This window comes from Phyllobates terribilis, unplaced genomic scaffold (genome assembly GCF_046119375.1).
Source record: "Phyllobates terribilis strain yellow unplaced genomic scaffold, ASM4611937v1 Scaffold_12__6_contigs__length_324123572, whole genome shotgun sequence".
In the NCBI taxonomy this organism is placed as follows: Eukaryota; Metazoa; Chordata; class Amphibia; order Anura; family Dendrobatidae; genus Phyllobates; species Phyllobates terribilis.
In genome coordinates this window covers 20140887-20212975 of record NW_027362772.1, presented here as the reverse complement: position 1 = coordinate 20212975, position 72089 = coordinate 20140887, and the positions used below count along the sequence as shown (strand labels likewise).

Below are 72089 nucleotides of genomic sequence, written 5' to 3'. Positions count from 1 at the left end.
ATGTGGCCTACACTAAGTAACACGTTAAGGCCATGTACCCACATAGTGTGAACGCTGCATTTATGTTTCTAACATGCAAAAATCTGCATTTAAAGAGAACCTGTTAAAGGGGTAAAAAGTGTCCAGTTTTTGCTCTTATTTTATTTTCTCTCCTCCCCTGAGTATTTTGTTGTTTTTCTTTTTCAAATCCGTCATACGGTTCCAGAGATATCAGACTTTATATTTACCAAAGGGGGTGGTGCTTAAAAACTAATTATGTGGAGCAGCTGAAGGACACGCCCCTGAGGATCCTGTGAACCACGCAAAGGCCTGTATCTCTGGAACCGCATGGTGGATTTAAAAAAAGAAAAAAACAGAATACTCAGGGAAATGACGGGACTGAAGTAAGAGCAAAAAGTAGACACTTTTCACTCGGTGATAGGTCAAGTGAATGTGACTTCATGAAAACTCCTTCCCGCTCTGCATTTAAGCTCTAAGTTGAATTGTGCAGTGTTTGGTGCATTTTTTTCTCTATATTTTTGTAACAGGAGCCTGAAAAAATACATATAAAAATACAGTTTATTTATGAAGTGCAGAATTAGTTTTTCTCCATCAAATCTAAACTAAAAATGCATCAAAAAAGGGAAAAAATGAACTAAAAGTTGCAACAAAAATGCTTATTTTGGTGCAATTACCTGAAGAAAAGAACATGGCAGAATTAAAGCCGCATTTACACACGTAGGAACATGGACTAAAGGTTGCACGTCATCTGATTGTTAACAAGCTAATTTAGTGATAGATCTAAGAGTAACCTGTCCTATATATTGAGACACAGCTTTGGGGAGGCATTTATGTGGGGTGGGCAATTATGTCCATGCTATCTAAGTCCATGTATCAAAGTCCCTGCAGCAGTTAATCATGGCAGTTAGACAGGGCAGGAGACAGGTAAGACATTCAAAGAAAACTACTTGCACAACATTTGCAATGCAACAAATAATCACCGTATGTATTTGTATCATTTATGTTCTGGCTGCTGCATGCACTCACATCCACCGTCCTTACATACACTCTGTGTCCTCCATCCATATTGGCCCCTGTCTCCTCGTCTCTCCCATGTATAGCACTCATGCTCTTTTCACTATCCTAAACTGCACAGATCCACTCACTCCCACCATACAACCCAAGAAGCGCTCTCACAAAACACTTAACCATCTGCTCACTCTTTCTATCCTCCTACTCCTAGTGGCAGGTGTTATGTTCTGCTACCAGAACTAAGGAAAGAGAGGAGATCTGTCCCTACGATAGAACTCAGCTTAATCCCTACGATGTAACAGGGGACCTGATCCTGCGATCAGACCTGCTAAAGTCCTAAGCTAGTCTGTACGGAGACCTATAGATGTGGGGAAGGAATCCCTACAAGTACTAAGGACTGGGAGGAAAATGGGACACCTCCTAACAGAAATAGTAGCAGACAGACGAACAAACAAAATATATAGAACATAGAGGTCCATAGACCAAGCAAACTAACAGAGTTAGATACAGAGCACAGGCTAGCTAGAAAGTAGTTAAACAATGAAGTCCAGCAAAGCCAGAAGGGCGGAGCAGGATTAAATAGGCCAACCAGGTCATGTGACCAGCAAAGGAAAAAACCTAAGAACAAGGTTCTAACAGTACCCCCCCTTCTAAGAGGATCCTCCGGATCCCCTAGGACCAGGCTTATCAGGAAATCTCCTGTGAAACGCTCTGATAAGTCTGGACGCGGAAACATCATCCGACCTCACCCAAGAGTTATCCTCGGGTCCGAAACCTTTCCAGGCCACAAGATACTGCAAACTACCTCTATACCGTCTAGAGTTAAGGATGCGAGAAATTTCATATTCCCCGTCCTCCACCACCGGAGGAACAGAGGCAGAGGCGTCACAATCCGATACAACAGCTTTTTTCAACAGAGAGACATGAAATACCGGATTAATTCTCCAGGAGGTAGGAACCTCCAACCTAACAGCAGATTGGTTGACAACCTGAAGCACCTTAAAGGGCCCTACAAACTTGGGACCCAATTTCTTAGAAGGAATCCTCAACCGCAGATTCCTAGAGGACAACCAAACCATGTCACCAACAGCGAACAAAACCTCCTGTCGTTTCCTATCATAGTAGTCTTTAGATTTTCTGTTGGCCTCCTGAAGATTACCATGCACATCCGTCCAAACTCTCTCCAAATCACCGGAAAAATTCTCCTCCTCAGGCACGGCAGATCCCAACTTGGAGAACGACCCAAACGACGGATGTCTCCCAGAACAACAAAAAAAAGGCGAACAACCAGCAGAAGAAGATGTATGATTGTTCAGAGCAAATTCAGCAAGTGGCAGAAACTCAGACCACCCCTCTTGATTGTCTGCCACAAAACAACGCAAGAACTGCTCAACATCCTGGTTTTTCCTTTCTGTCTGGCCATTAGATTCAGGATGATATCCTGACGAGAACGACAAATGAACTCCCAACCTGTCACAAAAGGCACGCCAAAAACGAGACACGAACTGAGGACCTCTATCAGAAACAATGTCAGTAGGAACGCCATGAAGTCTGACAATTTCCTTGACAAAGGCCTTAGCGAGAGTTTTAGCGCAGGGCAGTTTGACGAAGGGAACCAAGTGACACATCTTGCTAAAACGGTCCACGACCACCCAGATGACAGTAAAACCCTCAGAGGGGGGAAGGTCAGTTATAAAGTCCATAGCCAAATGTGTCCAAGGAGCACTGGGAACCTCCAAAGGACAAAGCAACCCCGCAGCAGGAGTATGTGAGGACTTAGATCTAGCACATATAGTACATTGGCGCACCTACTTAATGACTTCCTTCTGCCATCCAGGCCACCAAAAACTGCGACCCACCAGTCTCTTGGTCTCAGAGATTCCGGGATGACCTGCCAACCGAGATTCGTGACACTCAACAAACAAATCTCTCCTAAAGGTCCCAGGCACAAACAACCTCCCATGAGGAGTGTTAGATGGGGCATTCTCCTGTGCTTTAAGAATCTCATCTTCCAAAACGGAGTCCAAAGCAGCTATCACAACACCTTCTTGTAAAATGTTCTCCTCTTTCTCAGCACCGACTATGGGAGAAAAACTGCGAGACAAGGCATCCGCCTTAACATTCTTAGTACCAGGGATGTAAGTAACGGAGAAATTAAACCGCGAGAAAAACAGTGCCCACCTAGCCTGACGGGCATTCAGGCGCTTGGCAGCATCAAGATATATCAGATTTTTATGATCCGTAAGAACCTGAACGGGAAATTCCGCACCTTCCAAGAAGTGGCGCCAGTGTTCAAATGCGAGTTTAATAGCCAATAATTCCCGATTACCAATATCGTAATTCAGTTCAGTCTCCGAAAATTTTTTTGAAAAAAAGGCACAGGGATGTAATCCATCCCCGTTATCCTGAGACAATACTGCGCCAACCCCCACAGAGGAAGCATCAACCTCAACCAAAAACGGCCTAGTCACATCAGGCTGCATAAGGATGGGAGCAGAGGTGAACCTCTCCTTGAGATACACAAAAGCTTCAATGGCCTCAGAAGACCACTGAACCGCATCAGCACCTTTCCTGGTGAGATCGGTCAGAGGTTTAACAATACTAGAAAATTTTTTTATGAATTTTCTGTAATAATTGGCGAAACCCAAAAACCTCTGTATCGATTTCAAACCAATAGGCCTAGGCCATTCCTGTACAGCTTGAACTTTAACCGGGTCCATCTCAAAACCTTCGCTGGAGATAATGTAGCCCAAAAAACTAATTCTCTGTACAGCGAACTCACATTTCTCCAGCTTAGCAAAAAGCGAATTGTCCATTAATAACTGTAATACCTCACGTATGCTCCACCAATGAGACTCCAGATCCGGCGAATAAATCAAAATGTCATCCAAATACACAACCACATTTTTGCCGATCAAAGGTCTAAGGATGTCATTAATAAGATTCTGAAAAAATGCAGGAGCATTAGTAAGACCAAAAGGCATAACCAGATTCTCAAAATGACCCACAGGAGTGTTAAAAGCAGTCTTCCATTCGTCACCCTCCTTTATGCGCAACAGATTGTATGCCCCCTTAAGGTCGATTTTAGAGAACCACTTGGCCCCCATTAACTGGTTAAACAGATCAGGAATCAATGGCAGTGGGTAAGGATTGCGTACAGTAATTTTGTTAATCTCACGAAAATCCAGACAAGGACGTAAACCGCCGTCCTTTTTTTTTACAAAAAAAAATCCAACCGCCACAGGAGACTTAGAGGGCCTAATGTGACCAGCGGCCAAACTTGTCTGTATGTATTCCTCCAAAGCCTTTCTCTCAGGAATAGTAAGGTTAAATAAACGACTTTTAGGAAGAGTCGCTCCAGGGACAAATTCAATAGAACAATCATAGTCTCTATGGGGAGGCAAAACCTGCGATTCCTTCTCAGAAAAAACTCTCCAAAAATCCTGAATAGGAACAGGCAATTCTCCCCTATCCAAAGCTGCAATACGCCCGTTACAACACTTGTCATAACATTTATGGCTCCAGGATTTAATTTCACTGGTAGACCAATCCAGTACAGGATTGTGAAATTTTAACCAGGGCAATCCCAATATTACTGGAGAAGGCAAGTTATTCAACACTACCAAATCCAATTTCTCATGGTGAACACCATTAATAGTGAGAGGAAATTCACAGACCTTGAGAGTAATATTCTTCAAAGGGGAACCATCCACAGAAACCACAGCAATGGGGGATGATAAAGGTTCGGGCTTTAAATTGAGTCTTTCCAAGAATCCCCCATCAATTACATTCAGAGTAGACCCACAATCAACAAACACCCGAAATTCCATTAATTTTTCCTGAGCAATCGTGGAAGCAGCTAAAAATACACCCTTGGAATTTAAACAGGCAATACGGGCATGACTGACCATTTTTTTTTCTTTCTTCATACGAAGCTCACAGTCTTTAATTAAATGACCAGATTTTCCGCAATAGAAACACAAGCCTTCAGAAAATCTGCGATCTTTTTCTTGAGAGCGAGGTGCCATCGCTCCAATCTCCATCGATTCACCACTGTTAGTACACACATTCCCATAACCAGAAACTGACATAGCAGAGGATTTGCTCTCATTAACCCTTGCACGCAGTCTCCTATCCACCCGTATAGCTAATTGCATAGCCTGTTGCAAATCTTCAGGTGTAGGATAAGCAATTAGCAGGTCTTTAACCCTTTCACTGAGCCCAGCAAGAAATAGACTTTTCAGAGCAGAATCGTTCCACCCTGTTTGAGTAGACCATCGACGGAAATGAGTACAATATTTTTCCACATTACCTGATCCCTGTCTCAAACGTCTTAACTCAGTCTCAGCTGATGAGACACGGTCAGGATCATCATATAATAGTCCCAAAGCAGAAAAAAAACTATCCACTGAACTGAAGCATGTATCACTAGGTTGCAAAGAAAAGGCCCACTCCTGAGGCTCTTTGCGCAAAAGTGACATTATAAACCCTATGCGCTGGGAATCATCCCCAGAGGACTTGGGTCTCAAACGAAAATACAATAAGCAAGCATTTTTAAATGAAAAAAATTCTCGGTGTTCACCAAAAAATAAATCCGGCAAACGTACCTTAGGCTCCAAGAAATGTGCTCCAGGACAGTTACTCACGTGTTGACGGAGCTCAGTCACCTCCAAAGAAAGTCCCTGCAGGTGTTTAGCCAAATCCAGAACCGACACCATGATGGAACAGAAAAAATCTTTCCTTAGAGCATTTGCTGGGCTGGACTTACTGTTATGTTCTGCTACCAGAGCTAAGGAAAGAGAGGAGATCTGTCCCTACGATAGAACTCAGCTTAATCCCTACGATGTAACAGGGGACCTGATCCTGCGATCAGACCTGCTAAAGTCCTAAGCTAGTCTGTACGGAGACCTATAGATGTGGGGAAGGAATCCCTACAAGTACTAAGGACTGGGAGGAAAATGGGACACCTCCTAACAGAAATAGTAGCAGACAGACGAACAAACAAAATATATAGAACATAGAGGTCCATAGACCAAGCAAACTAACAGAGTTAGATACAGAGCACAGGCTAGCTAGAAAGTAGTTAAACAATGAGGTCCAGCAAAGCCAGAAGGGCGGAGCAGGATTAAATAGGCCAACCAGGTCATGTGACCAGCAAAGGAAAAAACCTAAGAACAAGGTTCTAACAGCAGGAGATATTTCTCCCAACCCTGGCTCTTCTTCTGTTAGTAAATCAAACCCCTACCTGCTTCACTCAGAAACCCTGCTAATCTCATTAATATTCCCTGCATGCCTTCTGTCTCCTTCAATTGTGCCCTCTGGAATGCTGAGTCAGTATGTAACAAACTCTTTCATCCATGACTTTTCTCCTTTCAAACTCTCTGAACCTTCTGGCTCTTGCTGAAACCTGGATCCAGCAGCCGCTGCTGCTCTTTTATATGGTGGCCACAGTTTTCACATACCTCCAGACCTGAGACAAGGAGGAGCAGCCTGACACCTCCTATCAGCCAAATGTACTTTTCAGGTTATCCCCCCAGTATCCTCTCTTATCTTCCCTTCTTTTGAGGTCCACACTGTCAGACTTTACCGGCCCTTCTCCCTGTGAGTGGCAGTTGTGTATCGTCCTCCGGGCCCCTCCCGTCAGTTCTTGGATCACTCTGCCACCTGGCTTCCTCACTTTCTATCCTGTGACATCCCAACCCTCATCATGAGGGACTTCAACATCCCCATCAGTAACCCACTCTCTCCCACCTTTTATCTCTAAGCTCCTCCTTCGACCTTTCACAACTTACTAACTCTACTACTCACAAAGATGGAAATACGCTGGACCTGATCTTCTCCCGCCTCTGCTCAGTGCATGATTTTACTAACTCCCCTTTCCCGTTCTCTGACCACAACCTTCTATCATTCTGCGTCACTGACTATGGCTCCACTCAGGACACCCCCACTTACCACACTTATAGAAATATACGCGCAATTAACACCCAGAAACTTGTCAAGATATTGCCATCATCATTGGCCCCGATCTCCTCCCTCCCATGTCCTGACTCTGCTCTGAAACATTATGATACATTGCAGAGTGCCCTGGATGAAGCCGCACCTCCTACACATAGAACAACTCGGCGCAGAGGGCGACAACCCTGGCACACGCTGCAAACACGTCTTCTCCAGCGGTGCTGCAGGTGCGCTGAACGTCTGGGGAGAAAATCTAATCTGGCCGAAGACTTCATCCATTATAAGTTTATGCTTAAAACATACAACTCCACCCTTCACCTCTCCAAACAAACCTATTTCAATACCCTCATCACCTCACTTTTCAAAAATCCTAAAGGCCTCTTTGGCACTTTTCATTCCCTCCTCCATCTAAGAGTGAAAGCCCCGACTATCAACCTCAGCGCTGACAAGCTGTGTAATTATTTCAAAGAAAAAAATTGACTATATCAGACAGAAAATTTTCTCTCAATCCCCTAATACCATGCACGATCCTCCCTCTCCCATTACATCAAGCTCACTCTGTCTTTGAACCAGTCACGGAAGAAGTGACTAGGCTCCTTGTTCCTCTCCCCTACCACCTGCACCAGTGGCCCTATTCCCTCACATCTCCTTCAGTCTCTTTCCCCGGCTGTCACCACTCACCTAACTAAAATATTTAATCTCTCTTTCATATGGTATCTTTCCTTGCTCATTTAAACATTCTTGCATACATCCATTACTTAACAGCACAGTTCTGGTCGAGGGTTGTTTTTTTAACTACAGACCTGTTTCCAATCTTCCGTTCATCTCTAAACTCCTGGAACGCCTGGTCCACTATCCACTATCTTTCAGATAACTCCCTTTTTGACCCTCTATAATCTGGTTTCCGCTCTTTACACTCTACTGAAACTGCCGTGACTAAAGTCTCTAATGATCTACTAACAGCTAAATCTAAGGCTGCGTGCCCACTATGCGTTTTTCAAGTGTTTTTTGCCGCGGAATTTCCGCAGCGAAAACGCTTAAAAAATGCTTGGCAATACAGGCCCCACGGTCCCCAATGATAATCCGCATGTGCTGTGCAGATGCTGCGGAAATTTTTGCTGCGGATTATCATTGCGGAAAAATACGCAGCATGTCCATTAATTTTGTGGACACGCAGCGTAATCGCCGCCATTGACTTGCATTGGACCGAATGACATCCGCATCACTACATGTGCACAAGCGGATATCACACGGTTCAATGTGCGGATGGTACCCAGGTCTGGAGGAGAGGAGACTCTCATCCAGACCTGGGTACCATAGTAACTGTAAAAAAAAATTTTTCTCCCCTCCGTCTGGTCTGCTGCATGGGTTGCGGTGTTGTGAAGGACCTGCCATGACGTCATTGAGTCATGTGACCTGTCACATGACTCAACGATGTCACCGCAGGTCCTTCACACCACCGCGAGCCACCCAAGACTCCGGACGCAGCGGAGAAAACACCAGGAGGACATCGGAAGGTGAGTATAATCTTTTTTTTTTTCTTTTTTTTTTTTAACTAACTTGGTCACACTATATAAATCCATGCCAGTTGCATCGATTTATATATAGTGTGACCAAGTTGTCAAGCACTTTCCAAGTGATGCTAAAATCGCTTGGAAAGCACTTGACAACCCCCATGCAGAAATGCATGCAAAAACGCTTGACAAAGGCTTCTACCTGGCAGGAAAAACGCATGTAAAATCCGCATGTGTTTTTCCTGCCAGGGAGAAGCGGAAAAAATATGCTGCCTTTCTGCATCGTGGGCACATAGCCTAATGGTCACTACTCCCTTCTGATTTTCCTAGATCGCTCTGCAGCAAGAATGCTGTTCTCTCCTTGTTCTCCTCCTATCTCTCTGACCGCTCCTTCTCTGTGTCTTTTCTAGCTCCTCCTCCTCTCTCCTTCCCCTTATTGTTGGGATTCCTCAAGAATCAGTCCTAGGCCCCCTCCTCTTCTCCTTATACACCATCCCTATTGGACAAATAGATTTAGTTTTCAGTACCATCTCTATTCTGATGACACCCTATTATACACATCGTCTCCTGACCTCACCCCTGAATTATTACAAAACCCCAGTGATTTTTTCCGCCGTCTCTAAGGCTATGTGCCCACGTTGCATTTATGAAGCAGAAAATTTCTGCTGCATAAATGCAAGTCCTCTCCCGGAAAAACGCATGCGGAATTCCGCACGCGTTTATCGCGCTTTTTTCGCGCGTTTATCACGCGTTTTCCACATGCGGAATTGCCTTGCGTTTTTTATGCATTGAACAAAGGCAATTCTGCTTGCGGAAGCGCAAAATTAAATGACATGCTGCGGATTTTTGAACGCAGCATAAACGCTGCGGAAAAATCCGCAGCATGTGCATAGAACTTGCGGAATCCCATTGGGGACCATGGGGTGCGTGTTACCAAGCGTTTTTCAAGCGTTTACGCTGCGGAAATTCCGCATCAAAAACGCTTGAAAAATGCTACGTGGGCACACAGCCTTAGGCTATGTGCCCACGAAGTAGAAATGCTGCATATTTTTTCCGCTTCTCCCTGGCAGGAAAAATGCATGCGGATTTTACATGCGTTTTTCCCGCCAGGTAGAAGCGTTTGTCAAGCATTTTTGCATGCATTTCTGCATGCGGGTTATCAAGCGCTTATCCAAGCGATTTTAGCATTACTTGGAAAAGTGCTTGACAACTTGTTCACACTATATAAATCCATGCAACCGGCAACCGGCATATATAGTGTGACCAAGTAATAGTTAAAAAAAAAAAGAATGATAAAAAATAATGATTATACTCACCTTCCGATGTCCCTTGGTGTTTTCTCCCCTCCGTCTGGTCTGTTGTATGGGTCGCGGTGGTGTGAAGACCTGCTATGACGGCATTTAGTCATGTGTCAGGTCACGTGACCGCTGACTTCGGCAGTCGCGTGACCTGTCACATGACTAAATGACGTCATGGCAGGTCCTTTCACACCACCGCGACCCGTACAACAGACCGGACGCATCGCTGAGGAGACCGGGGGACATCGGAAGGTAAGTATAATCTTTATTTTTTATTTTACTTTTTATTTTAACAGGTACTATGGTACCCGGGTCTGGATGAGAGTCTCCTCTTCTCCAGACCTGGGTACCAGCCGCACATTGAATCGCGTAATATCCACTTGTGCAAATGTGCTGACACGGATAATATGAGTTTCAATGCAAGTCAATGGCGGCAATTACACCGCGTTTCCGCAAAATTAATGGACATGCTGCGTATTTTTCCGCAATGATAATCCGCAGCGGAAATTTCCGCAGCATCTGCACAGCACATGCGGATTATCATTGGGGACCATGGGGCACGTATAACCAAGCGTTTTCGCTGCGGAAATTCCTTGGCAAAAATGCTTGAAAAATGCATAGTGGGCACGCAGCCTAACACTGTGTCCTCCCTCTATCTGAAACTGAACCCGTCAAAAACTGAACTTCTTGTGTTTCCTCCCTCCATTAATCTGCCTATGCCCAATATTGTCCGTGCGTGGCTCCACCATTACTCCCCAGCAACAAGCCCGTTGTCTTGGGGTCATACTTGATTCAGATCTTTCCTTCTCTCCCCACATCCAATCACTCACTCGCTCGTGTCATCTACACCTCAAAAACATCTCTAGAGTCAGAATTTTTCTTACCTTTGACTGGACTACTGCAACTCTTTACTAATCGGGCTCCCTCTTTCTAAACTTTCCTCTCTTCAATCCATCCTGAATGCAGTAGCCAGGATCATATTTTTTACCAACCGATACACCAATGCCTCCACCATGTACCAGTCATTGCACTGGTTACCCATCCGCTACAGAATTCAATATAAACTCATCACCCTCACCCACAAAGCGCTCCATGCTTCAGTACCGCCCTACATCTCCTCTCTCGTCTCAGTCTACCACCCTTCCCATGCCCTCCATTCAGCTAATGACCTAAGATTAACATCCTCAATAATCCGAACCTCCCACTCCCGTCTCCAAAACGTCTCACGTGCTGCACCAATTCTTTGGAATGCACTACCCAGGACTCTTTGATGAATCGCCAATACCCACAGTTTTAAACATGCCCTAAAAACGTATATTTTTAGACTGGTCGATCCCCTCACCTCGCCTACCTAACTACCCCTTTTTTTACCCCCATACAAAACTTCCTTCCAAATCAGGTCCCTTGTATCTTCTGTTCACGCACCCCATCACTTAAGACTACTGTGTCTGTACTTGTCCTAATAATGGTTGGTGACTGGTTCATTTAGTATTAGGTGATTACCCTTTTTATTACATTGATGGCTGACCATACAATATAAGCAATTGTTACCATCCACCTTTTGTGACTCCCCCATTTCCTCTTAGATTGTAGCTTGCGAGCAGGGTCCTCTCTCCTCCTGGTATCTGTAGATTTATGTGATTATTGTTATTCTGTAATGTCTTTTATTGTCTGCACAATTCCCCTATAAAATGTAAAGTGCTGCGGAATATGTTTTATTATTATTATTATTAATAATAATAATATATTTTATTATTATTATTATCTCCATTTATAAGACCTGTGCTTGCTCCCGTTGAATAGAACTAACCTCTAGATGCAAACAGGGAAGCAAGTTCTTACTGGTTAAGCACTTCTCACAGCTGAGGGTTTGTTACAATTGTTTCTAGTCTAGATAACCCTCCTGACTAGATAGTTTGTTGCATTCTTTTATCAGTTCTGCTAAATTGAGTCCAGACCGTTTTGCCCACAGAATTTGCAGAAGTGGAAACAATTGTAACAACCCCTCAGCTGTGAGACACATCAGGTCAGGAAGGTTTTTCATTCTCTGGCTATAAGTAAGAAGGTTCCCATTTACTGACAGGTTGTGAATATAGTGAGACCTTTAAATGCATGTGTAGCGCTGGCGTCCCTGCCCTCTGCTAGGCAGGGACGCTGCTCCCCTCACCGCTCTGCTCCGTGCCCGGCGTCCTCTCCCCGCTCTGCTGTCAGCGCGTGCTCCTGCCCGGCGTCCTCTCCCCGCTCTGCTGTCAGCGCGTGCTCCTGCCCGGCGTCCTCTCCCCGCTCTGCTGTCAGCGCGCGCTCCGTCCCGGCGTCCTCCTCCTGCTCTGCTCTCGGCGCGCGCTCCTTCCCGGCCCCTGTGCTTAGGGCGCGCGCGCGCGCGCTCCCCTCCTCTTAAAGGGGCCGCGCGCGCCGCCCTAAAGAGTCCCCGGCCAATGGCCGGAGGACTTCATCATATAAAAGGCACCTCCTCCAAAATGGAGGTGCCCGAGCAATGTTGTTTGCACCTGTGTCTCACCTGTGCTTCAGCCCTCAGGTCCCGTTGCCAGTTACCTGCCAGTTACCTGCCAGTTTCCTGCCAGTTTCCTGCTAGTTACCTGCTTGATTCCTGCCTGAATACTTGTTACCTGTCTGCCAGCCTGAGGTCCGACGGTCTGCCTTACTACTCCTGTCAGTCTGTCTAAAGGACCAGCCTGCCCGCTCACCTGGGAGCGCATATCAGCTACCTGCCTGCTTGCCTGAGGTCCGACGGTCTGCCTTACTACTCCGGTCAGTCTGTCTATGGACCAGCTTGCCCGCTCACCTGGGAGCGCTTCTCCGTTATCTGCCTGCTTGCCAGCCCGGAGGCTCCGTTGTCACGTGCTGTGACCACCAGCTATCTCAGAGACTCTTGCCCGCTCACCTGGGAGCGCATCTCCGTTACCTGCCTGCTTGCCAGCCCGGAGGTCCCGTTGTCACGTGCGGTGACCACCAGCTATTCCAGAGACTCTTGCCCGCTCACCTGGGAGCGCTTCTCCGTTACCTACCTGCCTGCCAGCCCGGAGGTTCCGCTGTCACGTGCCGTGACCACCTGCTATTCCAGAGACTCTCGCTTGCTCACCTGGGAGCACACATCTACCATCTGCCTGCTAGCCTACCCGGAGGCTCTGCCATCACAGGTCGTACCTACCCCTTACCCAGAGACTGCCCTGATCACTTGCCGTAACTCCCTGTCCGTTCACCCAGAGACTGCCACCCGCTCCCTTACAAGGGCCGCCCCCTTGTATAGTAGCTCAGAGGTTCCGCCTCCCGGACCCGTTACAGTTTGCTCGGGCCATGGAACCCGGTGGCACCCAAGCTCCCTCGCTCTCGGACCTCTGTCTTGAACTGTCCCGTCAGAGGTCCCAACAGGAGACCATCCTGGGTCACCTGCGGAATGTTAATACTCGCCTGAACACTCTGTCTGATCCACCAACAACCTCCGCCAGTACCATGGTATCCTTTTCCGGACCCCGGCTCTCTGCACCTCCTCGCTTCGGAGGCGACTCCGTCCTGGCTCGGGGCTTCATAAATCAGTGCACCCTGCATTTTGAACTATTATCCCACCAGTTTAACTCCGACCGAGCCAAAATTGCCTTTATCATGTCCCATCTCACCGGGGAGGCCCTGGCCTGGCTAAATCCTCTATGGGAGAGAGGAGATCCCCTGGTGTCCGACTTGCCTGCCTTTCTCATGGCTTTCCGGAAAGCCTTCGACGAACCCGGACGGAGGACCTCATCCGCATCTTCTCTGCTTCGCCTCCGTCAGGGAAGCCTCACCGTGGGCCAATATGCCATACGGTTCCGTACCCTTGCCTCGGAGCTGGCCTGGGATAACGAAGCCCTGGTATCCGTCTTCTGGGAGGGTCTGTCCGGCCGTATTAAAGATGAACTTGCTGGTCGGGACATTCCTACCACTCTCGATGATCTAATAACCCTTGCCACCCGGATTGACCTACGGTTCCAGGAGCGTGCCAAAGAGGACACCCGTGAGAGAAGGATTCCACGTCTAGCTCCTACTTTCCAGGAACCCGTCATTCCTTCCGTTTCTCCACAGGTACACTCTCCTGAGCCTATGCAGGTCGACCAGACCAAGATGGTCAAATCCCGTCAGGATTTCCGCCGTGCCGAGGGGAGCTGCTTCTACTGTGGCAGTAAGGAGCATCTGATCCGTGCCTGCCCGGAGAGGTCGGGAGAACGCCTGTATCTAGGTTCACTCAGAGGGGTCGATCTAGACAAAAATAAATCCTCTCCATCCCTGCTGTTGTCAGTCTCAATCATCTGCGGGGAGAATCGTTATTCCGAACTAGCCCAACTTGACTCTGGAGCAGCCGGAAATCTTATTTCACAGTCCCTGGTGGAGAAATTCCGCATCCCCACCAAACCTCTGGCTGTACCCTTGTCTGTTGTTGCCGTGGATGGGGGCCTCTTACCTCGCCCCATCCAATTCATCACCGAATCCATTACTCTGCAGGTGGGAATGCTGCATTCAGAGAGTATCTCCTTTCACGTTCTGCCTGGTCTCCCTCACGCCCTCTTGCTAGGTCTGCCTTGGCTCCAGAGACATGCACCCGTGCTTGACTGGCAAACCGGAGAAGTCCTTCACTGGGGACAGGCCTGTCATAAAACCTGCCTGGTTCCCGTCCATTCCGTCCGTCCCTCTCCTATCCCAGCTAATCTACCTGGACTTCCGATTCCTTATTGGTCTAGTACTGATGTCTTTGTTAAGGAGGAGGCAGAGACATCACCACCTCATAGACCATGTGACTGCCCCATCGATCCCGCCAGAGTAATGCAGGTGGCTCCCGTGAGTCTAAATTGTCTCCCTCCTGGTAAGACGTTCGTATCGGTACCTGATCGGGAGAGAATCCTACACTGGGGTCATTCGTCTAAACTAGCTGACCACGCCGGTCGGAAAAAGACCCTCCAGCTTATTACCCGACACTACTGGTGGCCTAACCTGCACAAGGATGTTATGGACTTTGTTTCTGCCTGTGTGTCCTGCGCCCGCAACAAAGTTCCGAGACACCTGTCGGCCGGCCGCCTTCTTCCTCTGCCAGTACCTGCTGCCCCCTGGCAGCATTTAGCGATGGACCCTCCTCAATTCCGTCCTGGGGATAAAGTCTGGCTCTCGTCCAAATATGTCCGACTCAAGATCCCTTCCTATAAGTTAGGGTCTCGGTTCATCGGCCCACTGGTGGTCATCGGTCAGATCAACCCGGTAGCCTATAAATTGAAACTCCCGGCCAACTTACGGATCCCTAACTCCTTCCATGTATCTCTCCTCAAACCTGTGGTACTTAACTCTTTTTCTAAGTCTACAGGTACGCCTCCTGCTCTGGTTTCTGCTGAGGACAAGTTTGAGGTAGAGAACATTCTTGCCAGCAAAAGGGTAAGAGGAAAGACCTTTTTTCTGGTAGATTGGAGGGGGTTTGGTCCTGAGGAGAGAACGTGGGAGCCCCGGGAGAACATCCATGCCCCTCTCATCCTAGCTAAATTTCTGTCTGGCCTAAAAAAGGGGGGCCCTAAAGGGGGGGGTACTGTAGCGCTGGCGTCCCTGCCCTCTGCTAGGCAGGGACGCTGCTCCCCTCACCGCTCTGCTCCGTGCCCGGCGTCCTCTCCCCGCTCTGCTGTCAGCGCGTGCTCCTGCCCGGCGTCCTCTCCCCGCTCTGCTGTCAGCGCGTGCTCCTGCCCGGCGTCCTCTCCCCGCTCTGCTGTCAGCGCGCGCTCCGTCCCGGCGTCCTCCTCCTGCTCTGCTCTCGGCGCGCGCTCCTTCCCGGCCCCTGTGCTTAGGGCGCGCGCGCGCGCGCTCCCCTCCTCTTAAAGGGGCCGCGCGCGCCGCCCTAAAGAGTCCCCGGCCAATGGCCGGAGGACTTCATCATATAAAAGGCACCTCCTCCAAAATGGAGGTGCCCGAGCAATGTTGTTTGCACCTGTGTCTCACCTGTGCTTCAGCCCTCAGGTCCCGTTGCCAGTTACCTGCCAGTTACCTGCCAGTTTCCTGCCAGTTTCCTGCTAGTTACCTGCTTGATTCCTGCCTGAATACTTGTTACCTGTCTGCCAGCCTGAGGTCCGACGGTCTGCCTTACTACTCCTGTCAGTCTGTCTAAAGGACCAGCCTGCCCGCTCACCTGGGAGCGCATATCAGCTACCTGCCTGCTTGCCTGAGGTCCGACGGTCTGCCTTACTACTCCGGTCAGTCTGTCTATGGACCAGCTTGCCCGCTCACCTGGGAGCGCTTCTCCGTTATCTGCCTGCTTGCCAGCCCGGAGGCTCCGTTGTCACGTGCTGTGACCACCAGCTATCTCAGAGACTCTTGCCCGCTCACCTGGGAGCGCATCTCCGTTACCTGCCTGCTTGCCAGCCCGGAGGTCCCGTTGTCACGTGCGGTGACCACCAGCTATTCCAGAGACTCTTGCCCGCTCACCTGGGAGCGCTTCTCCGTTACCTACCTGCCTGCCAGCCCGGAGGTTCCGCTGTCACGTGCCGTGACCACCTGCTATTCCAGAGACTCTCGCTTGCTCACCTGGGAGCACACATCTACCATCTGCCTGCTAGCCTACCCGGAGGCTCTGCCATCACAGGTCGTACCTACCCCTTACCCAGAGACTGCCCTGATCACTTGCCGTAACTCCCTGTCCGTTCACCCAGAGACTGCCACCCGCTCCCTTACAAGGGCCGCCCCCTTGTATAGTAGCTCAGAGGTTCCGCCTCCCGGACCCGTTACAGCATGGACTAGAAGGGTCTTTTTTGCCAAAATTATGGGTGAAAAGTGAAGACTTTTTAGCAAAAAGCCATGATTGCATTTTTGTGTGCACGAGCACTTGTGCTATTCCTGGATGACATTGGCGGTCACCGGGCCTAGAGGTTATCCAGCGAGCAGCTCGTTTTACAGCGCTAATGAGAAACAAGTTTTAGGAAATCCGCTCAGGGCGGGGACTTGGCCGTAAAGTGAAAAGCCTCCCCGCCAAAACAAATTATGTAATATTCCGTTATTTTGACCCACATTCTAATAGAACGCTGAATGCTGAGTGAGCGACTGATACATTGTAACAAACCATTCAAGTCTGCAATCAAATGGATGAATCTGTCAAAACTCTAATTCGACACTCGCTCAAAATCGGTAGGGAAATTCGAATGGAACATTAAGATGAGTTTCAATTGTCATTAAAAAAAAGTTTATTATCTGATCCCATAAACCCCAATAATTCAGCAAAATCACGTCCAGCTGGACACTCGTGTTGATGAATTTGAACAAATAAAATTCCCCAAAAAATGTGAAGTTGCCAGAATTTGCCAAATTTGGGGAAATGCTAAGTTAATTTGATTAGTCTCAAAACGATTTGCTAATCCTTAGTGCTACTTAGTAAAGTAAAAAGCCCAGAAAAGCGGAAGATTTTGTCAAATTGGGGAAGTGAGTAGAATAAAGTAATGTATCATCAGAACTAATACAAGACGAACCAAATGTTACCAATAAGAGACAACGCAACATACTCCTTTTGGATGATTACTCCTTTGTTACTGATACTAGAACTGTGGGCATTTCAGTACACATATACAGCGCCCTTAAAAAGTCTTCATACCCTGTGAACTTTTCCACAATTTTTCACTTTACACCCACAAACCTAAATGTATTTTATTGGGATCTTGTTTAATCCCAACACTAAGTGGCAAGTATTTGTGTATCACTAAAGTCTTTTGGGGTCGGTCTCTCCCACCTTTCTCTGCTGCAGTCTTTTGTTCTCTGTCTCTCCCACCTTTAACTGCAGTCTTTTGGGGGTCTGTCTCTCTAGCTTTCACTGCAGTCTTTTGGGGTCTGTCTCTCCAGCTTTCACTGCAGTCTTTTGGGGTCTGTCTCTCCAGCTTTCAATGCAGTCTTTTGGGGCCTGTCTCTCCCACCTTTCTCTGCAGTATTTTGGGGTCTGTCTCTCTAGCTTTCTCTGCAGTCTTTTGGGGTCTGTCTCTCCCACCTTTCTCTGCTGCAGTCTTTTGGGGTCTGTCTCTCCCACCTTTCTCTGCTGCAGTCTTTTGGGGCCTGTCTCTCCAGCTTTCTCTGCTGCAGTCTTTTGGGGTCTGTCTCTCCAGCTTTGCACATCTAGAGGTGACATTTTGCCCCTTCTTCTTTGCACACTCGCTCTCGCTTAGTAATTTTCACGTCTTGTCACAGATTCTCTGGGATTTGGGTCTGGACTGTGACTGCACCGTTCACACACAGGAATATCCCCTGACCTAAACCCCCCATTATAGCTCTGGCAGGATGTTGAGGGTTGTTGTCCTGCTGGAAGGTGAACCTACGCCCCGGTCTCAGGTCTTCTGCTTCCTCTAACAGGGTTTTCTCCAGGATTGTCCTGTGTTTAGCTCCATCCATCTTCCCATCAGCTCTGACCAGCTACCCTGCCCCTGCTGAAGAAAAGTCTCCCCAAAGCAGGATGCTGCCACCACCATGTGTGACGGTGGAGATGGTGTTTTCAGGGTGATATGCAGTGTTAGTTTTCCACCACACATAGTGTTTTACATTTAGCCCAAAAAGTTTGGTCTCATCTGACCAGAGCCCTTTCTACGACTGTGTTCACTGTGTCCACTACATAGCATATCAAGGAAGGTGCTTTGATCATCTTTTTTGGATAAATGAAGTATTTTTTATCATTATTCCTTTTTATTACACTTCTATGCTTTACTGGAATGTGCAGTCCAGGGTGTTCTTTACAATTATGTTTTATCAGTTTCACTTACACACGAACTGCAACTTTTGTGAAGTCGTGCCAACCCTTCAGTGTCTATAAAGAATGCCTGTGATACAAACAGCCCCCTCAGGCCTTTAGTAATTAAAACCTCAACATCATCAGACACACACTGTCTTCCCATAAAAGTGTCATATTCAAAGTATCCTTTATTAGACTACCAGACTCTCAATGTCTCCACCACAAAGTTGCGTCAGACACGTTGTTACAGTGTTACAAGTTCTGGTCGCATTTTGTTTGCTCCACTTTTTGTGCAAATTGCAACATTTCATTGTCACAAATGCTTAAGCCAATATTTCTGAATGTTTTATGCCATTTATTGCATCGTTTTTCTTCGTATCAGCGCCGAAATTTCAAATGATGGATAAAAAAAAAGCTGGAAAGGTTAACCTATATTATGGATACATTTCTTTAAAAAAATAAAGTTGTATATTCTAGACCAAGTCACCAGGGTTTTAAGGTGTTGAACAAGTGCAATAATGTTGCAACCATTTTCAACAAATGTTGCAAGTGGAATAAAAATTTTACATGAACATAATGAATAAAATTGAGCCAGGTAATTTGCGCAGAATTTATTAAGGTGCGACGTTCTCTTTATAAATGTGGAGCATGGTGCCTCCTCGTGACAATATCAGAAATACAGAGCAGGGCAAATATTAGCGCACACAGCGGCTACTGCACTTTTTTTTGGTAATGAAAATTCCAGATACAAAGCATGTCCTTGTTCCAATAGTAGAGGGTAGAAATGTGCCGGATAACGGTGGTGGTCAATCTCTTTTAGGAAGTTGGTGGTGTTGGGTTGATCAGCTTGATTGTGGGTCAGGAGGGTAACCAGAAGAAAGTCACTGATGGTGAATGACGGGTGGAAAGTCCGGTATTCCTGGCCGACGGTATCTTAAATACAGACATTTCACATGATAGTTTTCCGCACAGGAAGGACGATGATGATCCTAAAAACTAATACTAATCCCGATGTCTAGGAGTTTGGTAGCATTTATAAAAAAAACATAAATAAACATTTTATAAAACATTGGCTCACAATCACTAACAACAAAAACTTAGTGCAAATGTATCACAGTGACGCAGGTCTTCACTTCCGTGCACCATCTTTGGCTCACATTTAAATTATTCCTTCACTCCAAAAACTCTGTCAATAATTAATTTACTCCTTCTTGTCGCTCACAATCTAGCATTTCATATTCACGTCTAAAAAAAATTATTGTTTCGGTAAATTGCACCAAGTTTATTAAATGGTGCACGTCTCTTAATAATCCACTTTTTCAAGTTTTATTGAGCGAGATACAGTTAAAATCTGCGATAAAAAACATTTTTAAAAAATAAATAAATTAGTGTATAAAATTCTATGCTATAACGTTAATGCAAATATGCCAAAAATAGCAGCATCCATTTTTGTAGGAGTGGTCATTTATACGCATCAAGGATCATCACTCCCATCACACCCCTGGATGGAGCACAGATTACTTTAACCTGAATGTGCTCGCCCTCGCCCCCTACCGACAACAGCACCAAATTGAGAGGCGTATGACAGCTATACTAAACTTTCTAAACGGTTCTACTTGATACATTTTCATTCTGGTCAAGTGGTGTCAGCTTATGAGCGGTGGACGTGTGCAGGTTCTGCTCTGTGAATGGGACGATGCTAAGGATGGTTGGGTTTCTTGGATGATTCTACTTGGGCGAGACCATGCTTGTAGACAACTTGCAGAATTTCCAGCTTGCATGCCCCTTTCTTCTCTGGTGGCAGCGGCTCCATAATTTCTTGAATATGTTTATAGAAATGGTAGTCATCCTCCTTCTTTGGTAGAACCTGGGGTTCCCTCATCCTGGAGACTCCCATAGGATCAGGATCTCCAAGCCCCAGAGTGGAAAAAGTTGCTTGACCATGGAGATTTTGAGTAGTGCTGCGAAAAAACAGTAAAAAGAGGATCATAGCACCAACCGTTCATATTATGAACCCTCCAGACATCTTCCTGACATGAGCTACAACCAGAGGAAAAAGGACCCTTAAAAAATAACTTTTATTAATTACGCTTAAAAAGGTCTGACAAAATCCATACACGAACAACAATAATCCTCAAGAAAATCCTCAAAAAATAGGACATCAGATTTAGATCCTCCCTTCCTGACAGCGGAGGTTGGCACCCTAATTTGTATTTTGTGGCGCCCCCGCTCCAAGTTGGTGTCCCTTATATCCCTACAAAAACTCTCTTCAAAATATTGAAAAAACACAATAGTGAGAAAAAGGTAGAAAAATAAGTGAACGTATAGGTTTGAGAAGCCGGTATATAGTAATAAATATGACCAAATCTGTTCAATGGGACAGATACCAGCAACTGGAGACCAGATTAATCCTAGAATTGCTTAAATAAAATTAATTCATAGACAATTAGTAGCGAATGTCCTGATGCAATATAGTGATCCACTACACATCTATCTTGATCAATCTCTCTTGAATAATAAATCTCCAGTGTGGGTTCCACACAGATAGGCATCACATAAACCGCATAATATAAGATCCACAATTAGTCATTAGTAGTGATGAGCGAGCATGCTCGGTACTCGCCCGAGCATCTCAGTACTCGAGATTCTCGGAGCTCGCCGAGTACTTGCGCAATGCTCGGGCGGGAGCTCCAGTCCCCGTCCTGCATGTTTGGTGCTCTTTAGAGAACCAATCATGCAGGGATTGCCTGCCACTCACTGTAATGTCACAGCCATGGTGGTTGTGGCATTACAGTGGTTGCCCAAATCGATGGGAACATGAAAAGCCGGCAATTCATCAGCGGCATACACTGGTACCCGACAATTTAGAACAGAAAGAATAGAGCATCACACATAGATTAGATAGATAGATAGAAACATGTCAGTCACATATATAAGAAGTACAGTGACCGTGTTGATTACTGTACTCGTCATTTAGTGTTAAAATAAAGGATTTAGTAAAAAAAAATTGGCGTGGGGTTCCCCGTAATTTTAGTCTCTAGCGGAGGTTAAGCAGACGGCTGGGGCAGATGTTTGAAGCCTGGGAAGGGGGTAATACCCACGGAGCTTCCCAGGCTACTAATATCAGCCCCTAGCTGAATACCTAGCCTTTACTTGCTATTAAAATGGGGGACCCCAAAAAAAATGACGTGGGGTCCCCCCTATTTTAATAGCTAGCAAAGGCTAGGCAGACAGCTGGGGGCTGATATTAATAGCTCAGGAAGAGTGCCATGAATATTGGCCCCCTCCCAGGCTAGAAACACCAGCCGTCAGCTGCCCCAGAAATGGCGCATCCATAGGATGCGCCAATTCTGGCACTTAGCCTCGCTCTTCCCACTGCCCTGTAGCGGTGGCAGTGGGGTAATAGGGCTGGGGTTGATGTCAGCTTATAATGCCAGCTGACATCAAGCCCAGGTTAGTAATGGAGAGGCGTCTATAAGACACCCCCATTACTAACCCCATAGCCAAAGTTTAAAAAAAAACACAAACACCCAGAATAAAGTCCTTTAATTGAAATAAACACACAATTCTTTATTGTTCTAAATTAAACCATACTTACCATCACGCCCATTCCAGCTGAAGCCAATGTCTTCTGGAATAAAAGTAAAATAATAAACCAACCAACCTCATCCTTACCTTTTCATGGTTCCCAGGAAGCTGGGTGGCAGCTTTCTGCTGCAATCCAGCCTGTCATGTCAATGAAGCAGAGCTGAAGCTGTCCTGGGAACCATGGAAAGGTAAGGATGAGGTTCGTTTATTATTTTACTTTTATTGCAGAAGACATTGGCTTCAGCTGGAATGGGCATGACGGTAAGTAGGGTTTAATTTAGAACATTAAAGTAATGTGTGTTTATTTCAATTAAAGGACATTATTCTGGATGTTTGTGTTTTTTTTAACTTTGACTATGGGGTTAGTAATGGGGGTGTCTTATAGACGCCTCTCCATTACTAACCTGGGCTTGATGTCAGCTGGCATTCTCTTGATGAGTTTCAAGAGGTAGTCACCGGAAATGGTTTTCACTTCACAGGTGTGCCCTGTCAGGTTTAACAAGTGGGATTTCTTGCCTTATAAATGGGGTTGGGACCATCAGTTGTGTTGTGCAGAAGTCAGGTGGATACACAGCTGATAGTCCTACTGAATAGACTGTTAGCTGCTTTTGCTTGCCATAATACAAATTCTAAGTAAAGAAAAATGAGTGGCCATCATTACTTTAAGAAATGAAGGTCAGTCAGTCCGAAAAATTGGGAAAACTTTGAATGTGTCCCCAAGTGCAGTTGCAAAAACCATCAAGCGCTACAAAGCAACTGGCTCACATGAGGACCGCCCCAGGAAAGGAAGACCAAGAGTCACCTCTGCTTCTGAGGATAAGTTTATCCGAGTCACCAGCCTCAGAAATCGCAGGTTAACAGCAGCTCAGATTAGAGACCAGGTCAATGCCACACAGAGCTCTAGCAGCAGACACATCTCTACAATAACTGTTAAGAGGAGACTTTGTGCAGCAGGCCTTCATGGTAAAATATCTGCTAGGAAACCACTACTAAGGACAGGCAACAAGCAGATGAGACTTGTTTGGGCTAAAGAACACAAGGAATGGACATTAGACCAGTGGAAATCTGTGTTTTGGTCTGATGAGTCCAAATTTCAGATCTTTGGTTCCAACCACCGTGTCTTTGTGCGACGCAGAAAAGGTGAACGGATGGACTCTACATGCCTGGTTCCCACCGTGAAGCATGGAGGAGGAGGTGTGTGGGTGCTTTGCTGGTGACACTGTTTGGGATTTATTCAAAATTGAAGGCATACTGAACCAGCATGGCTACCACAGCATCTTGCAGCGGCATGCTATTCCATCCGGTTTGCGTTTAGTTGGACCATCATTTATTTTTCAACAGGACAATGACCCCAAACACACCTCCAGGCTGTGTAAGGGCTATTTGACCAAGAAGGAGAGTAATGGAGTGCTACACCAGATGACCTGGCCTCCACAGTCACCAGACCTGAACCCAATTGAGATGGTTTGGGGTGAGCTGGACCGCAGAGTGAAGGCAAAAGGGCCAACAAGTGCTAAGCATCTCGGGGAACTCCTTCAAGATTGTTGGAAGACCATTTCTGGTGACTACCTCTTGAAGCTCATCAAGAGGATGCCAAGACTGTGCAAAGCAGTCATCAAAGCAAAAGGTGGCTACTTTGAAGAACCTAGAATATAAGACATATTTTCAGTTGTTTCACACTTTTTTGTTAAGTATATAATTCCACATGTGGTAATTCATAGTTTTGATGCCTTCAGTGTGAATGTACAATTTTCAAAGTCATGAAAATACAGAAAAAGCTTTAAATGAGAAGGTGTGTCCAAACTTTTGGTCTGTACTGTATGTGACTGACATGTTTCTATTTATCTAATCTATGTGTGATGCTCTATTCTTTCTGTTCTAAATTGTCGGGTACCGGTGTATGCCGCTGATGAATTGCCGGCTTTTCATGTTTCACTGTGAGCACTGTTCCCATCGATTTGTGCAACCACTGTAATGCCACAACCACCATGGCTGCGGCATTACAGTGAGTGGCAGACAATCCTTGCATGATTGGTGCTCTAAATAGCGCCAGACATGCAGGACTGGGACCCGAGCTCCCGCCCGAGCAGTGGCGAGCATGCTCGCTCATCACTATTGATTAACAGTATTACTGTGAAAAAATCCAGTTGCGCTTTTGGTGCACGAACAGTTATCGAATATAACCTCGAACAGCCGAATTTTTTGCAAAAAGTTTGATTTCGTCGAACGACTCGAACACCACCCAAAACAGCTCAAATTTGAGATTGGCGAACAGTTTGAGTGGAACACCGCTCATCTCTATTCACCAGCCCCTAGATGTAGGACTCCAAGTCTATTTCAAAAGTGGGAAGGGGAGTCCACAGCATCCTCAGTTAGGTTTATGCAGAATCTCCTAGACGAAGAGAAGGTGACACTAGAAAAGACTTCTATAAAATTGAAAGAACTAACTGAGGAGGCTTTAAAACACAAGACCAACCTTGACTTTTCCAACAAGGAAGAGAATTTAAAGACAGCGGTTGAGCAATTCCAATTAAATATCAAAGACAGGAAACATAAGAGGTTTCTAAGAGACTGTGCAGATTTCTGTGAGAAGCGTGCCTACCCAGGCTTAGTTGAGGTGACCAGCTTCACTGTAAACATATCTTCCTCAGACCTTGAGTCCTCAGACACTGAAGGAGGTTCAAAATATTCCGTTGTCAAAATAAACCAGAGGGGGAGAGGACGAGGTAGGAGGGGTAGCCAAAGGAGATGGCTAGGACAAGACTTCGAACAAAGGGTGGGCAACTCTACATCCTCATCTGCTCAATCATCCTCTTCTTTTTTAGAGACAAGAGGGCTCCTTCCCTACAAATTGCGGGAGCGCACTGGTCCTCAAAGATACAAATAGTGGGGAGAATGCCTACAGATTCTTTGGGGGGGGGGGGGAGGAGTCACAATCAGATAGTTAATCTATCCTCCCATGTTCTGTCTGAGTGTGAGAGGTCTTTACCAGGAAATGAAAATGGAGAAAGTTCTTTCTAAATAATGATGTCAACAACTGGGCATATCTCTGGAGGATCTCCCAGACGTGATCACACTATCTGAACTATCGGAAGAAGGACCGAGGGGGCAGGATTGGGACCTTTCTCTGATCTTAAACCTAAGAGTAGTAGAATGCCTCCAAATAGTGAAATAGCGAGCATTAATATATTTTTAAAACTAGTCTCGGATGAGATCCGTAAGATCAACCCTAGGTATGAACCAACATGTCCAAATTTGTCTTTGAGAGAGAGAAAAGCCTTGGAATCTTTGAGTGCTGACAGTGAAATTGTGCTGAAGCCCTCAGATAAGGGCGGCAACACTGTCATTTTGGATAGCATTCAATACATTGGAATGTGTCAGGGACTTTTTTTGGATGCATCAACATATGAAATTCTGCGGAATGACCCCACCAAGGAATATACTGTGGGACTATCTAAGATCTTGACTTGTGCACTGTCAATGAACTTGCTTTCAAAAAATGAGTACAACTTCCTTCTCCCAAAGTGGCCTGTGACAGCAACGTTCTACGCACTCTGCAAGATACATAAGGACATCAGTCCCCTAAAGGGACGGCCTATTGTTGCAGGGATTGATTCCCTGTGTCAAAACTCTAGCGTATATGTGGCACCCCAGGGGTCTGGTCTCCACAGTAATAGCAATGTTATGTCTGAGAGCAGGTGGGAGGTCTCTTGGTCAGGAATCCTATTCATGCCACACCTCCTGCCCGGTCCTGGGAGGGGAAGGACTTCCCCTATATAAAACTGGGGCTGAGGCAGGGTTAAATAAGAAGAGCAGAGAAGAAGAGGAGCAGCTTAGGAAAGAAAGATCAGGAGCTCAGTGGGAGCAGTGCTAAAAGGAATCAGGGGCTGGCAGCTGAAGAGCTCGCCCTGATTGAAGAGTTACCACCGGACCCGGAGTCCGAGGCTGTGGGGATTAACCCTGACCCAGCAGCAGAAACCGACCGGCAGGGGATTTCAGGTCCTCTGGCCAAGAAACCCGAAGGCACGGTCACACGCGTGGGACCAGTACTGCCGTCGTGGAGCGGAAGCCACTAGAAGGCCCCGAGTCGCCGGCCATACGGGTGAGCACCACACGGTACACTCAGGGACGTGGGCTACCTTTACCCGCCTCTAGCAAGGAAGCCAGAAGAGTACAATTAGTTGGGGAGGCCTACAACTCCGCCTGGCCAAGGGGGATCCCATCTGCTCAAGGACTGACCAGGCCCCGACCGCTAGCCAGTACTCCGGGAGGGTCTATCTTTGTCACCAGTAAAGACCCTGAACTACACCGCATCGTCTCTGAGTGGTTCCTACTACCCCCATCATCCACGTCAGCTGCCCTGAGGCCATACCCCTCCCGTTGGGGGTTACACCATCCACACTGCACCATCCTTCCACCGGCCTCAGCGGTCTGCCCTGCAGTGGCAGCTCCATAGCTGCATTCAACGGGTGGCGTAGTCGTCCTACATCTACTGCTAATATACCGCCACTTAGTCTGACTCCCTGGGCACGGACCGGGTCATCGCCACGAGACTACTACCCCTATCCGATCCGGGTAGGCTCCCGCGTGTGCAACTCTACGCGACTCAGGCCCAGGGGCGCGTCAGCTTTTGGCGTAGTCGGCAGGATACCGTGCCCGCAACCACCGGGTACTGCGTGCCTGAAAAAAAAGAGACTTTTAAACTTACCTGTGGTGAAGATTCCCGCCATCCGGCGCCATCTTCAGCCTTCTTCCCGCCATCGGTGAAGATTCCCGCCATCCGGCGCCATTTTCAGCCTTCTTCCCGCCTTCCGTGGAGTTTTCCCGCCGTTGGACGCCATCTTGAAGACGCCGCGCGGGAAGAAGAGGGGCGTGGACTCCAAAAGCGCGCGAGAACTGAAGCCCCGCCTCACGTCCAGACGTCGCGTAAGGTCCTGGAAGGAGCCCAGCAGACGCTGACGTCACAGGAGCGCGACGGAAGGTCCTCAACCCTGACGATCCACTGCGGAGCCGCGGCCTACGGAAGAGGATCATCGCAAGGTAGGCCACGGTCCACTAGGGGGGAGGAAGATGTCGGATACGGAGGAGAGCTTCACTGCCTCAACCCCCGCCAGCGCTGCTGCAGTCATGCCTTTTACCATGCCCTATATCCCGGGAGCAGCCTGGCTACCCCAATACTCAGGGGAGTCACATACCCTGAATGACTTTAGAGAAAAGCTGGATAGCCTCTTCCAGGTGTACCCCCTCACAGAAGAGCAAAAAGTGAGCATCCTGGTGGCCCAACTAACCGGGGCAGCCCAAAGGGAGGTAAAGTCCTGGCCACCTGGGAGGAGGACTGTCGCGGGGATACTAACCCGGCTGAGGGACATCTTTGATACCCGCACCTCAGCCGAGATTAAGCTTAAATTCTATGGGTGCAAGCAGCGAGCACATGAGAGTATAAGGGACTATGCACTAAACCTACAAGAGGCCCTGAGAGCCATTAAGCAGACCGACCCCGACAGCGTGGGAAACGAGGACAGGCTGTTGACCGAACAATTTATAGAGGGACTATATTGCAATGTCCACCGAACCCAGTTGCGGGCCATAGCCTTACAGGATCCTCATCTGGACTTTGCACAGTTCAAGGACAGAGCCATCCGGGTGCTCCGAGAACCGGCACCGGGTGGCGTTGTGACCCACAGACGCCCTACTACCACTTACCACCAGGAGGCGACGCCCTTGTCGGCAAGGCCTGTGGGGGCTGATGCGCAGGCTTTGAACAATGACCCGGCTCCAGACCTGCACCATCAGGTCCAAGAGCTAGCTAAAAGCGTTGCTGCGCTAACCCGAACTGTGCAGTCTTTACAGGTTTCCACTCCAGGGAAGATCCAGCTGGCATCCGGACCAGAGGACATCCCGTGGCGTCGACCAAGGAGGACCCCACCGGCCAGAGGAAGACCCAGCGACCGATACAACGAGGACGGACAACCCATCTGCCGCCGCTGCAATCAACCCGGACATATGGCAAGGTACTGTCCTTTAAACTGGCACAACCTGGGGTAGAGGGCCAACCCCCAGGAAAAAGATCACCAGGCCCATCGAACTGGCGCGACAAATATGTGGGAGGACGTCCAGTCTTGCCTGTGGTACTGGATGGCATTCCCATGAGTGCCCTACTGGACACCGGGTCACAGGTCACCACCATCCCGTACGTGCTCTTCAAGCAGTACTGGAATGACTCGGATATAACCCGCTACCCTGACGACGACTTGAGTATCATTGCCAGCAATGGTCAACCCGTGCCGCAGATCGGATTTAAAGAGATGACCATTAAAATCGGTAGAGTCGAACTGGCAGCGCAGGGACTGATCATTGTGGACATTGACAAGCGCGAGAGTCACCCAAAGATAACTCTAGGAACTAATGTGATTGAAAATTGTCTTGCAGAGGTGATTTTCATTTTACAGCAGGTTGCCAAGAACGCCAGCTCCGGCCAGCAGCGAGTGCTCCAGAAAGAGATCGGGGCACTGATGCGACGGCAACAAATGGAACTCTCCGGCGGTGAGATTGGTAGCGTAAGAATGTGTGACCCTTTCCCTATTGCCATACCCCCGAAAAGTGAAATGATGATTTGGTGCCGGGCAGCTATTGGTCTGAGAGGTAGAGATTACCAGGCCATGGTAGAGCCAGTCTACTCAGACAGTAGGCCCACCATTTTGACAGCCCGGGGGGTAGTTGATGTACGCCATGGGAGGGTACCCGTTCGCATAATAAATATTGGGAAAAGGGAAGTATACCTGCTCCGGTATGCTACGCTAGCCAAATTATATACTATCAACCAAAATTCTATACAGTCTGTGGAACCCTTGCCTCCATCTCATCCGGAGGAAGGTAACGGCTCTGAGAAAATAATGGAGGATTGGTGTCAGCAACTACATTTGGGTACTGACTCCACTCCCTCCCACCAGAAACAGGGAGTCTACCGGGTGGTTCAAGAGTACGAGAGAGTGTTTAGTAAACACCTGTTAGACTTCGGGTGAGTCAAGGGGGTAGAACACCACATCCCCACGGGAGACCATCCTCCCATAAAAGAGAGGTATCGGCCCGTACCCCCTGCACACTACCAACACGCCAAGGGGATGCTTAGAGACATGAAGGAGGCTGGGGTAATCAGGGATAGCTGTAGCCCCTGGGCAGCTCCACTAGTCTTGGTCAAAAAGAAAGACAACACCATGAGAATGTGTGTAGATTACCGGAAAATTAACCGTATCACACACAAAGATGCGTACCCCTTACCAAGAATAGAGGAGTCTTTGGCTGCTTTAAAATCTGCTAACTTCTTCTCCACCTTGGATCTCACTAGCGGGTACTGGCAGGTTCCTGTAGCAGAGGCGGATCGGGAGAAGACCGCATTCACCACCCCGATGGGACTTAGCGAGTTTACCTGCATGCCGTTTGGACTCTGCAACGCACCAGGAACCTTCCAGCGATTGATGGAGTGCTGTCTGGGACACCGGAACTTTGAGACGGTCCTGTTATACCTGGACGATGTCATCGTCTACTCCAAGACCTACGAGGACCACCTGAAGCACCTGGCGGAAGTGTTTGAAGCTCTGGCAAGTTACGGCCTAAAGGTGAAACCTTCCAAGTGTCACCTCCTGAAGCCAAAGGTGCAGTACCTGGGACACGTGGTGAGTGCTGACGGAGTGGCTCCCGACCCTGATAAGATCACCGCAATTAAGGAATGGCCAAGCCCCTCCAGCGTAAAGGAAGTGAGGCAGTTCCTCGGGTTGGTAGGCTACTACCGAAGGTTCATTCCCGGTTTCACCAAAAAGGCAGCTCCTATGCAGGACCTCCTGATAGGCCAGTCCAGGAAGGCCAAGAACCAGAAGCCGCCCTTCAGATGGGAGAAGTTGGAAGAAGAGTCCTTCCGCCAGCTGAAGATGGCCCTCACGGGGGATAAAATCCTGGTGTACCCTGATTATAGCCAGCCCTTTATCCTCTACACCGACGCCAGTAACATCGGGCTAGGAGCCGTACTATCCCAGATCCAGCAGGGGAAAGAACGGGTAATTGCTTACGCCAGCCGAAAACTGCGACCCACCGAAAGAAACCCTGAGAATTACAGCTCATTTAAGCTAGAGTTCCTGGCAGTGGTGTGGGCAGTCACCGAACGCTTTAAGCACTACCTCGCTTCTTCCCGGCTCACAGTGTACACGGATAACAACCCGTTGACACACCTGGACACTGCAAGACTCGGTGCCCTAGAGCAGAGATGGATGGCCCGCTTGTCCAACTATGAGTTTACAATCAAATACCGGGCAGGACGCTCCAATACCAACGCAGACGCCCTGTCCAGGATGCCAAACCTACCGGACGTAGGGGAAGATTCAGAGGAACTGGAAGAAGTTGAGCTCCCCGCGTTCCACCGTCATGGGACTATCCAGTATTCCCACCGTGTAAGAAGTAAGCAAACCGCTACGTTCAACCCCTTACCTCATTACAACTGGGTGGAGACGCAAGACAGTGACCCTGCCGTCCGACTGGTAAAGGAGATGCTGACTCGGCCAGATGCACGCCTTGACCCAGACGCTCCGAAGGAAGCCAAGCAACTGTGGGCTGAGAAGAGTCGACTGTTCCTTTACAAGGGAAAGTTGTGCCGCAGAATGGTTAACTCCCGGACGCATGAACTAATCTGGCAAGTAGTGGTGCCAAGAAGAGACGCAGCTATGGTGATGGAGGCATACCACGACGGAGCTGGGAATTTCGGGTGGAAAAAGCTGGAGTTCCTGCTGCGCGTTCGGTTCCATTGGGTAGGCATGAGAGGAACCATCGAGAGGTGGTGCAGAGACTGTGGCCCATGCAACTTAAGAAGGAGGGACCGTGCCAGCCAGAAGACTCCCCTGCGGTCCATCATCACCAGACAGCCGTTGGAACTGGTAGCCTTGGATCATGTGAAACTGACCCCAAGCAGAAGTGGCTGCGTCTACGCGTTAACCATCGTGGATCACTACTCCCGGTTCTTGGTTGTCGTCCCCGTCAAGGACTTAACGGCTCAAACAGCAGCTAGAGCCTTCCAGCAGCACTTCTGCCGTCCGCATGGATACCCGGAGCAGGTGCTGACGGACCAGGGGCCTGCCTTTGAAGCGGAGGTCTTCCAGGAGTTCTGCACCCTGTATGGATGCCGGAAGATAAGAACAACACCCTATCACCCGCAAACTAATGGACTTTGTGAGAAAATGAACCAGGTGGTGATAGATCTCTTGAAAACATTGCCCCTGGAGGAACGCAGTCTGTGGCCTGAGAAGCTGCCCGACCTGGTGGACCTATACAACCACATCCCTGTAGGTTCCACCAACTGTACCCCGGCTTACCTAATGAGGGCAAGACCTGGTAAGCTTCCTGTTGATCTGGAGATGGGAGTCCTGACACCCGAGGACACTTCACCAGAAGCCAACTGGGACACAGAGAGGCAGCAGCAATACCGAAAAGTACAGGAGAGCGTGGAGCGTAGTCTCTGTCAAGCTAGGGAAAGACAAGAGAAAACTTACAACCAGTATGCTCCCGCTGTTCCCCTGGTGCCCGGAGAGCAGGTCTTGAAGAGGAAAAGACGGCTCCACAAGTTGGACGACCAATGGGAGAAGGACCCGTACACCGTACTGCCCTCAAGCCACGACAACCCAAAGATCTGTACAATCAGTAAAGACGGAGGGGAAACCACAGCCATTGTATCCCGGGATCACCTAAAGAAGTGTCCCGAACAGCTACGGAACCCTGAAGAGGAACAAGAGGACCCTCGACCCGTAGAGGAAAGGGAAGATATGGTTAGTACTGTGCTCGGAGACTTCCCTCGGTCTTGGACTCAAGTCAATGGTGCTGTTGTGGTACCCGGCCTCACGTTCCTCCAACCAGCATCCCAAGTGCCTACGGAGACACGGGTAGAACTGGAAGAACAGCCGGTCCAGGAGGCAGAAGGCCCCACACAAGCAGACCAGGAAAATAAACCCTCTGCTTATAGTGAGCCTGCCATACCCCTAGTGAGCCAAAGAGTCCGTAGACGGCTGCCCAGTTTACCCTTGACAGCTCCTATACCCTGTAGCTCAGGACCAATCAACCAGCTCCGTAGGTCCACTAGGGTCACTAGAGGCCAGCTGCCCATACGGTGGAGGATCTAAATGTTCAAGCTATTTTATTAATGTTTACCTGTTTATTGTTGCTTGTGTATAATTATGTGTTTCTAGTTATTTATAGGAGTCTTTGGTGGATTTACCGGGAATCCTTTGTGCATATAGTTGGAGCGTAACCCAGGACGGACTGAAAGACTGTTAAGGACTCGGGGCAGGACAGACCCCTACCTGGTTACGTCTCCCTGTGTTGGTGAAATGGACACCCTTGTTTTCCTCAAAAGTTACACCCGGTTGCGGACACGCCATGACCACCTTATGTGTTGTCTCTATCAGAATGTTATTGTTTGCACCTTGTTATGTTTACAAAAGTATGTTTAGTCCCGGAGTACTAACTTTCACTAGGGGGGAATGTGGCACCCCAGGGGTCTGGTCTCCACAGTAATAGCAATGTTATGTCTGAGAGCAGGTGGGAGGTCTCTTGGTCAGGAATCCTATTCATGCCACACCTCCTGCCCGGTCCTGGGAGGGGAAGGACTTCCCCTATATAAAACTGGGGCTGAGGCAGGGTTAAATAAGAAGAGCAGAGAAGAAGAGGAGCAGCTTAGGAAAGAAAGATCAGGAGCTCAGTGGGAGCAGTGCTAAAAGGAATCAGGGGCTGGCAGCTGAAGAGCTCGCCCTGATTGAAGAGTTACCACCGGACCCGGAGTCCGAGGCTGTGGGGATTAACCCTGACCCAGCAGCAGAAACCGACCGGCAGGGGATTTCAGGTCCTCTGGCCAAGAAACCCGAAGGCACGGTCACACGCGTGGGACCAGCACCGCCGTCGTGGAGCGGAAGCCACTAGAAGGCCCCGAGTCGCCGGCCATACGGGTGAGCACCACACGGTACACTCAGGGACGTGGGCTACCTTTACCCGCCTCTAGCAAGGAAGCCAGAAGAGTACAATTAGTTGGGGAGGCCTACAACTCCGCCTGGCCAAGGGGGATCCCATCTGCTCAAGGACTGACCAGGCCCCGACCGCTAGCCAGTACTCCGGGAGGGTCTATCTTTGTCACCAGTAAAGACCCTGAACTACACCGCATCGTCTCTGAGTGGTTCCTACTACCCCCATCATCCACGTCGGCTGCCCTGAGGCCATACCCCTCCCGTTGGGGGTTACACCATCCACACTGCACCATCCTTCCACCGGCCTCAGCGGTCTGCCCTGCAGTGGCAGCTCCATAGCTGCATTCAACGGGTGGCGTAGTCGTCCTACATCTACTGCTAATATACCGCCACTTAGTCTGACTCCCTGGGCACAGACCGGGTCATCGCCACGAGACTACTACCCCTATCCGATCCGGCTCCGGGTAGGCTCCCGCGTGCGCAACGCTGCGCGACTCAGGCCCAGGGGCGCGTCATATACTTGGACAAGATTTTGAGACAATTTGTCCTAGCCCTTCCATCGTATTTGAGGGACACGATGGACCTCCTAAATAAGCTGGAAGGTGTGTCCATTGACTCTAATACTATCTTGGCCTCAATCGACGTTGAGGCCCTGTACAGCAGCATCCGACATGAGGACCAGAGGCTTACTCTAGTCCCCTATTTTACTGGTTTTCTAACATTGGCCACCACCCATTAAAAGATTGTTCAGCCAACAGCTGTTGCTCCCTACCTGGCTATTCAAATGCACAGCACGTTCTCCTCAGTTGAGCATAGAGCTTTTTTTTTAATGGATAGAAAGTCACTAGTGGCGTCCTATCTTCTTTTGGTACAAAGGATGGGCCATATTGACATGAAACATACCTGCTCCTTAATTCCTCAGACAAATGGAAGAGTTAAGGTACCACCATTAACACTAGATAGTCAGCCTGTCCTGCTGAATTTGGCAAATTCATCCAACCAAGCCATGCCCATCATAACATTATGGCCACTGTGAGTACAGGAAACCCTCCTCAGATCCTTGTTAAAGGTCATGACCTAAGCAGGGATACTCTTCTCTAAGGCTTCAATGTTGGCCTCTATGACCTGTATTTTAAGATAAAGTTGACTTACGTTCTGGCAATGGTCGTCCAATTAAGAGGGGTATCCAGTCCCATTGCTGAAGGAGCTGCCATTGCAGTTCCACTGGTATTTCCTGTTAAATGAAGGACAAAACATTAATTGTCAAGAATTCCACAGTGACGACACCGGGGAGATCACACACTGTATCACAGATTTCATCCGGAATCGCGAGCACATGATCCAGACTACACTCTACTTTGGTATCGGCAAGTGACCAGTGAGAGTATGGCGTCACACCTCCGGATTCCAACGCATGGAATATGTGTAGATGCCCCGTACAGTCACTGTCTGCTTCACGATGGCACAATTATTATTATTCTCTGCCACCACCATCCAGATTTGAAATATAATATAGCGTATAGCTTCAGGGGAGGGAACGATTACAGCACAAAAAAAGCAGAATTATTACATTTTATATTTAATCCAAAAGAGAGGCAGTGTTATGAAAAATATATAAAGATTTTACAAAGGGGACAATACAATACAGGATTAAAGGAGAAACTTTCTCTATACCGTTCGCAGGGATGACTCAGCATAGGTGGAGGGAAGACGCTCCAGATTTGATTAGACTGTTATCGAATAGGACTCTTTGCATATATTACATATGTACTCCCACAATGAATGAATCTCCAACCTCAGCAAACTATTTTATGCTGAAGGGAGAGACTTGCTCACACTCCCCTGCGCTGACATCACAGCTCTTCATGTCTTTATTAAAAAACTCTAACTTCTGGGATAACTTATCGTGCGTTGATTCCAGCAACCCAAAAGTGGTGCCAAATTTTCTATTATGATTTTGCCTTCATTTAGAGACCACACATTGCGTTGTTGCGGTCTACTATTCTGGTGCTTTTGCGCTACAGTGTTTTACGACTACGAAAAAATAAGCATATTGCTCCTTGGCGGACCCTGCCACTAAAAATTTAGGTCCCATTATTAGAATTATGGAACTTAAGTTATTCCTTATTTCTTATCGGTGCTGGTGAGACCATAGATTTCCTTTTTAAAGCTCTGGAAGCAAGCTTCAACAGTTACACGTTAATTATTGCAAGCCTGCATCTAATCACCCCCTGCGTCTGCCAGGGAGAAAGATGCTCGCATTTTAATGAGGTTGTAACACTTCTTGGCTGGAATTTTTGTGTAAGCTATTTCGGCTGTGGGTGATAATTTGCAGGGAGACAGATGCTGGACTGTCAGCTCTCCTATGACAAATGGGGGATAGACTTCTTATTATCTATGACAGGGGGAGAAAGAACATTTTCAATATATGTCAATATTTCCCTGACGTTAATACTGTTGCTCTAGTAAGCGTGTACCCGGAGTATGGACAGGTCTATCCTGTGTATTAATTTCTTGTGTCTCTATTTAAGTTACACTTTAATTTTTTATGGCGAGATCTGTGTCTATACCAAGAGGCAGGCATTGGACTTGGTGTGGAAATCCTAATTGGTTCCATCGGAGTTGTGATCTCATCGTCATTCACTTTTTTTGTTTCGGTTATCTGAGGACTATGAGATGAAGTTTGGGAAAACAAAGACACTTGGATGAAGAATGTGGCATTCCAATGGGTGGGAAATGTAGGACTTTACAGACAGAGGCATAACAATCATGGTCTCAAAGGGTGCGACTGGGTCTGAGCGGCAGGGGGTCCGCCGATGCTAGAGCCAACTTCAGCTGGATGTGTGAATGAGGACACACATTAAGCTGATATCTCCCGGCTGCGCAGAAGACCCTCCGGCTCCCTGCACTGAAATACATGCCACTCGCCAATCGTAGACCGGCAGCTGACGTCGGTGTTCCAGTCTTGAGTGGTGCATGGTAGTGACGTCATGTGTTGCCTATGCTGGCAAACTGAAGGCAGCTACAGAAGAGGACACCGCACATCGTGGGAGTGGAGGAAAGCAATAAGATTTTTTTATTTTTAAATGTGTTGGGAAAGAGCAGAAGAACATGATACCAGGAAGGGGCATTATACAAGGAAAGGGTCCAGAATGATGCCAGAATGGGGGGTGTCATTATAACAGGAAGCGGCGCAGGTTGGAGAACATTACTCCAGTAAGGGACCCATTATAGGGGACATTGTTATAGGATGTGGAGCATTATTACAAGAAAGGGCCCATAATGGGGAGCATTATACAAGAAAAGGACCCAGGATGGGGGACATGATACCAGATGGGGGGGGTCATTATACCAGGAAGTGTGCCAGAGTGGAGGACATTACACCAAGAAGGGACCCATGATGGGGGACATTGTTATAGGATGGGGAAAATTACACTGTATTGGGAAATGGCCCAGGAATAGAGGACATTATATCAGGAAGGGGCCCAGGATGAAAGACATTGTTAAAGTATGGAGGATACAAGGAAGGGGAAAAGGAGAAGGGAATATTATAACAGGAAGGGGCACAAGATGTGGGACATTATATCTTCAAGGGGCCTAGGATGAGAGATTGGGGAGATTATTATAGGAAACAGCCAGGACGAGGGACATTATCACATAGGGGGAGAACATGCATGACTTTTATAGGATCTAGATCGCTACAATGGCCCATACATCTGACCAACATGCAGGCGGGAGCCCAGGTCCAAATTTTGCACCAGGGCCATTCGACTCTACTTACAGGTAGGGATTAGTTAGCGCTAGGTACTCGCTTGGATGTATGCCTGTACTGTAAATGCAACCTCAATGTGGTTGGGTTCTTTGGCTGTGACTTCCATAGTAAACCTACATGAAATCCACAGTGATGCAGAGAAGGGAGAAGTTGAGGACAGACAGAGCGTTGGGGTTCTCAGCCGAGCAGAAGTCGCCTGGCATAAGTGCATTATTTGTCCCTGGATACGACACTGTTGTGGCTTCTGTAACCGCTGCTCTTTGGGTAATTGAGAAAACTCCAAACTGTATTTTTGACCGGTCTTTTCCATTCCTGTTGAAGTCCTTTCCCTCTTGCCCTCCCTTGTTCCTCCAGGAATGCTCCTCACTCTCTACATGTCGCCCCTTCCGCTCTGTTTACTAGAGAAAATTCGATATTTGGAAGCTGTTTGAGGAACGGAAAATATGAGGATCTCAGATGTGGTAGACAATCGGAAAATTGGAGAATAGTTATGTATAAAATAAAAATAATAATGATGAGGTTATGAAACCACTTATGAATGTCGGGTTACAATGTTACAAAGTTTGTCCTTATTGGGTGCTTACGCAGGTGTAGACCGTGGCCTGATTGCCGCAGATCCTCCTCGTGGTCTCTTGGATAATCTAGGGTTTTTGGGTCCACAGCGTCTTCCCATATACACACAGCAGATTCTTCTTTAAAGTAATCATCCTCTTCAGTTTGTGTCCCTTTGTCGGCCACCCAAGGTTCAGTGCTAGTAGGGAAACCACAGAAGAGAAATATCTAAAAGCCGGATAATATGTTACCAGCTCTGGAAGAGGAACACATGAAAGCATTTGGTTAATGTCACCACAACTTCTATATCGATGGACAAAACTTATTGATCCTTGTCCTTGTTTACTCTTGTAGTGTTGATCATCATCACTCACGAGATCAGAACGATTATGTACAAGTCTGGAAATTGATTGGGATGGTGATTTGAATCCATGCCAAAACTAAATGAGGTCGGAGTATGGAAGTGTTGTCATCAGAGCGAAGGAACAAGTCACTTCTACTGATCGAAAATAAAAGGCGAATACTATTTTTTTCACATTTTACTTTTATTAAAAATAAATTACTTTTTCCAGAAACAGTGCCCCTTTTCTCTACAGGTGGTATCTGTTATTGCAGCTCAGCTCCATTAAAGTGAACAGTGCAGAGCTGCAATACCCAATCCAACCTATAGAAATGAGTGGCGCTGCTTTTGGAAAGTTTTTATATATATATAATAATCTCTAAACCCTTCATTGGCATGGAGGAGAGTAGTAAATTGGTCATGGAACTGTGTTTAGTGAGGACATGGGTCAAAAGCTATTAAAATATTACAGGAGGAGGTGCTGGTGGGGCATATGCCCCAAGATGCTAGGTAGTGAGCAATGCTGAAAAACAGACTGTGTCAGTAGTAGTCAGAACTGAATCTTGCCCCCAGTGGAAAGACACGGTTTTGCTCCCTGGTGTATTGGATTGTTATGGTTTGTCCATATAACATAACGCTACATTATATTATATTTATGGGTGATATGACCTACCTGGAACAGAGGGATCCCCCGATTCCCCAGCACTGTGGTTGAAGTATTGACGATTTGTCAATCATTTTATTATATCACAGACACTAGACTTTGTCATGAGGACAGCAGGAGCTTGACTGGTCTTGATGTTCAGCTATTTGGACCAAATCACATTTAAGCTGCATCATGTAAGGAAAATATGTACACCCCTCTAAATAAGTATGATAGTCAATATCACAAATACTGGTCATATTAAATTTATGTGTCACTTTAAAGGTTTAGTGTCCTAGTTTAAACAAAGCTTTGTAGGGTTTTTTCTTCTGCAGCTTTCATGGATGACAATAAACTGCAAGCAGCTCAATTCTGTTCATTCTTAATTCTGGCAAAGAGTTCCTTGTCATTTCAGTTCACAACACCATTTTTTCCCTCTTGTGAATTAGCATCTAATTAGAAATTGATTTCAGTTGGTTGGCCCTTGGATGAACATTTATGATGAGAGAGGTGACGAGGAGACCAACTGTTTGGATTGAGCAGCTTGCAGTGTGTTGTAAAGCATGCAAGCTGCAGTAAAAAGACATTAAAAACTGTTTATGGCATGTGAAGAACTACATAAAATATTACAAAAATGACTATTCCAGATGCTGTTTAAATAACCAAAAACACCCACTTGCCAACATACACCTTACTTAACACCCACCAGTCACAGCATGCACATGCCCTGCAGACACTCCGCAGTCTATCCTAGTTCTACATTCTAGAACTACTCCTAGTACTCGTACATTCCTTAACCTTTCATTCAAACCTCCCCTTTTCCTCTAAGCCAAGCCGTGTTCCTTTACATGAATCTTTAGCACAAGCAGTGTACAATTTATCTATCTGCAAATAGTGTGTGTGTGTATATATATATATATATATATATATATATACAGTACAGACCAAAAGTTTGGACACACTTTCTCATTTAAAGATTTTTCTGTATTTTCATGACTATGAAAATTGTACATTCACACTGAAGGCATCAAAACTATGAATTAACACATGTGGAATTATATACTTGACAAAAAAGTGTTAAACAACTGAAAATATGTCTTATGTTCTAGGTTCTTCAAAGTAGCCACCTTTTGCTTTGATGACTGCTTTGCACACTCTTGGCATTCTCTTGATGAGCTTCAAGAGGTAGTCACTGGAAATGGTCTTCCAACAATCTTGAAGGAGTTCCCAGAGATGCTTAGCACTTGTTGGCCCTTTTGCCTTCACTCTGCGGTCCAGCTCACCCCAAACCATCTCGATTGGGTTCAGGTCTGGTGACTGTGGAGGCCAGGTCATCTGGCGTAGCCCCCCATCACTCTCCTTCTTGGTCAAATAGCCCTTACACAGCCTGGAGGTGTGTTTGGGGTCATTGTCCTCTTGAAAACAAAAGAGAGCCAACTGGTCCAACTAAAGAGCAAACCGGATGGAATAGCATGCCACTGCAAGATGCTGTGGTAGCCATGCTGGTTCAGTATGCCTTTAATTTTGAATAAATCCCCAACAGTGTCACCAGCAAAGCACCCCCACACCATCACACCTCCTCCTCCATGCTTCACGGTGGGAACCAGGCATGTAGAGTCCATCCGTTCTCCTTTTCTGCGTTATCAGACCAAAGCACAGATTTCCACTGGTCTAATGTCCATTCCTTGTGTTCTTTAGCCCAAACAAGTCTCTTCTGCTTGTTGCCTGTCCTTAGCAGTGGTTTCCTAGCAGCTATTTTACCATGAAGGCCTGCTACACAAAGTCTCCTCTTAACAGTTGTTGTAGAGATGTGTCTGCTGCTAGCACTCTGTGTGGCATTGACCTGGTCTCTAATCTGAGCTGCTGTTAACCTGCGTTTTCTGAGGCTGGTGACTCGGATAAACTTATCCTCAGAAGCAGAGGTGACTCTTGGTCTTCCTTTCCTGGGGCGGTCCTCATGTGAGCCAGTTTCTTTGTAGCGCTTGATGGTTTTTGCAACTGCACTTGGGGACACTTTCAAAGTTTTCCCAATTTTTCGCACTGACTGACCTTCATCTCTTAAAGTAATGATGGCCACTCGTTTTTCTTTACTTAGCTGCTTTTTTCTTGCCATAATACAAATTCTAACAGTCTGTTCAGTAGGACTATCAGCTGTGTATCCACCAGACTTCTGCACAACACAACTGATGGTCCCAACCCCATTTATAAGGCAAGAAATCCCACTTATTAAACCTGACAGGGCACACCTGTGAAGTGAAAACCATTTCCAGTGACTACCTCTTGAAGCTCATCAAGAGAATGCCAAGAGTGTGCAAAGCAGTCATCAAAGCAAAAGGTGGCTACTTTGAAGAACCTAGAATATAAGACATATTTTCAGTTGTTTCACACTTTTTTGTTAAGTATATAATTCCACATGTGTTAATTCATAGTTTTGATGCCTTCAGTGTGAATGTACAATTTTCATTGTCCTGAAAATACAGAAATTTCTTTAAATGAGAAGGTGTGTCCAAACTTTTGGTCTGTGCTGTATATATAATTATATAAGAAAAATATCATGCAACAATGCCTGTATCAGTGGATATGGAGCTTGGAATTCACCAAAGCACTTATCCACCTCTCTCTCATTCCAGTAGTCAAAGAAGTACATTTAATTCCTAAAACAGAAAAATAGAAGTGGTGCAAATATAGCATGCTGTGCAGATCTCAGTTAGTAGATTTGTAAAGGTGGTTACATAAAGTGGCAAGATAAATAGTGCATATAGTGACCCAGTTGTGCCCATTTTACTTACCTGTCGTCAACTTCGGTTGATATCACAGACCCCGTCTGTTTTGTGTCTAGCATGTTCTATAGACAAACACAAGGAAGGGCAATGACATGATTGCACCCACCTTCATCAGGAAGGGTTAGACCGGCTAATGTGATCATTAGGACTGATCCTATGTCTCTATAATTAAGCTGCTGAGCTTGAGGTAAAGCATGACCCATGATGAAGCTAGGCGAAACATGTGTTGGGACATCGGGGACACAGTTGCCAGCAACAGTGCATGTAAGTGTTTCTAATGATCCTTATGTCCATGTGACAGATTGCTCACTTTACAGGGAATTGTAGATCCCAGCTTCTATAATGCAGCATTCACTGTCTTGGGATTTATACCGGCACACATTGACAAGTTTGGACTGGTTCACCACTACAATGTGTCTCCGCATATTCTGCTGCACCTTACCTTTATTTATGATACTTATCTGCTTTTCTACATGTAATAAACTTTTTTTTGGGCACAATATGTGCTATTGTTTGGGCTTTCTCATATGCCTTATTATTTTTTGTTATTTACAATGATACAGTTGCAGCCACAGTTACTTTGATACTGGCACATTTTATTTATTTTTTATTTTTATTTTTTTTAAGGAAAAGTCTCTGGTATCTGGAATATAATCTGAAGTTAGAAAGAAATGAAAGAATTTATTTTTTTTTGTAATTTTCTGTCTGTGGTCTCTTAACGAGTCCGAGACCGGACGTAATGCTTACAGCAGACATTTCATTACCAAGAGCCATTTCACCCACCTGACCGATGCGTTAAAACTCGAATAACAAATACTCATAAGAGAGTTAGGGTTAAAGGGCAATAAGTAAAGTTCCCAGGGGCCTGGAGGTATAAATAAATGAAGTGATATTCACCTACCACCACCCACCTAGATCCTGCGCCGCCACTGTATGGTCAACGCTGATACTAGAGGAGGAGACGTCACCAGTATCGGGACCAGTAGTCACACGCCGGGTGCCAGACTATGGCTCCAATCTTATTAAACCATTTAATGACCCTATTGTCGCCTTTAGTAGTTTATTATCAGTTTGGCTCTATGTCAAAGGCTTTGTGCACATGGAGTCTTTTTGCTGAGTTTTTGGAGGAGAAACGTCAAGTTTTTGATATTTGAGAGTAGAATATGGAGAGTTTCTGCTCCAAAAACTCCTTGAGAAATTTTGTCTGCATAGTTCTGTAGCAGGAAATCAATATTACCAAATTATATGGCTGTGTAGAGAGCTCTGTACTCCGGAGCTGTACTCCGTGCACTGCAGCGTTACATGCATGAGCCCCGCAGTGATCATGGTGTCTGCAGGCGTCAGTGTGGATGGCAGAACGGACAGCTGACAGCTCCTCATGGAGACACAGACAGTGCAAAGTCCATGTCCTATAAGCATGATATATTTCTTGTTTAAACCTTCCTAGACTGCTCCATCTATTAAAGAAGCTCTCCTCCTCCTCCTTCTTCTCCTTCTCCTCTTCTTCCTCCTCCCATAAAAGTTTTTATCCTCTTAATATATTGCAATCATCATATTATACTGCACTGTGTACTTACAATTGCTCATTTTGCCTTTCTACCTGGATAATTCTTCTTTTCTCTATGTAGAAACAGGAAGTCTCTTGTCCCAGCATTTATCACCCCCCTATTCATCTCCTGACCTAGCTGCTCCCTCCTCCCTCTGCCATTGACTTTTGCAGTGACTCATGACTCATGCAGGGAAAATTCACCTCCTGTTTCTACATAGAGTTTAGAAGGATTCAGCTCGTCAGTTTTTAATCCCGTGATGTCATGGACCTAATGGAAAAGAGAAGAATTAACTGGGTAGAAAGGGAAAATGAGCAATTGTATGTACACAGTGCTATATAATATAATGACTGCAATATATTAAGAGGATAAAAACTTTGATGGGAGGAGGAGGAAGAGGAGGGGGGTTTGTTCATCTGCGGAGGACTTGTTACAATTATGAGCTGTGTTTGTTTTTTGGACGATTGTAAACAATCAATGTGGATTGATACAATGTTACACATCAGCTCGTGGATCTGCAGCCGATGCCGGTCATTGAGGATATTTGCATTCATACAATTGAGGATTATGGATAATTTTGTGCTGCAGTTATGATACATTAATTCCCTGTCCCGCTGGCTCCTAGGGGCCCCGGAGGAGCTGCTCTAGTAATATTTATGTGTGGTTGGGACCTTGGACCCAATATCCCGTGTATTCAGCTCTCTTACCCGGTGTCTTGCACAGGAACGCTCAGCTTTTCCTCTTCCATGTTTGAATGGACCTGAAGTAAAGCAGAACAGAAAGTCAATGACAGCTCAGAACTTTTTTATTATATCTATTTATGTATCGTAACCAAGAAAAAGTCCAGATATCAGAGTCATCACATCGTGCAGCAGCGTCTGGGGCAGCAATCGCTTCACCGGTTCCCTTTAAGGGAAGGATATATAAGATGCTCCTATCCTAGAGATGTGGATATTCCCTAAATGCTTCTATGTCAAAAGCTGAGACTTAGGGATTCGGTTTCCTCCTCATCAAATAAGGGGGGTTTGGAAACTTTGATCTATCATATATTTTTGGCAAATTTTATGGGACTATCATCACTATCATCTATGGGCCCCAGGAGCTGCTGGGTGCCATTGTCCTATGATCTGGGATGTATTATAACAGAACAAATGAAGCAGTAGAGATAAGCAGCTATGAGATACTCTGACTCCGCTTATCTCCTGGTTGTCCAACAGGTTAAAAGGGGTTTTCCACTTTCAGCAGAATGGACCCCAAATAATTGCATTCAAGAAGAACAACAACTACAGATGGTGCTCGACCTCTCCGGGTCCAGTGCCCACACTCTGTCCGACGCTGCACATCACTGCTGCAGCCGATCATAAACTTGGCTCCTCTGCTAATGTAGCCAGCATTAATCTTAGTGATCGGCTGCAGCGGTGATATCTGCTGTTCAGATCAGAGAGTCAACACTAAACCCGGAGAGAATGGGCACTCACTGTGCCTCTTATTTTACTTGACTGCAATTTTTGGGTCCACTTTGTTGAAAGTGTAAGACCCCTTTTAAATTTTTAAATTCCAAATGCTTATTTACCTCCCAGCTCACAAACTTCTCAGCGCTGAGGCTTCGTTACAGTTGTATCCAGTCTAGATAATACTCTATGGGCTGAAGAAATCAGCAGCACAAATCTCATCCTTATCCTGACAGATTGTTACATTTCACCAGCAGTGATACAATGTATCACTCTGCGCTGCAGGAGGTTCAGCTCCCAGAGGATTGTGCAGACTGGATACAATTATAGCAGATTGTGTCCGAGATATATTAAACCTCACAAGTAGTGTTGAGCATTCCGATACTGAAATATCGGGTATCGACCGATATTCGCGGTATCGGAGTTCCGATACGGAGTTCCGATACTTTTACAATATCGAATACCGGAATCGGAAGTTCCCATAATGCCTGCGCTCTGCAGTGTCTCTGAAGGATGACAAGCTGGATGGCAGCGCTCAGCTTACTGTACTTGTCATTTAGTGTAAAGGATTTATTTAAAAAAAATAATAGTGTTTTCATGCACCGTCTCTTTAAAAAAGCCGGCCGGCAATTCAGCAGCGGTACCCGACAATTTAGAATAGAAAGAATAGAGCATCACACATAGATTAGATAGATAGAAACATGTCAGTCACATATATAAGAAGTACAGTGACAGTGTTGATTACTGTACTTGTCATTTAGTGTTAAAATAAAGGATTTATTTAAAAAAAAATTGCCGTGGGGTCCCCCGTAATTTTTGTCTCTAGCGGAGGTTAAGCAGACGGCTGGGGCAGATGTTTGAAGCCTGGGAAGGGGGTAATACCCACGGAGCTTCCCAGGCTACTAATATCAGCCCCCAGCTGAATACCTAGCCTTTACTAGCTATTAAAATGGGGAACCCCCCCAAAAAAATAACGAAAGGTAAGGATAATGTTGCTTTATTATTTTTATTTTACTTTTATTGCAGGAGATCGTTGGCTTCAGCTGGAATGGGCGTGATGGTAAGTATGGTTTAATTTAGAACAATAAAGAATTGTGTGTTTATTTCAATTAAAGGACTTTATTCTGGGTGTTTGTGTTTTTTTGTAACTTTGACTATGGGGTTAGTAATGGGGGTGTCTTATAGACGCCTCTCCATTGCTAACCTGGGTTTGATGTCAGCTGGCATTATAAGCTGACATCAACCCCAGCCCTATTACCCCACTGCCACCGCTACAGGGCAGTGGGAAGAGCGAGGCTAAGTGCCAGAATTGGGGCATCCTATGGATGCGCCATTTCTGGGGCGGCTGACGGCTGGTGTTTCTAGCCTGGGAGGGGGCCAATATTCATGGCTCCCTTCATGGGCTATTAATATCATCCCCCAGCTGTCTGCCTAGCTTTTGCTAGCTATTAAAATAGGGGGGACCCCACGTCATTTTTTTGGGGGGGTCCCCCATTTTAATAGCTAGTAAAGGCTAGGTATTCAGCTGGGGGCTGATATTAGTAGCCTGGGAAGCTCCGTGGGTATTACCCCATCTGCCCCAGCTGTCTGCTTAACCTCCGCTAGAGACTAAAATTACGGGGAACCCCACGCCAATTTTTTTTTTAATAAATCCTTTATTTTAACACTAAATGACAAGTACAGTAATCAACACTATCACTGTACTTCTTATATATGTGACTGACATGTTTCTATGTATCTAATCTATGTGTGATGCTCTATTCTTTCTGTTCTAAATTGTCGGGTACCGATGCTGAATTGCCGGCCGGCTTTTTTAAAGAGACGGTGCATGAAAACACTAATATTTTCTTAAATAAATCCTTAACACTAAATGACAAGTACAGTAAGCAACACTATCACTGTACTTATTATATATGTGACTGACATGTTTCTATATATCTAATCTATGTGTGATGCTCTATTCTTTCTGTTCTAAATTGTCGGGTACCGGTATATGCCGCTGATGAATTGCCGGCTTTTCATGTTTCACTGTGAGCACTGTTCCCATCGATTTGGGCAACCACTGTAATGCCACAACCACCATGGCTGTGGCATTAACGTTTTTAAAAAAATATTAATTCCTGCTATTCCATTTAATTGTAATGTAAGGGAGATAATGTAATGTCAGCGCTTGAGCAGGAGAATTCTCCCACGCTGGGATGGCATTCTGATGACAGGCTGGATCGCAGCTGAGCGCTGCCATCCAGCTTGTCATCCTTCAGAGACACTGCAGAGCGCAGGCATTATGTGAACTTCCGATTCCGGTATTCGATATTGTAAAAGTATTGGAACTCAGTATCGGAACTCCGATACAGCGAATATCGGTCGATACCCGATATTTCAGTATCGGAATGCTCAACACTACTCACAAGTAATTAATAATGGAAAAGACTGCAGCTATTCTATATGTTACTCATGTTTCATATATATTTCACCATTTGCCTTATAATATAAATGGCAGCCATAGATTAAAAGATCCTGTGTTATCTGCTGTATATAGAGGTGTTATCAGTCATTGTACAGGAGGAGGAGGAGGTGAGCTGTGACATCACCTATTGTGAATGGTGGATCCTGTCTTATCTGCTGTATATAGAGGTGTTATCAGTCATTGTACAGGAGGAGGAGGAGGTGAGCTGTGACATCACCTATTGTGAATGGTGGATCCTGTCTTATCTGCTGTATATAGAGGTGTTATCAGTCATTGTACAGGAGGAGGAGGAGGTGAGCTGTGACATCACCTATTGTGAATGGTGGATCCTGTGTTATCTACTGTATATAGAGGTGTTATCAGTCATTGAACAGGAGGAGAAGGAGGTGAGCTGTGACATCACCTATTGTGAATGGATCAACTGTACATATAGGATAAAAAAAAACACACAATGGTAGAAGGGGATTATATATATATCTAGAATTATGATATTAAATAATAATGTGTGAAAATAAGTCAGTGATTGTTGATACATATAACTGTGTAGGTGAAGTTAATATTAAACCATAGAGATCAGTTAAGTAAATAATCGGCTTATAATGGTCAACAGATGAGAAGTAGGTGATTGTTCCTAAACAAATAAGCGGCAATGTAACATCCTCCACAATGTCCTCTCCTCCTGGATCGCTGCCGTAATCTCGTCTTCTCCGGGATTCCAGGAGGAGAGAACATTAAAAGTCTTTACAGATGAAATCTATTGACCCCTTATAACTTTTTCTGTTTCTGCATTCCTGGATAATCTGCTGTATAATTCCTATGTAAAGGACATGTTAAGTGCTCTGGGGGGCACAGAGCACTTCCCGAGCTTCTTTCCTTGCCCGGCATCCTCGTCTTCAGCTCACTGTCTGTCTGACATCAGTGATGACATAAATCAATTTACAACTTTCCGGCCGTTGCGTCCGATGAAAATTCGGTGATTGTTATGATCGGCTGCAGTGTTGCGAGTGACACAGCCGGGGCGGGTTCAGTTCCTGGGAAGGTGGCGGTCTACACCTTGGTAGTGTCCCCGGCTGCACCCGTCCAGTCATGGCTGAACCCGTTGATCTGTTCTCTGCGTTCCTTCCTGGGAGCCACGGATGGAAATCACCTGCTGGCGAGGAACGCTGCCCGCTACTGTTTAAAGGGGCAGCACCCTGGAAAACCCTGTATAATATCTTAGTATCTAAACTTGAAGCTCGTGGGCCCCAATGCAAAATCTCCAATAGGGCCCCCAACTATTGCAAGCCTTTAATAGTAATGGTCTTTTCATATGACCCCCTAGGCTCCAGGACCCCGGTGCAATTTCAACACCTGCACCTTAGTGCAAATCCAGCTCTGCACCTCCGGCACAGACACTTTCAGCTCTGCTACATCTGCATGAACATTGCACAAGTCTGCATATCCTAAGAGTGGAGCTCCTTACGATACAATAAAGGCAAAGCATGAGAAAAAAATCTACATCTGCAAGTGCCTATGTGTATGTGATAAATACGTGACCTGGGGGGAGGGGGCGGCTGGCAGACATTTTTTGTCATCCTGCCATAAAAAAAAAAAAAAAAGTGAAAATACTGATAACAGAAAACAATAGACTGCACTGAGTTGAGCAATGTTGTGGTCTGCAGCAGTCACTCAATAGTTAAATAGAAATCGATCAGCAGCTGTACGGCGAGTGTGTCCGCCCGGTGCGTGCAGGATACAGGTGGGTGCCGGAGGAGACGAGCGCTCGCTGAACGTTCCATGAAAACTTCCACGCCCCAAAATACTCGGAAAAAAAAGTTTTAAAACTCAAGAAACTTACTTGAAGGAGACGGATCTCGGAGGGTTCTGTCGGGGAACGATCGGCTGAAGGACTGGTACTGCGATGAGGAGCTTGGCGTCTTATGGCACCACTCCCCTCCTTAAAGGGACTGTCCTCCTCCTTGCCTTCTACGCAGGAGAGAAAAAAAAAAACCTTCTGGGAATCACCTGATGTGCAGGAAGCAGCTGTGAGCAGATTATTGTCAGTCGCTTTCTTCTGCATTTCCTTTAAAAAAAGTTTAAGGAACAAATAAAACTGTCTAAAACAACTTTTATTTGCCAGAAGTCAGAGCAGAACCCCTTACAGACTATAGACTGCAGACCCCCAAAACAAATAGAGACCCCCATCACCCAGGAGTGGCGGGCGTGTGACCACAAATATGTGACTGCAGACTTGTGAATCCTCACATCGCGCACTACTCACTGTGAGCGCCCTCCAGTGCCCGCACCAGGAGCGGCGGACGAGTGGCCATCACTATGGGATATGACCCTTTAAAAACACCAGTTACTTATTCAAATGTGTGAGAATTGGCTTTTTGCCACTTTGATGCCCAGAACCCGTTTGGGCTGGGGCTGGAGTGACCAGAGTTAGATGTGTGACGCTCACAGCCCTGCCCTGGGAGATAGGGGATTACTCGGAGCCAGGTCAGATGTTTGGTGGGGTTGTAGCCGTGGCCTGGACCCGTTCCATGCCCAGGGCCGTCACAGTAAAAAGGATGTAATGGGCTATCAGGGCTGAGTGGTTGCTATCGACTACGCCACCTGTTGTACCTGGTGAAGGCCACCAGCGCTGCTGCAGTCCTCTGAGGCGGGATGTTGTGGCAGCCGGAGTTGTTACTACTCCCCACAGGCGGAGCAGGGCCTCAGAGTGGAGACAAGGATGGAGGGAGTTGTAGTGTAGGAGGTCTGGTGCTGCGTAGTGCGGTGCGGTGCAGAAACAAAGAGTCCGGAGGCCATAAGGGTTGACTTCCAGGGTTTTTACTCACGGTGGAGAGTACAGCTGCAAGGCTTCTCCCTGCTCTTCGACGGAGTTCTGCGGTCACCAGGGACGGGGGGTCCGACAACCTCCGAGTAATTCAAGTGCTTAATCAGGACCCCGCACCAGAGTGTTCCTAGACTTCAGACCGGGTACTTTCCTGTCTGCGTGTGTAGATAGGCCGGGTCTCCCTCTGAACTTCACTCAGAAAAAGGGTACGGGTGGCAGCTCCGCTCCTTCCATTACCCGGTGGGATCCTCTGGGCCTGCCGGGCTTCCCTGACTAGGACGTAGAGTAGCAAAGTCAGGTGTCGGGGGCCGGTAGCCTTCTTGCAGCCGGAATCCCTCTGACTATGCCAGAATAGCGAGGACAGGTGGCGTATACCGCTCCGTCTGCATCCCCCCCGGGATCCTTTTGCGGTGGAGCTACACTCCTAAGCTCCAGGCCTTCTTGGCTATGGTCCTTGACCGGGTTTGAGACATTTGTTTACTCCAACCTGCCCCTCGACTCAAGGCCAGGGTACGAGGGCCGTGTCTCCATCCGCTGCAGGTTCACCCAGAAGCCACGTTCAGGGATGGAGATCACAATCAAAGAACCAAGAGCTAAGATGGCTGTTTATTAAATATGAAATATTAAGTGTCCCTAAATGTGAGTCCTCCACCCTCACCCACTACATGGTTCCCCCTATCTCTTGGTTCCCCAGTCTCCCAATTTCCAGTAGGGGCAGCACACTAGTGCCTACTAGCCCCCTCTGCAGTGTTAGATCAGCGGCTCACAGTCATTGAACCCTTTACATAACGCCCTTCGATGCCCATTTTTGTGGCAGTTTTATCATTTTTGTAGCTGCTTTAGGTGTATTCACATCAGGGCTCCTCGCTGCAGGGGATTTTATTATTGTAATTTTTTATTTTTGTTGTTAAACTTTTAAAAAAGAAAACAACAAACAAAAAAAAATTGCTGAAAAAGAAACCAAATTCAGCATCGTCTGAGCCTGACTGTCGTGTAATTCCCTCTCTGCTCGGAGGGGAGGAGGAGGGTGTCCGGTGTGCTGTGGATAGAGGCCGTCACCCTCCTCTCATGACGATCCGTGAGAGGAATGGGGGAGGGTGGCTGTTACTATACTCACATGAATCATCATGAGGAGTGTGATGGCCTCTTTCCATGGCACACAGGACACCCTCCTCCACCTCCAGAAGGAGCAGAGAAGGAATTGTGCAGCTCCCAATTGTTCCGGATCCGGCAGGAGTGTCCCTCATCCAGGCAAGTCTGTCCCTCATCTAGGCGGGTTTGTTCCTCATCCAGGAGCAATTTTGTATACTTGATCTGTATTGCAGGCTCTGATTCTGCAAGCAGATTACATAGAGATACATCTGTACATAGCAGTGTATTTCTATGTCACTGTATTCTAGAGGGAGAATAAGAGATTTTTTTTTACTTCCTATAAAATTACTAAAAAATAATGAAAATCACTTAAAATATTGTCATTCTTAATTTGCTTTTTAAAAAAATAATGAAAATTACAAATCCGCCAAATAACCCGGACATATTTGGTGTCCCTGTAATCGTAACGACCAACAGAACACAGCGATAAGATTATTTTTGGAGATCGGTAAATGGAGTGATTTGATATTTTTTCTCGATTTTAAACCCATAAAAAATGTATTAAAAATATAACGCAGAGGGTGAATTCACACGTAGCGTAAATGTTCAATTCTTTCTGCTGCTGTTTTTCCTGCACGTTTTCTGCAGGTCTCCGCACCAGACGATGCAATAACAATCTTCTCTGATTATGGCGTGTTTGCTGCGTTTCTTTTATGCGTTTTCCCGCTTATTTGATGGGATTCTGGTGCAGATGTGAAGTAGAGTTTTTAATGCTTTTTAATAGTACGGAAAAGCCTTGATTCTGAGCTTAAAAATACAACAGCGTTTTGTTTTGTTTTTTCGTCCGTTTATTTTCGGAAGAAGTCTATAGAGAAAAAAATCGCCAAAGCTGCAGAGTTCAACAGCGTCTTCAGACCACCGAGGTCGGATTTTCATGGAATCACATCCACTTTGCTCGGACATTTAGACCGTGTTCACATGTAGGGTAAGAGATTTGCGGCCTCCTGTCTAGCCGCCAGGTAGCACTGACCTGGACGCTGGACTGAAGACCCAGGAACCCATCTGCTCATCTCTAGTCCCAACTGTGCCGGATACAGCAGACAGTCCCGAATTTGGGTCTACGCCCTGCAGTCTTTGGCGTATGCTGAATGTCCCTCACTTCCAGCGCCCCTCTGACAACTCCTCCTGCCAGGGGAGAAAGATAATGGTAAATGGGCGTGGATTGGAGTGTGGCCAAAAAGTGTATAGAACGATCGGACAATCGCAAATTCAAGTCTTTTCAGGCACTGAAAAAGAAAGTAAAAAAAAAAATTAAAAGATTTCTAAAATTGAAAAACATAAAAATTCAAATAAACCTTTTGTCACCTTTAAAAATAAAGAAATATATATTATTTGGTAATAAGATAAATACGTCAGGAAACGCTGTAAAGAGGATAAAAAAACAAGACTCCAAATTTTTGGGGGGGTCACAATAGTTCCCAATGGAAATGCAATAAAAAGAGATCAAAGCGTCTTGTTCAGCCAATAATAGTATCAATAAAAACGGCTCCAGCAACAGAGAAATAAAACTATTCGGGTTCTCAGAATAAAGCGACACAGAGAAAATGTTTCTTTCACAAATTTCCCATTTGTTTCAGGGGAAAATATATTTTTGTACCTTGTTAGCCAGTAGATAGAAAATATTTAGATTTGAGAGTCCTCAGTGGTTGATACCTTTTAATGGCTAACTGAAAAGATGGCAACAAATTGCAAGCTTTCGAGACTACGCAGGTCTCTTCATCAGGCATAGTATAACACAAAATCTGAAGAGTCACATATTTATACACAATAAGACACAGAAATAATGCAATAGATGAGACAGGTGACGTAAAGCAGAGCTAGTACTATTGGAGAGAGATAAACACAGTTGTGGGCGTAAATATTGGAATAATTCATAGAGGAAGGAAGCAGTGTGAAAGTTTTATTATCCTATGATTAAGGTCTGGTCCAGGGTTGTGATGACCCCACAGGTCTGATGAGCACATGCCTTAGTTGATGTAGAATGACATAAATCCATGCGACACATTCATTCCTGCTCTGAAGGTGTTGCATAGATTTATGTTGTTCTACATCAAATAAGGAATTTCATGTTATACAGATTTTGTGTTATACTATGCCTGATAAAGAGACCTGCGTAGTCTCGAAAGCTTGCAACTTGTTACCATCTTTTCAGTTAGCCATTAAAAGGTATCAACCACTGAGGACTCTCAAATCTAAATATTTGTCCATTTGTTTCATGAATTAAACAGAAGCTGACATCATGATGTAACACTGAGAGCAGCACGTTTTCAGCCTCCTTTGACTATGTAACTGCCACAGCAGCATGTGGTATATATTTTTTTACATGTAGTACAGAGCCTTTTTGGTTCCTTTTTGCCCCGTAAATAGGTGGACTTTTTGTCCTTATCTGACAAAATATTATTGACACACTCCCCTGAGGAGGCCTTACCATTGAGGCAGAAACGCGTTGGAAGGGCAATTTTATTTTCTTTTGGGGTTCTTGATATAGGCTACACTTGGGTACTGCTCTTGTTAGAGCAGGAGACAAACAGGGCATGACAGGATACATAGGGAACATTGCTGTACTCCTGTGTTTTGGCTGACATGTCTTCGTACCTAGGATACATCTGAGTCATCTAATCTTGGGTGAGATCCTGATTTTTTTATGAGCACTGGCACTGTGAGAGCTTTATTATGTTGTGGTTTATGTCATTTTATTACATTTAATTGAAGGTTAAGTTTTAGAGATACTCCAGCTGTTTGTATCAATTTTAAACACATATATTTAGCTTTTTGGGCAGGGGCACACGTATCACATGTGCAGCAGGTTCAGCTACATGGGCCAAGTAGTGTATGGAGACCCGGAGGGTAGAAAGGCCCAGAGGATAAGTGGGTATGGTGGCCTAAAGGGCAAGGAGGCCCAAGGGGTAGGGAGGCTCAAGGGGTAGGGAGGCTCAAGGAGTAGGGAGGCCCAGGAGGTAGAGAGGATGCAGGGGTTAAGGATGCCCAATGGGTAGGATGGCCCATTTGCACTACAGGTTGCTCAGATACTGTGATTGTTCCATTTTTTACCAATGTAGATTTTCCCTTACAAACGTTGAGATAAGTCCTCCTCTGTGTCTCTCTGTTCAGTATATGATTTCATATATAGTTAATTATTTTTAAGTGGTGTCTGTCCTGACACTAAAACACAGCTTGATGAAGGAGGGAGGGCCCCAAACACAAGTCTTGCACAGGGGCCCTTCACAGTCAATGTTGGCCACTGCATCAAACAGTACTGAACCCCTCACTTTCTGATCAGATTTTGTAATGCAATGCACTAGATGACTTTGTGACTGTGGGTGTCACCCAACTGTGTGTGTGGGGGGGGGGGTTCGGGGTGTAAACTGCTGCAGGGCGGTAGTTTGTGACCGAGCTGCTGTCCAGTTACACTCTGCCACTTTATAGACAAGGGGTGTCGCATTTCATGCCACTCACTGCCATCTTGTGGTCAGTTTTCAGTGCCATCTTAGTTTTAGCTAGATCTTTCAAGTTTTTTTGATGCATGGATCGATCCTGCCAACTACGCCAAATGTAAAGTGCTAAAGAGCAGTAGTCCCGAATCGAGCTGCTGTCCAGTTTCGCTCTGACAAATAACAGACAAGGGGTGTACCAGTCCCATCATGCTTTAGGATGTGGGGTGCAACATACTCACTTGTAAACCACAGGTCTCCGCTGCCTCCAGGCTTCCGTCCTCAGGAGCCGCTGCACACAATGCATGGGACACCAAGTTCTTTGTAACAGTCAAACTTTTACTAAACAGTCCAAGTTTATCAGGTGGGATAGGACACAGCAGTGTAGACTTTCTTCCTCCTTAGCACAACTTCTCTTCACTTCTGCCACACGTTAGTTCTGGACTACCCAAAGCCTGCTGACTCCATCAGCTTCAGGAATTTGTTGTCCACTCCGCCAGTGCACCCGGGACCGGCCATCTGTTGCCCATGTAATTCACATCCACCGACTCTGGACTCTGCTGGAATGTCCATCAGGGATCTCTATTTGGCCGCCCACTGCCCTGAATGTTTGGCCCATGCTGCCTCTAGCAGCCCACCACCTGAACCTGAACTCTCCTCCACACTTCACTGGCTGACACTGGACTCCATCTAACCAGGAAGTGCCCCCTTCTTATCAGCACTAGCGCCCCCCACTGGGCTAATCCTAACGTTAACCATTTCCTATCTACAGGCTCACCTGTTCTATATCCTATGCTGTCCTAAGCTTATCGCTATGCTATATTCACATTATGCTCTAACACCTTATATCCTGTATATCACTATAATACATTATATCACTTTACATTAGACACAAAGCGAAATGCTTCTGTATAAGGAGGATTCCCCATTCAGGAACACAGTAAAATTCAATTAACCTGCACTTATTTCCAAAGATCAAATACAGAATATAAGGTGAATTTTTTGATTTGGCATAAAAACACAATGAGGCTCCAAGAGCCTTCGTCAGGTACATATAGGGACATACAATGTACAGACTATATACAGTACAGACCAAAAGTTTGGACACACCTTCTCATTTAAAGATTTTTCTGTATTTTCATGACTATGAAAATTGTACATTCACACTGAAGGCATCAAAACTATGAATTACCACATGTGGAATTATATACTAAACAAAAAAGTGTGAAACAACTGAAAATATGTCTTATATTCTAGGTTCTTCAAAGTAGCCACCTTTTGCTTTGATGACTGCTTTGCACACTCTTGGCATTCTCTTGAGATATATATATATATTCATAAATATATTCATTCAAAACCAATCAAGGGTGGAGTTTCCTGCTCACATTGAACCCACTTTAACAGAATCAGCTGGTTCCGTCTTTCAGGGGATGCAACACACATGTGCATGCGCTTTATTTAAAATTGTATCGCAACTCACTCACTGCTCAACATGATTGTGCAGAGTGATACTGAGAGCAGATACTCCGATTACTGCAATCAATGAAGGAGAGGTGAGGAATGAACTTAGTTTAGACTGATACGTACATGACAAAAATAATGTAACTATTAAAGTTGAATATTCAGAAACAAGTATTTCCCAGTTGCCGGGCTGAATTTATCGTGAATCCACTTTTGCATCATTCTATCTAGCACTTTTTGATTGAGGAGTATTCATTCTAATTTTTTTTTTCCTTTAAGAAAAGAAAAACCCTTCTCTTTTTATGATCAATTGTTGAAAAAATAAAAAGTAAATTGTATAATAAAGAGGGGTTTGTTTTTGATCCAAGATGTAATATGGAAGCATTTTAGAGTATACAGTTCCTGTATGAGTTTAAAAGAAAGTAAAGTGCCGCTACCACTCCTAGGAGGAAACATGTAGATATAATATGCCACAGGCATAAATGTCAAGAAAGGATACCTAAAATAAAGCCTATCGAAGCATGTAACATTGGGACATAATAAAAATGTTGACTCCATAACAGTCACACCCTTAGAACATATTCCACCATGTATTAGGAACAGAAAATCCGCACTTAATGCCAAAGATTCCTACTGAATATATATACTTGGCAGTCTATACCCAGACGGATTGAATGAGACGTAGAAATGGTTTAGAATCCACTACTGATCTCTAGTGGGATAGATCCTATCAAAACTGAAGGGTCTAACAAGGAATGTTTCAGGTCAAAACTTGATGACCATCCTATATATATGATGGCACTTTATGATCGTTTGACCAATATGCCAACGGGGAATTAAACGACACCCTCACGCTCCTGTTATTTTATCAGGAACTCGCAGTTTACTTATTCCCAAAATTAGTCTGATTATTCATGAACTCATTATTTACACAATAGAGGTCAATTACCTATAACGTACAAATATCATTATCTGAGTAATATCAACCAATTCTACCTAGAACTGATTTCCTTATTTACACAGGTGAATTGATTTATATATATAAAATTAATGTTAAACCCTTGTAATTATATTTCTGCAATTCGATCCTGTGGAGAATTTGATATACTGTATAACTTTTTTTTTTTAGAAAAATCTCAATAATTATATACATTCACTAATTAATTAAAAATAATAATTTAGAGCGAGGGGTGTAGGTAAACTAATCATGCAATCTCCTAGGAGTGGCAGCGGCGCTTTAAAAGAAAGTAAACTCGTAGAGGAACTGTATACTGTAAAATGCTTCCATATTACATCTTGGATCGAAAACAAACCCCTCTTTATTATACGATTTACTTTTTTTTACTTCAGAGGAGGATATTTTTCTATCGGAGCTTAGATAAATAATTATTCCTTCCATAGTAGAACTCCTAATAAAGAAGGATTGAGAACATGCAAAATTCACCAGAGCATATTTTATTTTAGTGGGGAAAAAAAAATTCCCATTGGCGATTTATTTTTTTATATAGTTCATTTTTTCTTACATAAAAATATATATGTCTGTATATTATACCATTTTCATGAACTCTATGCTGCCACTTTTTAAATAAAGTGCATGCACATGTGTGTTGCATCCCTTGAAAGACAGAAACTCCACCCTTGATTGGTTTTGAATGTATGTATATATATATATATATTACAGTACAGACCAAAAGTTTGGACACACCTTCTCATTTAAAGATTTTTCTGTATTTTCATGACTATGAAAATTGTACATTCACACTGAAGGCATCAAAACTATGAATTAACACATGTGGAATTATATACTTAACAAAAAAGTGTGAAACAACTGAAAATATGTCTTATATTCTAGGTTCTTCAAAGTAGCCACCTTTTGCTTTGATGACTGCTTTGCACACTCTTGGCATTCTCTTGATGAGCTTCAAGAGGTAGTCACCGGAAATGGTTTTCACTTCACAGGTGTGCCCTGTCAGGTTTAATAAGTGGGATTTCTTGCCTTATAAATGGGGTTGGGACCATCAGTTGTGTTGTGCAGAAGTCTGGTGGATACACAGCTGATAGTCCTACTGAATAGACTGTTAGCTGCTTTTTTCTTGCCATAATACAAATTCTAAGTAAAGAAAAATGAGTGGCCATCATTACTTTAAGAAATGAAGGTCAGTGAGTCCGAAAAATTGGGCAAACTTTGAAAGTGTCCCCAAGTGCAGTTGCAAAAACCATCAAGCGCCACAAAGAAACTGGCTCACATGAGGACCGCCCCAGAAAAGGAAGACCAAGAGTCACCTCTGCTTCTGAGGATAAGTTTATCCGAGTCACCAGCCTCAGAAATCGCAGGTTAACAGTAGCTCAGATTAGAGACCAGGTCAATGCCACACATAGTTCTAAAAACCAGACAATGTGAACTGAGGTCTAAGATGGCAGACATACAAGAAACAGAGGCATGTTCACACTAGCAAAAAAGAAGCAAGACAAAAATATATCTCATACCCTACCATAATTATATATAAATGTAAAGCAAAATTGCATAATAAATATAGGGTACTTAGTGAACTATTTTTGATCAAAAAAAGTATACAAGCCGTCCCACCAGCGGCAAGGTGACCCTAAATTGGGACGGTACCTATACTGCCTATATTAAAAACCTTACTGTATATCAAAGTTGAAGTAATGCATATAAAAGGGTAGACAAATAGGACCGGGTCCCAACTCCAGACCACCTAGGCCCGTGATAAGCTACATATATACCAATCAGCTCAACAAAGGGCATGCCACACCCTTAAATTGCACAGAATGCAAACAAGTCAAAAAACCAGACAATGTGAACTGAGGTCTAAGATGGCAGACATACAAGAAACAGAGGCATGTTCACACTAGCAAAAAAGAAGCAAGACAAAAATATATCTCATACCCTACCATAATTATATATAAATGTAAAGCAAAATTGCATAATAAATATAGGGTACTTAGTGAACTATTTTTGATCAAAAAAAGTATACAAGCCGTCCCACCAGCGGCAAGGTGACCCTAAATTGGGACGGTACCTATACTGCCTATATTAAAAACCTTACTGTATATCAAAGTTGAAGTAATGCATATAAAAGGGTAGACAAATAGGACCGGGTCCCAACTCCAGACCACCTAGGCCCGTGATAAGCTACATATATACCAATCAGCTCAACAAAGGGCATGCCACACCCTTAAATTGCACAGAATGCAAACAAGTCAAAAAACCAGACAATGTGAACTGAGGTCTAAGATGGCAGACATACAAGAAACAGAGGCATGTTCACACTAGCAAAAAAGAAGCAAGACAAAAATATATCTCATACCCTACCATAATTATATATAAATGTAAAGCAAAATTGCATAATAAATATAGGGTACTTAGTGAACTATTTTTGATCAAAAAAAGTATACAAGCCGTCCCACCAGCGGCAAGGTGACCCTAAATTGGGACGGTACCTATACTGCCTATATTAAAAACCTTACTGTATATCAAAGTTGAAGTAATGCATATAAAAGGGTAGACAAATAGGACCGGGTCCCAACTCCAGACCACCTAGGCCCGTGGTAAGCTACATATATACCAATCAGCTCAACAAAGGGCATGCCACACCCTTAAATTGCACAGAATGCAAACAAGTCAAAAAACCAGACAATGTGAACTGAGGTCTAAGATGGCAGACATACAAGAAACAGAGGCATGTTCACACTAGCAAAAAAGAAGCAAGACAAAAATATATCTCATACCCTACCATAATTATATATAAATGTAAAGCAAAATTGCATAATAAATATAGGGTACTTAGTGAACTATTTTTGATCAAAAAAAGTATACAAGCCGTCCCACCAGCGGCAAGGTGACCCTAAATTGGGACGGTACCTATACTGCCTATATTAAAAACCTTACTGTATATCAAAGTTGAAGTAATGCATATAAAAGGGTAGACAAATAGGACCAGGTCCCAACTCCAGACCACCTAGGCCCGTGGTAAGCTACATATATACCAATCAGCTCAACAAAGGGCATGCCACACCCTTAAATTGCACAGAATGCAAACAAGTCAAAAAACCAGACAATGTGAACTGAGGTCTAAGATGGCAGACATACAAGAAACAGAGGCATGTTCACACTAGCAAAAAAGAAGCAAGACAAAAATATATCTCATACCCTACCATAATTATATAAAAATGTAAAGCAAAATTGCATAATAAATATAGGGTACTTAGTGAACTATTTTTGATCAAAAAAAGTATACAAGCCGTCCCACCAGCGGCAAGGTGACCCTAAATTGGGACGGTACCTATACTGCCTATATTAAAAACCTTACTGTATATCAAAGTTGAAGTAATGCATATAAAAGGGTAGACAAATAGGACCGGGTCCCAACTCCACACCACCTAGGCCCGTGGTAAGCTACATATATACCAATCAGCTCAACAAAGGGCATGCCACACCCTTAAATTGCACAGAATGCAAACAAGTCAAAAAACCAGACAATGTGAACTGAGGTCTAAGATGGCAGACATACAAGAAACAGAGGCATGTTCACACTAGCAAAAAAGAAGCAAGACAAAAATATATCTCATACCCTACCATAATTATATATAAATGTAAAGCAAAATTGCATAATAAATATAGGGTACTTAGTGAACTATTTTTGATCAAAAAAAGTATACAAGCCGTCCCACCAGCGGCAAGGTGACCCTAAATTGGGACGGTACCTATACTGCCTATATTAAAAACCTTACTGTATATCAAAGTTGAAGTAATGCATATAAAAGGGTAGACAAATAGGACCGGGTCCCAACTCCAGACCACCTAAGCCCGTGGTAAGCTACATATATACCAATCAGCTCAACAAAGGGCATGCCACACCCTTAAATTGCACAGAATGCAAACAAGTCAAAAAACCAGACAATGTGAACTGAGGTCTAAGATGGCAGACATACAAGAAACAGAGGCATGTTCACACTAGCAAAAAAGAAGCAAGACAAAAATATATCTCATACCCTACCATAATTATATATAAATGTAAAGCAAAATTGCATAATAAATATAGGGTACTTAGTGAACTATTTTTGATCAAAAAAAGTATACAAGCCGTCCCACCAGCGGCAAGGTGACCCTAAATTGGGACGGTACCTATACTGCCTATATTAAAAACCTTACTGTATATCAAAGTTGAAGTAATGCATATAAAAGGGTAGACAAATAGGACCGGGTCCCAACTCCAGACCACCTAGGCCCGTGGTAAGCTACATATATACCAATCAGCTCAACAAAGGGCATGCCACACCCTTAAATTGCACAGAATGCAAACAAGTCAAAAAACCAGACAATGTGAACTGAGGTCTAAGATGGCAGACATACAAGAAACAGAGGCATGTTCACACTAGCAAAAAAGAAGCAAGACAAAAATATATCTCATACCCTACCATAATTATATATAAATGTAAAGCAAAATTGCATAATAAATATAGGGTACTTAGTGAACTATTTTTGATCAAAAAAAGTATACAAGCCGTCCCACCAGCGGCAAGGTGACCCTAAATTGGGACGGTACCTATACTGCCTATATTAAAAACCTTACTGTATATCAAAGTTGAAGTAATGCATATAAAAGGGTAGACAAATAGGACCGGGTCCCAACTCCAGACCACCTAGGCCCGTGGTAAGCTACATATATACCAATCAGCTCAACAAAGGGCATGCCACACCCTTAAATTGCACAGAATGCAAACAAGTCAAAAAACCAGACAATGTGAACTGAGGTCTAAGATGGCAGACATACAAGAAACAGAGGCATGTTCACACTAGCAAAAAAGAAGCAAGACAAAAATATATCTCATACCCTACCATAATTATATATAAATGTAAAGCAAAATTGCATAATAAATATAGGGTACTTAGTGAACTATTTTTGATCAAAAAAAGTATACAAGCCGTCCCACCAGCGGCAAGGTGACCCTAAATTGGGACGGTACCTATACTGCCTATATTAAAAACCTTACTGTATATCAAAGTTGAAGTAATGCATATAAAAGGGTAGACAAATAGGACCGGGTCCCAACTCCAGACCACCTAGGCCCGTGGTAAGCTACATATATACCAATCAGCTCAACAAAGGGCATGCCACACCCTTAAATTGCACAGAATGCAAACAAGTCAAAAAACCAGACAATGTGAACTGAGGTCTAAGATGGCAGACATACAAGAAACAGAGGCATGTTCACACTAGCAAAAAAGAAGCAAGACAAAAATATATCTCATACCCTACCATAATTATATATAAATGTAAAGCAAAATTGCATAATAAATATAGGGTACTTAGTGAACTATTTTTGATCAAAAAAAGTATACAAGCCGTCCCACCAGCGGCAAGGTGTCCCTAAATTGGGACGGTACCTATACTGCCTATATTAAAAACCTTACTATATATCAAAGTTGAAGTAATGCATATAAAAGGGTAGACAAATAGGACCAGGTCCCAACTCCAGACCACCTAGGCCCGTGGTAAGCTACATATATACCAATCAGCTCAACAAAGGGCATGCCACACCCTTAAATTGCACAGAATGCAAACAAGTCAAAAAACCAGACAATGTGAACTGAGGTCTAAGATGGCAGACATACAAGAAACAGAGGCATGTTCACACTAGCAAAAAAGAAGCAAGACAAAAATATATCTCATACCCTACCATAATTATATATAAATGTAAAGCAAAATTGCATAATAAATATAGGGTACTTAGTGAACTATTTTTGATCAAAAAAAGTATACAAGCCGTCCCACCAGCGGCAAGGTGACCCTAAATTGGGACGGTACCTATACTGCCTATATTGAAAACCTTACTGTATATCAAAGTTGAAGTAATGCATATAAAAGGGTAGACAAATAGGACCGGGTCCCAACTCCAGACCACCTAGGCCCGTGGTAAGCTACATATATACCAATCAGCTCAACAAAGGGCATGCCACACCCTTAAATTGCACAGAATGCAAACAAGTCAAAAAACCAGACAATGTGAACTGAGGTCTAAGATGGCAGACATACAAGAAACAGAGGCATGTTCACACTAGCAAAAAAGAAGCAAGACAAAAATATATCTCATACCCTACCATAATTATATATAAATGTAAAGCAAAATTGCATAATAAATATAGGGTACTTAGTGAACTATTTTTGATCAAAAAAAGTATACAAGCCGTCCCACCAGCGGCAAGGTGACCCTAAATTGGGACGGTACCTATACTGCCTATATTAAAAACCTATATATATATAGGCAGTATAGGTACCGTCCCAATTTAGGGTCACCTTGCCGCTGGTGGGACGGCTTGTATACTTTTTTTGATCAAAAATAGTTCTCTAAGTACCCTATATTTATTATGCAATTTTGCTTTACATTTATATATAATTATGGTAGGGTATGAGATATATTTTTGTCTTGCTTCTTTTTTGCTAGTGTGAACATGCCTCTGTTTCTTGTATGTCTGCCATCTTAGACCTCAGTTCACATTGTCTGGTTTTTTGACTTGTTTGCATTCTGTGCAATTTAAGGGTGTGGCATGCCCTTTGTTGAGCTGATTGGTATATATGTAGCTTACCACGGGCCTAGGTGGTCTGGAGTTGGGACCCGGTACTATTTGTCTACCCTTTTATATGCATTACTTCAACTTTGATATACAGTAAGGTTTTTAATATAGGCAGTATAGGTACCGTCCCAATTTAGGGTCACCTTGCCGCTGGTGGGACGGCTTGTATACTTTTTTTGATCAAAAATAGTTCACTAAGTACCCTATATTTATTATGCAATTTTGCTTTACATTTATATATAATTATGGTAGGGTATGAGATATATTTTTGTCTTGCTTCTTTTTTGCTAGTGTGAACATGCCTCTGTTTCTTGTATGTCTGCCATCTTAGACCTCAGTTCACATTGTCTGGTTTTTTGACTTGTTTGCATTCTGTGCAATTTAAGGGTGTGGCATGCCCTTTGTTGAGCTGATTGGTATATATGTAGCTTACCACGGGCCTAGGTGGTCTGGAGTTGGGACCCGGTCCTATTTGTCTACCCTTTTATATGCATTACTTCAACTTTGATATACAGTAAGGTTTTTAATATAGGCAGTATAGGTACCGTCCCAATTTAGGGTCACCTTGCCGCTGGTGGGACGGCTTGTATACTTTTTTTGATCAAAAATAGTTCACTAAGTACCCTATATTTATTATGCAATTTTGCTTTACATTTATATATAATTATGGTAGGGTATGAGATATATTTTTGTCTTGCTTCTTTTTTGCTAGTGTGAACATGCCTCTGTTTCTTGTATGTCTGCCATCTTAGACCTCAGTTCACATTGTCTGGTTTTTTGACTTGTTTGCATTCTGTGCAATTTAAGGGTGTGGCATGCCCTTTGTTGAGCTGATTGGTATATATGTAGCTTACCACGGGCCTAGGTGGTCTGGAGTTGGGACCCGGTCCTATTTGTCTACCCTTTTATATGCATTACTTCAACTTTGATATATAGTAAGGTTTTTAATATAGGCAGTATAGGTACCGTCCCAATTTAGGGTCACCTTGCCGCTGGTGGGACGGCTTGTATACTTTTTTTTGATCAAAAATAGTTCACTAAGTACCCTATATTTATTATGCAATTTTGCTTTACATTTATATATAATTATGGTAGGGTATGAGATATATTTTTGTCTTGCTTCTTTTTTGCTAGTGTGAACATGCCTCTGTTTCTTGTATGTCTGCCATCTTAGACCTCAGTTCACATTGTCTGGTTTTTTGACTTGTTTGCATTCTGTGCAATTTAAGGGTGTGGCATGCCCTTTGTTGAGCTGATTGGTATATATGTAGCTTACCACGGGCCTAGGTGGTCTGGAGTTGGGACCCGGTCCTATTTGTCTACCCTTTTATATGCATTACTTCAACTTTGATATACAGTAAGGTTTTTAATATAGGCAGTATAGGTACCGTCCCAATTTAGGGTCACCTTGCCGCTGGTGGGACGGCTTGTATACTTTTTTTGATCAAAAATAGTTCACTAAGTACCCTATATTTATTATGCAATTTTGCTTTACATTTATATATAATTATGGTAGGGTATGAGATATATTTTTGTCTTGCTTCTTTTTTGCACACATAGTTCTAGCAGCAGACACATCTCTACAACAACTGTTAAGAGGAGACTTTGTGCAGCAGGCCTTCATGGTAAAATAGCTGCTAGGAAACCACTGCTAAGGACAGGCAACAAGCAGAAGAGACTTGTTTGGGCTAAAGAACACAAGGAATGGACATTAGACCAGTGGAAATCTGTGCTTTGGTCTGATGAGTCCAAATTTGAGATCTTTGGTTCCAACCACCGTGTCTTTGTGCGACGCAGAAAAGGTGAACAGATGGACTCTACATGCCTGGTTCCCACCGTGAAGCATGGAGGAGGAGGTGTGATGGTGCGGGGGTGCTTTGCTGGTGACACTGTTGGGGATTTATTCAAAATTGAAGGCATACTGAATCAGCATGGCTACCACAGCATCTTGCAGCGGCATGCTATTCCATCCGGTTTGCGTTTAGTTGGACCATCATTTATTCTTCAACAGGACAATGACCCCAAACACACCTCCAGGCTGTGTAAGGGCTATTTGACCAAGAAGGAGAGTGATGGGGTGCTACGCCAGATGACCTGGCCTCCACAGTCACCAGACCTGAACCCAATCGAGATGGTTTGGGGTGAGCTGGACCGCAGAGTGAAGGCAAAAGGGCCAACAAGTGCTAAGCATCTCTGGGAACTCCTTCAAGATTGTTGGAATACCATTTCCGGTGACTACCTCTTGAAGCTCATCAAGAGAATGCCAAGAGTGTGCAAAGCAGTCATCAAATCAAAAGGTGGCTACTTTGAAGAACCTAGAATATAAGACATATTTTCAGATCGTGAATTTGTATAGAGAATTATCATCCACACAAAAAACAAAGGAGTATTAAGGATAATATAAAAACATTAATCTTTATTCATTAAATTGATTAAAAAAACAAAATAAAAAGCAAATACCCGTACTTCAGAAAATAGGGGAACAGATCCCCTTAGCGTTCAATCCAAAATAACCAATTATATATAAATATAAATAATAACACTATATGACCAGGCAGAAATACTGTAAAAAAAGGTATTACTAATTATGCATAAAAACATATGAACAGATGACACAAGTGAATTACAGATGTCTCTTAAAAGGAGTTAGACAAAGCAGTACTCCATAGGGACATACCGATGGTTCCCATTCCAAGGAATACAGTATATTTACCTGGGACAAAACTGCTAAAGATGAACGAGTGGGAGCAACCCTAAACGCTCAGACGCGCGTTTCGTTATCTTCTTCAAGGAGCGCAATAGGTAATGTGTGGTATGTGCTATATATGGGGATGTTGCTTGTCAGTAATCCTGTGCAGCTGCTCATTAAGGAATGCAGTTTGTTGCGGCGCGCATGCGTGATGACCGCTTCCTATGAGCCTCACTTCCGTTCTCGGTGAGTGACACGCAGGCATCAGGTTGCTATGCAACCTGCGTGCCAGGGGTCACATGGTCCGTGTAAGGAAGGGGCGGAAGCGCTATCTATCCTGCATGTGTGGCCAGACTGCGGCGCTGAGGTAACTATTTAAGTGCCGATTTGTAATGTGACTCAAACCTAATAAGCTGCATCTAGTACATATCCATTATAAATTTGACAGAACCAAGCATATTGAAGTCAGTCATGAGGACTTAAACAAGGAAATAAATATATAAGATATGAAATTAAGAATAAGGAATAAAGGTGAAAGTGAAAAAAAGGTTCCTAAAAAGGACATCGCAAATTGAGATTTGATAGTGACAGCTATAAAATAATATTTGAATAAAAATAGTAATAAAATGAATAATTAATTATGCATACAATCGATGCACAAGTGATACAAAAGTGACATAATAAATGAGTTGCGGGCAATAAATACAAATTCATATACTGTAAACAATTGATAAAAAAGTGCCATTGTAATATATTAATGTGAAATAAATACTGAGCGGTGTGTGAAATGTGTTAATAAAGTGCATATAATATAAAGTGTATGTGCAAACAAGATACATGATACACTAGTACACATAAGTGAATAATACACATAAGTGAAAAGTAGGAAAAAAAACAACAGAATTAAAAATTATAATAATAATAACCAATCATAAATATAAACATGGATTCAAGAATAAACAAATATGAACTAATAGTTCTCCACAGGTTTCTTTGGCGATAGAGTCCAGCAAGGGATGAAAAACGACGACCACCCCCCGGAATCAAACAGAAGGTGGGATCTCAAATCGGAACACGACCACTCCGCAAATGTCATAGAGCAGCAAGACAGGAAAAAGCCAAGCAGCAGCAACCATCGCCATATTCAGGTAGGTATGGTTAAAATCACTAAACATAAAAACATATATAGTTAAAAACCAAATAACAAACACATTAAAACACACTAAAACCGTTACAGGAAAGAACCAAACCCAAAATTTTCATTTAGCCCATAGGGTACGATGGAGTTCAGTCGGTAAATCCACTGACTTTCAATACGTGATCGTGCTTTGAATAGATCACCTCCCCTACTCCCCAAAGATATTTTATCTAAGGCTTTCACCCGTAATGAGGATGGGTCAGAATTATGGAAGTACTTAAAATGTCTGGGGAGGGTCTTCAAATGTTCATCAACATCAGAATCTTTAGCCTTCTCAATATCACGTACGTGTTCTCGTACACGGATCCTAAACTCCCTGGTGGTCATACCAACATAAATTTTGTTGCATGCACATTCAGCCACATAGACCACTCCCTTTGAGGAGCATGTAAGGAATTGTTTGATAACAAACTTACGTTCATTGTTTGAATCCAAAAATTCCTTGCTCCTCAGGGTGTTACGGCAGGCCTTGCATTGCCCACAAGGACAAAAACCCTGAATCCGGTCACTGAACAAAGATGGATTAGTTCTTGCTGGTTTATATTCACTGCGAACCAGGTAATCCTTCAGATTCCTGGATCTTTTCGCAGTGATACAGGGTTTGTCAGATATAATTTTATTCAAAATTGAGTCAGTTTGCAAGACATGCCAATGCTTTTGAATGAGATCAGTGAATTTGTGCCATTGGCAATTATAGGGAGTAATCAGCCTGACCACATTTGAGCTGTTTTTGTTTTTATTTTTGGAGGGCTGAACCGAATAGAGGAGTTGGTTCCTACTACTTTCCTTAGCCCATCGATAGCCTCGTCGAATTTGTCTGTGTCCGTATCCTCGCTCTCTGAATCTCACATAGACTTCAGAGGCCTGTTGTTCAAATATTTCATCTGACGAGCAGATTCTTCTAGCCCTCAGATATTGCCCAACTGGTATACTCCCGATGGTAGAGGGAAGATGAGAGGAATCCGCCCTGAGTATCGAGTTAGTAGCTGTGGGCTTGCGAAATATATTGGTTTGAACTTTACCATCAGAGGACACCATGATATCAATATTGAAAAAGTTAACCCTACGCCCGTAGGCATAGGTCAACCTGATATTGAGGTCATTGTTGTTTAATTGACACATCAATTCTTTCAGATAATTGATACTCCCGTCCCATACAAATAGGACGTCATCAATGTATCTGGCCCAACTGAGGATCTTTTCACAACCAGGCAAGGGAGAACACTGAAAAATCTCCCTTTCCCAAGGACCAAGGAACAAATTAGCATACGAGGGGTCACAAGCCGCCCGTCCCTTGTGCCTGCAGAAATATCTCATCTTTGAACATAAAACAGTTGTGCGTAAGAATGAATTCAAGCAATATCAAAATCAGCTCCACCAAATCGGCATCCAAATTACTATTGTGGAGGAACCACGACACAGCCTTCAAACCATGCACATGCATGATGGAGGTATATAAAGCCTCGACATCAGCAGTAACCAGAAGCATTTGACTATCTAATTGTAACTGGTCCAGTCATTTCAAAGCTGCCGTGGTATCCTGCACAAACGATGGGAGGGTGGCTACGATAGGTTTCAAATAAAACTAAATCACCTGATAGACCATTTCACACAGGCCGCCATTTCCGGACACAATTGGTCGGCCCGGTGAGGCCGCCATGTTTTTGTGTATCTTGGGAATAAGATACAGAGTCAGCATATGAGGCTTTAGCTTTTGTATATAATCAAAAAACTTTTTTGGAATAATACCATTATCGTATGCCCTTTCCAATATTTGAACCAATTTAAATTGAAAATCATTAAGTGGATTATTTGAGAGTTTCATATAACATTGGCGATCGGATAACAATCTATAGGCCTGTTTCTCGTAGAGGTGGTTAGGCCAGATGATCAAATTCCCACCTTTATCAGCAATTTTCAATACGCAGTCCTCCCACATGCCAATTTTCTGAATCACCTCCATGAATTGCTTATTCCCATAATATTTACGGCTATTAAGTTTCAATTCTTTTATGTCTTTGGTAACTAATTTAACAAAAATATCAACCGCAGGACAAGTGTTAAGATTGGGAAATTTATTGGACTTATTCATGAGTTGAATAGGAAAATTGCATGTTGATTCGACTTCGTCATCCGCCAATGTTTCAAGAATGGCCACTGCTGCTCTCTCCTCCTCAGTGTCAAGGGTGATCCCTAAGTTGGATCTCTCATAAAGTCTTTTGAGTATGAGCTTCCTTGCAAAAAGGTGCACATCCTTGACAGCAGTGAAGGTATCAAGAGACTGAGGAGTAGAGAACATCAAGCCCTTCTCCAACACATATTTTTGTTTGGATGTGAGGATGTGGTCAGATAAATTAATTACCTTGGGTAGATTATTTTGCTTGTGACGTTTATGACCATAACCTGATCCATCGTTATCTCGAAACTTGTTTTTTCCTCCAAATCGTGTGCGAGTAGGCCTAATGTCCGAATTATCAGGTTCCAGACCTGAAGTGGAGCTACTGGCCACTGAAGAAATGGAGGACATAGAAGAATTCCTTGTTATCCTATTTGTGTCATCCAATTTTTTAAATTGCCAACGAAAGACTCTTTTATTTTCATAGTCTCCCATATCACGTAGATATTTTTTAGATTTGAGTCTACTGATATTTTCCTCCCATATCTCCATCTCCTTATTCATATCAGCCAAGAATTTCTCCAGCATTTCGGCCGGAGTATCCCGCACCATCTGTTTGTAAATCTGATCCAATTCACAGTCAATTTCCCCCAAGATGATGGAATTCCTCTCATTGATCATTTCAATGAAAGTCAAAGAACATGAGGAAGCAGCCTGCTCCCATTTCATACTCAGCTCCTCACTGTCCAAACCGAACGTGGGGAATAACTGAATTCTTAGCCCCCTTGGAACAATTTTCTGTTCCAAGGAGGCTTTGGTCCACCAAACTTTGGTTTTCCTCTATAACAAGTTTTTATATTTTTTAAAAAATTCTTTATATTCAAAATGTGTACCGCTAAAACCAACTGAAGTGGTGGGTTTAAATAACTCTGGTGCTTTGTCCTGCCAGGACTGCATCCTGGCTTTCAGGTCCATTGTCCTGGAACAAAATCTGTTACAAAACAGAATATCAAATATTAACAACCACAAAAAAAGTCCCAAATGGTATCCGTAGGTTACTATAGATCATACCCAACTCAAGAATTATAGATCGTGAATTTGTATAGAGAATTATCATCCACACAAAAAACAAAGGAGTATTAAGGATAATATAAAAACATTAATCTTTATTCATTAAATTGATTAATTTATTATTATAATTTTTAATTGTGTTTTTTTTTTCTTTTTTCCTACTATTCACTTATGTGTATTATTCACTTATGTGTACTAGTGTATCATGTATCTTGTTTGCACATACACATTATATTATATGCACTTTATTAACACATTTCACACACCGCTCAGTATTTATTTCACATTAATATATTACAATGGCACTTTTTTATCAATTGTTTACAGTATATGAATTTGTATTTATTACCCGCAACTCATTTATTATGTCACTTTTGTATCACTTGTGCATCGATTGTATGCATAATTAATTATTCATTTTATTACTATTTTTATTCAAATATTATTTTATAGCTGTCCCTATCAAATCTCAATTTGCGATGTCCTTTTTAGGAACCTTTTTTTCACTTTCACCTTTATTCCTTATTCTTAATTTCATATCTTATATATTTATTTCCTTGTTTAAGTCCTCATGACTGACTTCAATATGCTTGGTTCTGTCAAATTTATAATGGATATGTACTAGATGCAGCTTATTAGGTTTGAGTCACATTACAAATCGGCACTTAAATAGTTACCTCAGCGCCGCAGTCTGGCCGCACATGCAGGATAGATAGCGCTTCCGCCCCTTCCTTACACGGACCATGTGACCCCTGGCACGCAGGTTGCATAGCAACCTGATGCCTGCGTGTCACTCACCGAGAACGGAAGTGAGGCTCATAGGAAGCGGTCATCACGCATGCGCGCCGCAACAAACTGCATTCCTTAATGAGCAGCTGCACAGGATTACTGACAAGCAACATCCCCATATATAGCACATACCACACATTACCTATTGCGCTCCTTGAAGAAGATAACGAAACGCGCGTCGGAGCGTTTAGGATCGCCCCCACGCGTTCATCTTTAGCAGTTTTGTCCCAGGTAAATATACTGTATTCCTTGGAATGGGAACTTTCAGTATGTCCCTATGGAGTACTGCTTTGTCTAACTCCTTTTAAGAGACATCTGTAATTCACTTGTGTCATCTGTTTATATGTGTTTATGCATAATTAGTAATACCTTTTTTTACAGTATTTCTGCCTGGTCATATAGTGTTATTATTTATATTTATATATAATTGGTTATTTTGGATTGAACGCTAAGGGGGTCTGATCCCCTATTTTCTGAAGTACAGGTATTTGCTTTTTATTTTCTTTTTAATCAATTTAATGAATAAAGATTAATGTTTTTATATTATCCTTAATACTCCTTTGTTTTTTTGTGTGGATGATAATTCTCTATACAAATTCATGATCTATAATTCTTGAGTTGGGTATGATATATAGTAACCTACGGATACCATTTGGGACTTTTTTTGTGGTTGTTAAGACATATTTTCAGTTGTTTCACACTTTTTTGTTCAGTATATAATTCCACATGTGTTAATTCATAGTTTTGATGCCTTCAGTGTGAATGTACAATTTTCATAGTCATGAAAATACAGAAAAATCTTTAAATGAGAAGGTGTGTCCAAACTTTTGGTCTGCACTGTATATATACTCTGTACATTGTTTGTCCCTATATGCACCTGACGAAGGCTCTTGGAGCAGAAACGCATTGTGCGACAATTTTAGAGCAATCCTTAGTGATTGTGTTTTTATACCAAATAAAAAAATTCACCCTATATTTTGTATTTGATCTTTGGAAATGAGCGCAGGTTAATTGAATTTTACTGTGTTCCTGAACAGTGAATCCTCCTTATATAGAAGCTTTTCCAGGTCATTTCACCATTTTACTTTCACGTGGAGGCTACTATTGGGCTAGGACAAGTACACAACCAC

General features: G+C 44.3%; 1 protein-coding gene across 1 annotated transcript; it reads right to left on the bottom strand.

Moving 5' to 3' along the window:
* Window positions 1-19093: 19093 nt before the first annotated feature.
* LOC141172881 (uncharacterized) lies at window positions 19094-54132 on the bottom strand. Its single transcript, XM_073657504.1, has 6 exons — window positions 54064-54132; window positions 48472-48696; window positions 43424-43476; window positions 37436-37602; window positions 34232-34313; window positions 19094-20458 (listed from the first exon to the last, which is right to left on the bottom strand). Exons 1-6 carry the CDS (start codon window positions 54130-54132, stop codon window positions 20197-20199), a joined length of 858 nt encoding a protein of 285 aa, XP_073513605.1. The 3' UTR covers window positions 19094-20196.
* Window positions 54133-72089: the final 17957 nt, after the last annotated feature.

Excerpts from the sequence above, each read along its gene's own strand:
- LOC141172881 (XM_073657504.1), bottom strand. The coding sequence starts at position 54,132 with ATGCATCAAAAAAACTTGAAAGATCTAGCTAAAACTAAGATGGCACTG. Across the intron at positions 43,477-48,471 it reads CCGAGATCCGTCTCCTTCAA|GTCCATTCAAACATGGAAGA; the intron begins GTAAGTTTCTTG and ends GCTTTACTTCAG. Across the intron at positions 20,459-34,231 it reads TGGACGACCATTGCCAGAAC|CACTACTCAAAATCTCCATG; the intron begins GTAAGTCAACTT and ends GTTTTTTCGCAG.